The sequence below is a fragment of the Ruditapes philippinarum genome, unplaced genomic scaffold (genome assembly GCF_026571515.1).
Source record: "Ruditapes philippinarum isolate M1 unplaced genomic scaffold, ASM2657151v2 ctg3042_1_1_1_1, whole genome shotgun sequence".
In the NCBI taxonomy this organism is placed as follows: domain Eukaryota; kingdom Metazoa; phylum Mollusca; class Bivalvia; order Venerida; family Veneridae; genus Ruditapes; species Ruditapes philippinarum.
Genome location: NW_026862144.1, coordinates 46,256 through 118,344, shown reverse-complemented (window position 1 = coordinate 118,344; position 72,089 = coordinate 46,256). Strand labels below are relative to the sequence as shown.

The window sequence follows — 72,089 nt, the reverse complement described above, 5'->3', positions numbered from 1 at the left end:
TTACATACAAACAAAGTAGAAAATGGGACGCAGAAATTAGAAATAGAGGCAAAGAATATCAAAATATTATTTTAAAATTATATCAATGCATTTTACATGTCAGAATAAGTAATTTACCTGAATGGAATTGTATTTGCTATGGCGGATATTACCTTCCATATTCTGCGGTCATATATGATAGTATATTGCTCTACATAATAGTAATTATTTGATACTATGTTTTTACATGATGTATGTAATAATTAACACCTGCAGATGTCCTAGAATATTTAGAATCATTTTCAATTGGTTTACTGATATGGCAATCTGTTTGAAAATGACACATTTTTAATACGACATGTTTTGCTTTTCCTAAACTGGATTTAAATTGTATGTATCCCTTTGGCAGCTTTAGATGTAGATGAGTGCGTGGGTAATCCATGTATAAATGATGGTACATGTAACGACGGAGTAAACGAATATACATGTTCTTGTGCGCCAGGGTATACTGGTACAAATTGTGAAATAGGTAGCTTGATTTCTTATTATTTGTTTCAATCCATCATTGCCTATTTAATTTTTTTTTTAAGTTTTCTAATTCTTTATAAAATATGTGTCTAGTTGTTAAAATGTCTAACGAAATTTGGATTGATTTCTACTATCGAATGGGATACTGTATCCCCTATTATCGAACTTTACTTATTCTTGCTTGTAAAATTAAAATCCATTCATGTAAATGACTTATTCATACATGTACATTACATGGATACTATGGCAAATTTATATTCTAATATTCTTTGTCCTAGTTTCTAATTTCTATGTAACATTTTCTTATAAGTTTGTATGGAATTTTAGTTTAGATAATCAATATTGTGAAACATATCATTTTGTCCCACAAAGCCTGAATGCAATCTGTATTTTACATTTTTATTATGTTTGAATTGCTTTCTTTTTTACGCCGTTTTTCCCTCGTATGTCCCAATTTGATTGCTACAAAATATAAAATATAAATTGCTTATATTACAAAGTTTTCCATGAAATGAATAAGAAATTTGTACACGGACTATTGGAAGTCAAAACATTTACATTTTCGAGGTTTAAAAAACATTTTGACAAGTGTTACTTTTTACCCAACAAGAGTGATTTTAAATTGTATGTATTCCTTTGACATCTTTAGATATAAATGAATGCTCGGGTAATCCATGTATAAATGGTGGAACATGTAATAACGGAGTAAACGAATATACATGTTCTTGTGTGCCTGGATTTACTGGTAACAATTGTGAAATAGGTAACTCGATTTCTTATAATTTGTTTCAATCCATCATTGCCTTGTTTATAATTTTTAAGTTTTCTTTTTCTTTATAAAAAATACGTGTCTAGTTGTTAAAATGTCTAACAAAATTTAGATTGATTTCTGCTATAGAAGGGGATATCCTCCATTATCGAACTTTACTTATTCTTGCTTAAAAATTAAAGTCCATTCATGTAAATGACTTATTCTAACATGTACATTACGTGGATACTATGGCAAATTTATTTTCTAATATTCTTTGTCCTAGTTTTCGAATTTCTATTTTACATTTTCTTATATGTTTGTATGGAAGTTTAGTTTAGATAATCAATAATGTGAAACATATCATTTTGTCACATAAAGCCTGAACCTAAACTTTATTACAATATTTATTAAGTTTAAATTGCTAATGTTGAAGTTTTGTTTACGCCGTATATCCTTCGTATGTCCCAATTTGCTTGCTACAAAATATAAATAAATATTTGTACGATGTGTGATTATTTAATTATTTTTTTAGACAATTTTTATTTTGATTTATTAAAACATCGAGCCTTCGCCCAGATTTTGTTTCTGTTCTACAAGAAATATTTAACCCTGCGACAGAACGAATATATCTGTCAACCATGCTTAAATTTTGAGACCAGTAATGACCACGGTTAACACACAAACATATCTGTAGATAGTTTTAGCAAACAATGTCTTCTATGTTGCAGTAATCATTAATTGTTGTCATTTATATTATTTCGTCATATAAAGCTATAAGAAATATTCCCATTATAATATAAAACAATTAGTAAATAATCTGTCATAGAAATTTAAGTGTGTTTATGTGCATACTCTTTTAAAGAAGTTCCTGGAGACGCGTGTCCTGAAGGATGGACCGAATTTGAAAGCAGTTGTTATCTGTTTGTATCTGGTTTTATGACTTGGGAAGAAGCCAAGGTGAGAATACCTTGTACATTATGCGAATGTTTTTATATTTCTTTACAATAGTATATGATTTGTGATAGAATGTTGAAAAGTTTAATAATTTTGTAAGTCAACTTACAATATTTCACAACTGTTATAAATGGAAAGTATTTAGTAATAAAGAACAAATATTTGTGAAGATATAACAAAATGAAAATCATATAATCGTATTTAATTCATCTGTATACGCTTTGCGAATACCAGTTATACGATACAATTGGTGGCACGTTGGGCCAAACATTTGGCTGTGTTTTAGCTCATATTTACCATATATAAAAGATAAATGCTATTTTCTTACCTTTTCCAAGTTATCTTAATTCTCTAAAAGATTAGAAAACAAAGAAATCTCTCTAAAAACACATATAAAAGCAAAAATAACCGTACGCAAATAGCAGTTACTTTATATCCATAATTATTGTTATTTCCAAATCACCTTCTCTCTCTTAACGCTTCATTTCATAGATAAGTAATTCTGTCCGGAAGTGTATTATTTTAGTTGTTTAGGTATTGCAAGTTACAAGTGACATATATCATATTGATAATGACATAAACATGATTGTTAACCCATTACTTCATGAGCATTTTGTGAAAAATGGCTGTTTTCATTGAAAAGTCTCCCGTTACAAATTCAAATTGCTATAATACTATAAAAACTGCTTCAACACTAATCAAACTTCGCACAAATGTTGACTGGACCATTGCCCTTGCAACAACATGATCAGGCTTAAATTTTCTGTTACCATGGCAACGAGGGGACATCTCAAAATTGCCAAAAATCACTATTTTGCGTTGACTTTTTCCATCAAAATTGATTTCAAAGTGCTGCAACTTCTAAATGGATTGAGATAGAGTCAAATGCTTTTCAACGTTGGTTACATGTTACCTTATGATCAATCTGGGGTCATTTACAGCCTCTCACAAGTCCAAAATTTTCTTGGCGATGAGGGGGACTCCGCCCCCCTTCAAACCCCCCAAACAGAAGGGGGCACATCCCCCTTCTGGCAACCCCCTGATGTATCTTTTGGTTGGGGGGGCCGCGCCGAAAAAGAGGTCACTTTTTTAGCAACATTTCTCAAACAAAAACAAGTGTTTGGGGCCTATATAAGGCATTTTCCATCATTTGAGACAACAAAAAGGGGGGGTGAAAAAGGCGTTAAAAGGCGTGTATATGAAGTAATGGGTTAACAAGCATTTATACATGTATATTGTTTTGTATTTTCTTCTACAGAGCGACTGCGAATCTAAAGGTGCATACCTTATTGAGATCACAAGCGATGCTGAAAATTTGTTTGCAAATAATTTGATGGATCAAAATAGCAAAAATTGTATGTTATAATATTTATCAAGCTTAATTTTGCTTTATGGATACAATAAATTATAATCGTTAGCTTACATGGCTCTAGCTATCCATAACTTACAAACCAATTAGAAGTTATGCATCTTCTGTGTCCCTCTCCGTAGTTTCAGATATTTAGCATCTTAATATTATTATTGCAAAACCTGTTATTGTTATTTTTAAATCTATTTAATGGCATAAAACTACACCACAATAAAATCTTTGCAAATGTCACTGAGCTATATTCAGTCACGGTTCCTTTTTGGGCGCCAAATGTCACAGGGTGAGAACAATGTGCAGCCTGACTAGGACTCGAACCTGGGACCCTTGGAATATTACACCGTACCGCTGCTCTACCGACTGAACTGTCTAGCCGCTTTTTTTTTTAATGCGTTTATTTAAGGTTGCCGCCGGAAAGCCCATATGGGCGACCGTACACTCAAGTCGGGCCATCCTAGAGCGTCCCGCCGAGATTTTTTCGTCGATTTTTTCCCAGCTTTATTGGTGGAGGAAGACCCCAGGTGCCCCTCCGGGCATTATTTCAGGCACGAGCGGGCACCTGGGTAGAACCACCGACCTTCCGTAAGCCAGCTGGATGGCTTCCTCACATGAAAGATTTCGACCCGAGTGAGGATCGAACCTACACATCTCCTTCCTTAAATAGTCAACAATTCTGAACCGTGACACAAACAAACTTCAAACTGCAATTTTTTTATGAAGTTGAATCCTTTCCGTCTGTTATGTAGGATCTTAAAGAGCTACATGTGTAAACGACATTTATTAAAATGTTTATTCAGGTATATTCAATTTCGTTGCACTAAATCAATTATTTGTGCCGGAATTCGTTTTTTTTTTTCAAGAATAGTTTTTTTTTAAAGTCAACAAAGAAACATTAATCTATTAATCTTCAAGAAATGTTGATGTTCGTATATGAATACATTGGTATCTTCATCAGTGACACACAAGATAGAAATAAAAGTTTAAATACATTTCGAATAGAGTTTCCTAGTTTATAAAGAATATCAACATTTATTTGTTGTGACATTATTTGTATGATTATTTGTATGATTACAATTGCAGCAATGTATATAGGTCAGTATCTAAAATACTTTATCACTAATACGGTGTTACAGTAAATGCAAACAATACCAGTCACTTCAACAGTTATATACATTTATAATGTATTTAAAGACAGGTGTCTATTTCTTCATGCCGTATTAAAACATACAAGTACACGTATATACTGATCATTTTAAGAGTATCCTATCAGTATATAGGAAATCTATAGGATCCCTGTAAACTTGTTTTTTTCTATGTATTTTTAGAGCAAATGTTGTTTTAAAAAACATGGGGCCTTTTTTGGAATTATCAAAACTACCCCTCATTTCATTTACAGAAATTAAATGGGTTCTTTTTCATTGACTCCTTCCTGCTTATAAACCCAGAGATATTCGTCCGCAACGGGCAAAGCATATACTTTGTATACACAAATGGAGTTATAGAAAATATCAAGCAGAACATTAAATCATACAAGAACACACCTTTTAAGGTTATTTTGCAATATTAAAGGGACTCTACTGAGGTTTTTTGATATGATGGGACTTTTTTTCCATATAAATGTACCATTTGATGTAGGTTTAGACCTCTAATCTTTGTGCAAAATTTCAGATCATTCGCGCACTTCGTTTTTCCAGAATAATTATTCACATTGTAAATAAATGACCAAAAATGAAAAGCGTTTAAACGCTTTAACTCAAATCGGACTACGAAAAGCATATAAATACGAGTTTCAATAATTTCAAAGTATATTTCTTAACTATCTTAGCATATATTTCTGTCTAAAGTGCCCCAGCTCATTTATGTAAGAAATTCAAATGTTATGTTTTAAAGCTTTTAAACCTCAGTGGAGTCCCTTTAGATTGTATGAAATTCAAGAGGGTCCTGTAAAGTAATTGTGTACACGATGTAATTTCGAAAATAATGTGGGTTTTATTTATTATTACTTTTTTAGCATTTCATGTTAAAATATTACAATACTTTACGAACATTTTTTAAAATAAAAAATGCAAATTTTAGGTTTGGTTATTCGAATGATTTTTGTGCTAATGTTGTAAAGCTTGTCACATATGATGTGGTTGATGATAAGAAATATATATTGGAAGTTTGAAGTAAATACCCTAAAAACTTAAGAACTGATAGACAAAAAGCGTAAAAACTAGAAAAATAAATCTTGACGAGGTCGCCGACACACCGTGAGTAGGACAGCTCTTAATATTTTCCCTATAGTCAACATAAAAATGGTGTGTATAGTCTCCATATTGCCGTCTATCCATATTTTTGGGAAGAGAAGAAAACAATTAGTGATCATTTAATATACAGGAAAGTTGGGGCTACTTGATATTAAGTTCGGATTGTTTGGTGTGTTTTTCGCTGTTTTCACGTACATGAGTAAACTTATAGGATCATGTACGTTATTGGTGGTCTTGTCATTTTTAACAAACTTGTAACTAGTAAGTTTTTATGTAAAATAAAATGTTCACTATAAAAAGTAATGAGATGTAAACGCGGTGTAAATTGTTTTAACGGAGGAAGTTTAGTTACACAAGACTTGACTATCTTAGGAATTTAACTTGAAAGTTAAAGAACAATCATATTAATTGTAATTTAGAAATAACCATTTTATTTGATTTTTAATGCAAGAACTATAATTTCAGTTTCAATTTTAAACTATCCATAAAACTTATTATAGGTTTGCAAGATCTGTATTTCTTTACATTTTATTTTAGAAGGACTAAAGGGATTCCGAGATTACTGTTTGTAATTTTTTTTAAAAAAAAGTGAAAAAATTCTTCTTATAATCTATTTTCCCAGTAAATTTTACATGAAGTCAAACATTTAGCCGGAAAAACAAAACGATTTTTTGAAATCAAACTAAAGTTGAGAAAACTTAATCAAAATAAATGATTCAGTTAATGAAAAAAAATGAGGAAAATGCTTAAAAAGAGGGGTTCTTATGTAACTTTTAATGCTATGATGCACAAAGTATTTTTAACCACATTTTTCAAAGATGTATGTAGGTTTTATGTTTATTGAACAGTGCCACTGCGTAATGACATTTTGAAGCATTGCTCTTTTAAATGGCAGTATGTTTTGAAAAGAAATCTGGAACTAAACCGTCACTGAAACAAGGGATCCTATGAATTTCAATGCATTGAGTCTTTTTTTTTTCTATTTTTCAAGCTAGACAATTACTTTGAAGTTTTATACGTTTTTAAAATCTATGGAAATTAAGTTGTACTTTATTTGTGGATGTTAAAATATTATTTTACAGATGTTTGGATAGGATTAAATGACAGAACAACTGAAGGACAATTCGTTTGGGAATATTCGGGAGAAACACCAACTTTCAGTCCACCAAACTTTGCTTATTCTTATGCTTTCAATTCTGCGTTAAATGATTGTGCTTATGCGTTTTATAGCCCGCTGTATAATGTTTGGTACCTGTATACTTGTTCAGGCGGCACCGCCAGTTATATTTGTGAACAAGCATTGGTGAGTAAATTGTTAAAATAAATGCTTTTAATCTGTTTCAAGATAAAAAGAATAAACTGTATATGGTGTTTCTGGAACTTTACAAAATTTTATCTACTTTCATAATATCTGCGATGGCAAACTTGTGCAGAATGACCGTGACTCAAAACCAGAGTACTGTTCCGCAGCTAATTAAGTTACCATGCAACTTGTAAACGCATCTCCTTAATATTATGTATCGAAAAAACTGTTAAATATATTTGATTAACACAGATAAGCTAATGATGATTTTTGTTTGTAAATCATTTCTTGTTTACAATGTACTTGATTGTCTAGAGTTTAATATCGAGTTAAACTCAGTGTACGAAAATGACATTCTTTATAAATAATGTTCACTGATTATTAATGAATAATATTTGTAAAGTTAAAGTGTTTACAAGTAAGTAACGGTTCATTTTGAAGAAACATTCGCTTTATTACAATTTCAAATTATCCACACATATATTTAATTTGATACCAGTGGATTTATATTATTCAGCATGCTCAAATTTCATATGTTCTTCGAAAACTATACATAGTTTCCAAGTTTCCTTTATAACATTACTTCATGGAACATTTAGTTAATGTCATGTAAAATGTTTGAATCAAGCCGTACAAGCAGTTGTTTTCAAACCATTAATTACCATTAGTACAAACTTTTTTTTATTACTGTTGTTACTGCCGATATTTAAAACAAATATAACTGTAACAGAAGTTACAGCTGTAATACTGCTATAACTTCTAACTTTACCTACTTATATAATATCCCTTGTTTTAATTAAACAGTGTAATTTGAATTAAATTTGTGATACTAATTTTACCGTGGCTTATTCTTGGAGTAAATAAAATGCTTTAAAGTCCATTTATTCTATTTCAGTGAACCAAGGCAGGAAGAAATACAAACTGAAGAATGATGTACTAACTTAAAAGTTTTCTTGTGAATTTTTCTCTGGATACAAACCTAACACAATTCATGATTTATAGAATATTGCAAGTAGTTATATCAATAATAAAATTGATGTAATGAGTAAATGAGTGTTGTGTTCCTGTAGAAATATACCCAGATTTACCTTATTTTGAAATATGTTTCAGTAGCATGCATTTTTACTTTCAACGATTATCCTCAAATTATTTAAGTATTATATTGGCAATGCAGTAAATCTGTAATGTTCAGTGTATTTACGGTCGTATTTTACTCACAAAATTAACTGTAAGTTCTTTATACATTTATCAAAATTTCTCGGAATCCAAGGTAAAGCTCATATTTTCATGACCTCTTGACAACGTTCACATGATAAATCTAAAAAAGCTATACATAGAGCTTACATGATTCAAAGTTAAAGCTAAAATGAGCTTTATGTACGAGTAAAATAAAAATTCACCCTAAATAATCCAACACGAGCGTTAGATAAAAACCTCATGACCTCTAAACTACTCTCTAAATAAAGCTAAAATACCCTGGATGATAATATTATGAGCTCTATTTAAAAGAGGGACAAACAAAATCCCTATAGAAAGGCCAACACGACAAAATTTTTAATTTTGCAGGCTCCGTTTGATTTAGCCTGTTCATGGACGGTACTGGAACGTGCAAATTACCTCAACGCCCCCTAGCATCGGCTTAAGCAGAATTCAACATTTAAACACGAAAATGGTGACATTTTGAATTTAGAAACATCCACAGATAAAACTACATTTCACATTGAACTTACATTAAGAATACGCTATATATGTATTAACAAGAACCATTCGTCGGAGTTAAAATAGAAATGAACACTGTATAAAACGTAAACGAACCTTTCATAAAGCTAACAATAGCCTTAGGTAAAGCTAACATTTACTATACCAAATTGACAGCATGCCTTATATAATATACATGATTACAAAGTTAAAATGCAAACCAATATTAACTACCATGAACTCTATAAATAACAAATATGAACAATAAAAAGACTACCGTTAACCATAAATAAAGTGATCAGGTGATAACAAGCCCTAGATAAATGTAATATGAGCACTTAATGAAGTTGATATTAAACTTAAATAATTTTCTGCTTTTCTTTTTGTTGTTGGTGTTGTTTTTGGTCGGGATTTACGTCAAACCGACAAAGTAAATTAATATGTCCAAATTCAAGTTTTACTGGTAGGGAAATACCACAATTGCCCCTCTGTGTAATAATTACGAGCTCAAAATATAGTTAACCTGGAAGTAGATGAATTTTAAATGAGCCTTAGGCAAGGCGATGTTTGTCAACCGCAGTCCTCGATATAGGCTAAACTCACTAGTAGGGCAGCCAGGACCGAGGCAAAGAGAATGGACATACCTATAACAGTTCCTAAGGACGGAAATTGAATGAAAAAAGATTGGGTGTAAGGAAAAGCAGGGGTTGCAAAAATGAGAAATGAGTGTGTTTGAAAAGGAAATACTTCCAGCTGATGCTTAACACGAAACAATATCACAGAACCCGGCACCATACTAAACATGTAACTAAATACAATATATGCATGTGAAGGAACACATAGTACAACTTTTGAAAGGTTCAAAATAGAGAGTAATAAGGAATCCTTAAGAACGTACACAACAACAAAATTGAAAATGTTGCAGGCCCGGCTTGATTAAACCTGTTCATGGACGATAATGGAAAGTGCAAGCTTCATATCGCTTGAAGGCGCGCACAACCTTACTCACAGCCCAAACATGTCCCTAACTGACGACACAGTGTAAATAATATGAATCCCCGCAAAATGAACAGCTCCCTATTAACATAAGACATTATAACTAAATTACAGAAATGATCTGGTAAATCTATATACAAAAGGACAGAGTCCAGTGACAATAAAAAGTACGCATGACCTTACAGACGGAGGGCAGAGAAACAAGACAGTCACCTGCAACAATAGACGAAGCAAGACAGAAGACAACAAAGACAATTCAGTCCCAAAGACTAATGTATGCTAATGGTAAAAATAACATGATGAGCTCTAGAAAACACTAATTCAAAGGTTCCACTTTACCCCCAGAAAGACTTTTATTTTCATTTCTCAAAAAGTTTTTAATTTTTGTGACCTATTACAGTTTCAAACCAATACTCATTTGCCAATTTACTAAACCATCTTTTGCTTCTGATGACGTTTTGCAATTAGTACAGTTATAGTAATTAAGTATTTTGTATGGACGTCAAAATACATATACTACTTTGTTTACATTTTGCTACTTTTATGACAAATAATTACACAGGAAGCGCTAAATTTTATATGTGTTAAGCATCTGACGTGCTCTAAAACCAATATTTAAACACCATAAAACTCATATTTGCCCTTTCAAAAGAATGAAATACCTGTATTTATTTGTTTCTGAGGCTTATTGTGCTTTTAAGTCCTAGGTGAAAGTAGAAGGACAACAGGATCAAGGCATAGGTAGCCCATAACCCAAACGTACAGCTAATAACGTAAACTGTAGCTAAACGTAATGACGCCCTAGTTAAAATTATTAATGTATCATGTGTCCTAGATAAAACAAATTTTGGTAGAAGATTAAGAACGAACATTATCCCTACATAAACTACAAAAGCAATCAAGAGCTATAAATAAATTCTAATACAGCCCCTACATAAAACTAATATCAGCCCAAAAACAAAGGTGAGCACTATATAAACTAACATGAAATATTTATAATAATATAAAAAGGACCCGAACATGAGCATGAGATTAAACGTACACGAAACCTATACCGAAACAAAATTGCCTGAACATTAAATAAAATTATCTTTAGCTAAAGAAAATGGGGCCAAGAGTCCTAAAAATTATGAAATCGCCAACAGAAGTCCTTGTTCAACGTATACATGTGATAAGTCATTTACACAACTAACTTGAATCCTAGAAATTTATTTGTAACATTAGCCTTTATAAATTTTTCAATGTAAGATCTATATACTCAGTTGCTCGCTGATGTATTCCTCCATAAGTAAGACTGGAAAATCCCCATATGATCTTTAATGTGTTGGTGCGACGCTACTCTCCTGCTCATCGGTCGGATGTTTCACTATCTCTCACTGTCTGAAGTAGCGTGAGGGTATTAAGTAAGCTGCGAAGGGAGCGTAGTGCGAACCAAAAGGAAATTATAAACGACAGAACTACTGTGAGCATTATATCATACCGGTCTCAATCTCTAGATTAACTAAAAATAAACTTGATTTCCTGTAAGTAATCGAAAAGGCTTTTAATGGAACTGTGGCAAACGTTTCACGAGTGAATTTACTCTAAAAGATCTATAACAAAACTATGTAAAAAATCATAGCATTCAAGAATGAAGTATTTTGACAATAAAATATTCAAAGCAGGATAAACAAAATCGAACATCGTATCGTGTTTATAGATAAAATATGTACCTTCTACGTGTCCAATTCGAAATCTAAAAGAGCAACATGATTAAGGAGTGATCGAAAATATTATTTTTTAAGATAGGGGGTTGATATTATAAACTTTTGTTAAAGGCAACTTAGTCCAAATTGTATTTCCATTCAGACATACGGGTAAAACAGAAAAAGAAAATCTCTTAAGATCGGCAAAATTGAAAAGATTGCAGGCACGGTATGACGGCAACGGTAACTGCTAGCCACCAGCCACGCCCCAAAGCACCAGCTTAAACAGAACACAACATCTAAACATGAAAATGGAGAAATTTCGAATTCAGAAATGTGTTCATACCGTATAGCATTAAAGTAGGAATATCTTACCTACATATTCTGAAAAGGGACCAAATAACGGATATTTTCACTATTTAGAAAGAGGTATATGACAATAAGTCTACTGGTTCAGTATTAAATAATTCTTTAGCCAATGCATCTATTTTTAAATTTTTCTTTTAGTCGTATTAACATATGGCTTTTACCTTGCATTATTTGACTTACATAAATTTTTAAGATATATTGAAATCGTAACAAGAGTTTCTAAATCATTCTATTTTCGCCTTTTCTATTTTAATGGATAATAACAAAACGGAAAAAATCATAAAATTTTCATAATTTTGTTGTGAAATGTATGAAACAAAAACAAAAAAAAAACGATTCAATAGTATAGATAGATTTGTTATATGGTAGTCACAATCTAGATGTGAACGACTGTATCCACTTTTCAAGTAAAAATGTATTAATCTTTTAAAAAATTCGGGAGAATCTGGTCATTTCTCTTTTAAACAATTTTATTTCAAATTTCTGAAGATACGCACATCCAAGGAAGCACATATTGTTCAATGTTTAAATAAATGATATCTTTGTTTCTTTCTTTTGGTATGTTAGAAACTGAAACAAGAGTCACTTTAATTAGTCATAACAATTACTTTTCGTGCGTATTTTTCACTTTTTTGACTATCGTCTAGTTGTATATTGAAAGAGCATTGCTTTAGCAAAGAAGCTTTCTGCTGTTGATGTTCAAAATCCCCAAGACATAGACCTTAGTGATCTATAGTAACGAGAATATGTAAATATCACAGTATCGTAAACCTTATTCTGACCGGAGGGCTCTTTTCGTACCAGATAACATCTTTAGAAAGTCAAAGTTTTAAGACATTTAGTTTTTACCTTTTTTATACAAGACAAACGTAGTTTATGTGGGACAACGTCCCCTCAGATGACCCGCAATCCTCCCCCAACAGCTTTTCATCTGTCCAGTCGTTTGGATCTCCGCAACACAGCTCGTTATCTATTATGAGAAGTAGCAGCAGCCACACCAGGCGCCTTCAATCATTCTACGCGTCCTCATTGTAAATTTCCAGAGCCTGAGGGCTAAACGGGCATCTCTCTAACTGACCGTAACTGAAACCAATCCAGAGATCTTCATTGGTTGCGAGACATGGCTCTACCCTTGTGTCCATGAAAAGGAAGTTCTTCTAGCTGGATACTACTTCCTGACCAGGAAAGACAGAGCGGCAAACCGTTATGATTGTATCATAATCGCTGCGAAAGACAACATATGCGGTATTAAAACTAGACACAAATGCAACATCGGAGATAGTCGCAGCTTCCTTCAATGGTCCAGCTTATCATCCGTTCTAAATATCGCTCACCAAGCAGCGACCTCACGTACATTGAAAACCTCTGCACAGAACAAAGAACACGAATACCACCATCTGGAATGCGGGTGATATAAACCTATCAGGGATTGATTTGACCTTAAACTCTGTTGTAGGGTAAAACTACTCCAATAGCATTAGCCAGTGCATGCTTGACACGATATACGACAATTCATTTGATCATTTGAACAGATTGTGGGTTTTACAACCAGAGGCAACAACAAACTTGACCTCTTCATAACAAATAAACCTCCACTTGTCAAATGCAGTACCCACTCCCAGGACTCAGTGACCATGACATGATCCTTGTGCCGGCCAGACCTAAAGCAGAACAAACAGAGGCGCCCCAGAGGAAGATAATTTTGTAGAAAAGAGCTTACCAGACCATTATACGCTCCGCTGTACAAGACTTCACCAACCGCTTCATACAGGACCACACACCCACCTCTGCTATTGAAAACATGTGGACCGACTGCACATCTATGATCTCACAGATTATAGAAACCACATTCCTATCAAAGATGTCAACAACTAGGCACAACCAAACTTAAATACAGCAAAGATCAAGCTCCACTCCAGAAGAAAGAAGAGAAAGCCCAGTGCCCAGGGACAACAGACGATATCAAGCGGTACAAAGACCTTCAAAAGGAGCAACACTATGAATGTCGGAAGGCAAACCAAGCTTATGTTAGAGACTACGTATGTCACAGAAAACCCTAAGAAGCTTTACTCTTTCATCAAAGTGAAGCGGTTTGACTGAAATGTGATGGTGTCACTCACAACAATCCAAGAAAGAAGGCCACAATATTGAACAAAGAGTTCACTGGTGTGTTCACCACAGAGGACACAACAGACGTGCCAGTCATGGATGGAGACAGATACCCAGACATGCGTTACTTCACAGTAAGAACTGAGCGCGACAAGAAACTACTCCTTAACCTCAACACTAACAGGGCATTGACATACCGACACAATTGCTGAAAAACTATGTTGAAGACATTATTCCGGCCCTCACCTCAGGTTCAACGCCTCTCTGCAACAAAAATGGTACCTTCAGCCGGGAAGAAGGCGAATGTATCACCTATCTTCAAAAAAGGTGACTGCAGCAACCCTGCCAACTAAAGACCCTCACAACAGTATGCAGCAAACTCCTAGAACATATCCTACATAGCCAAATAATAAAACACCACAACATCTTGTCAAATCAACAACATGGATTTAGAAAACAACGCTCAACTGAAAGTTAGCTTCTTCTCACTCTTCAAGACATGCCATCAGCCTTAGGGAAACAAGTAGACGCTATTCTACTAGACTTCAGTAAGGCGTTTGACGTTGTGTCCCACCAATGACTCCTTAAAAGGTGAACCACTACGGCATCAGAGAGACAGTCCAAAGCTGGATCCAGAGCTTCCTGTCTGACCACAGCCAACAGGTCGTCGTTGAAGGCCACTTGTCAACATCCTCCCCAGTCACATGCGGGATACCCCAGAACACAGTATTAGGTCCGTTGCTGTTCATCATTAACATCTACGACATACCAAGGTGCTTGACTTCCAACAGCCACCTATTTGCTGACAACAGCCTGATTTACAGAAGAATCAAATCAGAAGCCGACACACTAGCTCTCAAAAAAGACCTTGATCAACTTCAGGAATGGGAACACAAGTGGATAATGCCCTTCAATATCAGGAAAGGTGAAGTAATACACATCACCAAGAAAAGAAACCCCGTCATTCATGCCTACAAAGTCCACCAATCAACTCTTCAGTCAAAAGGGGAAAGTACCTTGGTGTCAATATCGCAAATAATCTCTCATGGAATATACACACGGAATCTACCATCAAGAAGGCCAACATCTAAGAAGAAATTACACAAGCTGCCCACAAGACATCAATGTCCAGTCCTACAAAACCCTTGTCAGACCTATCCTGGAATACGCAGGCACAGTCTGGGACCCACACACAGCCACCAACATCAACCAGCTGCCCTATTAGTGAAAGGTGACTACAAGACTACCAGCAATACAACTGCAATGATGACAGACCTAAGCTAGCCAACACTACAGCATTGCCGCTCCAATGCATGCCAAGCTAATGATGGTCTACAAAATCACGCACATCATAACCATCCCAGTTGCACAGTACGTCCACCCACTGACATTTAGTGGCCATGGCTACGGACACAGATCGTCGCCCTAATTCCATAATGATGTAAGTCGTATTTTTACCATTTTGAGAAAATCAAAGTTTTAACAGATTATATCTCCACTCTTACTCAACCAATTTTAATATAAAAAATATCATAGTGTGCAGAATTATTTTAACTTTTACACTTTTAATTACAAAGAAGTTCCTATAGATAGTTTTTTTAAAAATCAAAATATAAAAAATGAAAAATCACTGCAAAATATATTTTATTGAAAAAAATACAAGAACCAGAATGCTGTAATTAGTTACAGCAATGTGACCCTAAAATATCATTACATTTAGGAGTTACAACAGTGTGAAATAATGACTAGTTTACTGTTTTATACTGAAATTATATTAAATTTAGACGTAACTAGAAATTGAGTGCCTTAACGAATAGTCTTGATCCACATTTATTTAGGCACCACCTAGCACAGAATTTGATCAGGATCAAAACAGTAAATTTAGTCTTAAAAGTCAATAATAACAATCAAGACAATGCGGTTAAGTGTGAATAGCCACGAACAGGCATTTTAAGATTGAAATTAAACTCGGGCTTCATTATCTTATGACCATTTACATGAAATAGTGAGCGCCTTGCAAATGAACAAAAAAAAACCCCAAAATATTACTGATTTTGAAAATGTATCACATTGAGTTAAACAAAACGAAAACAAAATTCAGAAACATCGTCATTGTATTGATATTAACCACATTAAATAGCAAAACTTTGATCATACGATAAGCTATTTTCACATTCAGATTGTACACTTATTCTATGAAATATCTGGAATTCAGATTTACTTTTGGTTTCGTTTATCATATCATTAATTCATTCCAAATTCAATTTTGAACACCTGCAGCTTGCAGACAATTAGCATGTTGAACACAATTTGACTTACAAAACACACAAAAATGTTTGAAAGATGTAACTGCTTAAACTTTGAAAAACAACATCAACAATGAGTTCCTTTCTCTTTAACATAAAAAAGAATAAACCTATGTATTTTAATTTTCTAAGAACAGCATTACTTAATGTTTTGTTTAAAAAAAAATGAAAAATATGAAACGCAACTCAAGGTCACACATTTTCAAAGATGCTCTGGATATGGTGTTTCAATGAACTACTGTACTTTAATTACTACATGTATTTATATATAAAGTGGCATTCAACTTCTTTTCAAACAATTTCTAACATACAATAACAATTAAGTATTCGTTTGCTTTTAATGTTTTTAAGTGAACTGTTTACATCAATAACTCATTCGTATAAAAGCAATGCTCAATATCTAAGAGTTTCAGTCAAATATTAGTTCTATTTTACTTCAACAAACGTTTGATGAAACAAATATGACCATTTACAGATTCCTTAATTTTTGGTCTTTAGACTTTTCTTCACAAAATCATTTTTTCTACGTTTCAATCGAATGAAAATTTTTAACCAAGCATATTTTTTTCCTTTTAAAAAATAGTTTTGGTAATGATTAATTTTCAGTTCAAAGGTTCAAATCACTTGATAATTAGAGGTAGTATTACCTTACGAGTTGGAAATAATTGCACAAGAATTATTTTTAACTTAGAAACTTAGATTAATTTTGCTTTGCATGTTCCAATTACATAATAAATTTTAGCATAAGACTGAAAATGATTATGTTGACAAAAAGGTATAGACTGACACACTGTTGATTTATGCAAAATAGCTGAGTAGGGTCAACAGGGTGGCATTCTGTTTAATAAGTATTTGTTGTGCAAATTACGTCTCTTATTCAACGCTAAATGGTGCATCTGAGACAACTCCCAGTTTTTAAACTTTTGTTATACATGTTATAGGGATACATTGTATTGTCAACTTTAACCCACCATATAGTCTTTGACGTTTGGACGTACTGTTTTAAGAACACAAACGAGTGATATAGGGCTGAACACTTCTGCCATTTTAAAAGTGTTTCGTCTTTCTTTCAATACGACAGTGGGTATTGTTAACCTCTCTGGATTGCATAATGCCTTGGACAGCAAAACTTTTGATATTTATATCACTTAACTTATCGTTATATGAAAGTGCAGAATTTTGAAATTATGAAAATTATGAAATTATAAAATAAACATGAAGTAAACACCACCTAATTTTACATCAGTTATGAGTGGTAAAGTTATATGTGTAAATTGTATTCGAATCACTTAGCACCAGTACGGTAATTTGTCTTATATGGTTAAAGAAAAACATTGTACAAAATGTAACAATGGCAGTAGTATGTTTCCCATTTGATGAGTTTTGTTTGTAAGTTAAAAGTATAAACAATCTTATGCAAAACCTGATTGTACGTATTTAATCTGAATATGTACAAGGTAACATTGATCAATCAATCATATAATCAATCACATATCAAGTTAAGAACAGCTGATACTTGTGAATATTGAAAGTTTGTATCAATTTATCCGATTTCCATGCTATCCGAATTTCATAACACAGCATGGTGCTTTGAATTTAGCTCAAGGGTTAAGAGTAGTTATTATTTCTTTTTAAGGTTTGAAACAGTTCAATAAAATATTAATCTATAGATAATTAGATAACATTTAAAACAAAACACTTACATGTTATCAAGAAATATAAAACGTAAAATGTCATTCCTGATACCTTGAAAAATCTGCCATTTTGTCAAAACAGCATCACGTGACTAGAATCTTAACAAACTATTGGTTCAGAAGTTACGATATTATGGACGTTATTTTTATCACAATTTTTGGACTTACAGCACTCTGACCCATTCAATATATCGTTACAGACAAGTACCAGAGTGATGTTGTTCTTACCATTAGATAGAGCAAAAAATTACGAACATTTTGATACCAAACACTCATTTTTTTCAAAATTGGAGTTACGACACTCTGGAATTAGGGCGACGAGATTTCTTGTCCCATTCTGTAGAGTACAGCCTCCGTCGTCGAAGGGTTAGAGTCTATGATTTCTAATCCAGTTACCTCTCTGGCGTGGGTTCGATCCCCGGGCGATGCTTTGGTTGTTTAGCACGGAGGAAGGTAGTCTAGTACTGGTGTAACTCTCCAGGAACGATCGTAAGGAAACTACCCGCCTATATGACTGACATACTGTTGGGAAAAGGCGTAAAATAAAACAAACAAACACACCATTCTCCAGCTACCAGAGCACCTAGCCACAGCAGTAAGCATTGAGGCATTCAGGGGGAACTAGTCATAGGGCCCTTATATGCCGGAGTTGATTTTATTTTTACCCTGTTCTTCTTTTGAAATTGCACTTATTTCACTTATTCGCCGCAAAACACTTTGTACATACACTCTGTACGTTAATGCCCCAGAGCGGGTAATGTACAGTACTGAAAAAGGAACAGGAAGAAGAAGAAGAAGAAGAAGAAGAAGAAGTAGAGCTATTTAAATCAATCTTTGTGTACTGCAACCTACTGACCCCGGTTGATACTGCTTTCGAACCGCTGAGGTCAAGGTCAAGGTCAGTGTTGCTAAAATTGGAAAGTAGTTTCTAGACAATAACTAAGTTTGGAATGAGATATTGTAATAAAACTTGGTTTATAGTAAACTTGTGTCAAGACCCCAGTTGGTAATGCTTATGAACCCCCTGAGATCAAGGTTACAGTAACTAAAAAAAGAAAACTGTTCCTGAACAAAAACTATAGTTAGGAATGAGTCAGAGACATTGTAATCAAACTTGCTATATAGCAAACTGATGAAAAAGAACCGGTTGGGATTTCATTTGGACCCCCTCGGTCAATGTCAATGTTACTGACAATAGAAAAATGGTTTCCGGACAATAACAAGAGATAAGAATGAGTTATTGAAATCAAACTTGGTATTTAGTTACCTTACATGGAAACTCTGGTTGGGATTACATTTGTGTCCCCTGTGGCCAAGGGTCATTTATACTAACAAGAGCTGTCCGTAGGACAGCAACGCTCGACTACTCTTAGTGCTTGATAGTAAAAGAGCCTTGATAATGTAAAGTTTTCTAAATAAACAAAATGGCATTTTTTTGTAAATCCATGTTACAGTTATATGCCTTGGTGAAAGTCCTATTGTGCTCTCAAAGAAGAGTATAAAATTTCAACTTGTTTCAAAGCCAGATGTAAAATAGAATATGAAAACATATGAAGTTGTATTCTAAGTAAAACAGGGACATTATTCTGTAAAAATGCTTCATAAATAACATCCTCCTGTCAACATGTTTGGGTGAAGATAGTGCACAAGTGTGCAAAGTTTTAAAGCCATATGTTTATGGTTTTACAAATATTTTAGGTATTACAAAAACTTTAACATTAACATTTAACTTAAATTAGTAACGCCGACGCTCGGGTGTCTAGTATAGCTCTACTTAATAGTCGAGCTAAATAGAAAAATTGTTTTCGGACATTTACTAGAGTAAGAAATAAGATATTATAATCAAATTTAGTATTAAGCAAGCTTATATGGAGACCCTGGTTGGGATTAAGTGCAATTAATTGAAATAATTTTTTTTTCAAAGTTGAGACATCATACATTATAGGTCAAGTTTAAAGTTTTCTTCTGGCAACTTATTTTTCAAAAGATCAAAGTTAGGGGTTATTAGTCACCTTTAGTGATAGCTAGCTCTAGTTTATATCTGGAATAAAAAAGGGAATGTTTTCATTAGAAAAAAAGCATTATAAAAATCTTGCTTTATCAACAACAGGTGTTTTGGAACCGGGTTTGTAAAGTTCGGAGTAATTTTTCTCCGCAATAGACAGAAATAACCACATTTAGGTATTGGCCTTTCAAATTTTAAAACCCTTTTCTGTTGCCCATTTTTTAATTTTGTCCAAAATTTGTTGACGTTGAGATTGAAATTGAATTGTTTGCCTACTTTTTATCAATAGCATATGAGAAAATTGTCCTCAAACTTTATGCTAATCTTAATATATAAGAAAGTATACTACGGCACACCTTGTTGTTGTTGGTGGCTCTCGGACATCGTTAAACCACATATTATTTCAAATTTATATTGGCAAAAAGGCCATAAGTAAAGAAGGACGTCACAATTTACAAAACCATGTTTTAAGCATTTTCTGGATCACACAAAAATTGACCTCAAGTGTTGTCTTATTTGCTTTTGGATGCAAGTTTCGAGTTTAACATTATGTACGTTTGCACCACGTTGATTACAGAAACTTCATTTGAGCGTCATGTATAGATCTGATTGCAAATGCAAAGTTGTTCATGAGACATATTCATCTTCATCTACTTCCAAACTTGAGTCCAAGGAGAACGTCCTTCATTCATAATTCAGTGTATACCTTCTTTGACTCTTCATATGTAGTGGTTGCTACAGGGAATGAACATTCTGAAGGGTTGTTGTTTTCAATACAGCTATTCAGATCTTATTTGACCACAGACGCAAGCAGTACATGGGACTGGTGTGGTGATATGAACAACCTTTAAGTGTGCAAGGCTCTCTATCATATGAGTTGTCTGGAGATGGAAGTGGTATTTCGTTCAGTCAGACAATATCTGCTTCACCAAAAGAACAAATCAGTTTTGATCCGAACATATACTGAAGCACATGTGTATAATATATCAATCACTTAGAGGTCATAACGTCATGGAAACCTTGTCACATGACTTTGAATATATGGACGTTATCCATGAGCAACAAAATGTCTTTAAGGGCGGTCCATATTTTGGGAAAAGCCAACATTTTAACAGATCTTTTGAGCAGGGAATCAGTGGGGGTCTCTGAACAAAACAGTTGAACACTATATGTCCCCTTGCCACTCTTTTGGGGCATAAAAATTAGGAAATGTAAAAGAAGTGAGTATATATGCAAAGTTTCATTCTACATAAAGCTTTTATTATGAATATTCAATAATTTAATATTCAGTAAATAACAATTACATGTATACTGTATAAGAAATAAATAATCTACTTTGGTCAATATATGATAAAGCATACTTATTATAATTTTCTGAAAGATGACAATAATAAGAATTCACCTTTGCTACCAGCGAAAAGTTCAGCAGTTTAAGTAGTGAGCGAAGTTAACCTTTAACTTGTGAAATAGTTCAGATTTGATCTTACAGCAGTCCATTCAAAGTAGAGGGAAACTCAAAATAGAGCTACAAACAGTATTACTGAGCCTATATCACGCGACATTTTGTGATCTACATCGAGCGAAAAAATTAAATAACCAAAAAATATATCTACATATACATAAGAATCTATATAAAAGAATGCTTTTTTATATTGTAGAGCCTGTTGATTTTTAGTGAATTCAGAGAAGTTTCCTGGGAATAATATCATTATTTTATCTGTAAAGTTAAATCGCACACTGGAAAACATTCAGACATTAACACAGTGACAGTTCTTGAAAATAACAAATATTCCCCAGGTCAATGGAAATTGATATAATGACCCATTTTATGTTTGCTATTTCAGATCACAGAGACCCTGATTTTATAATCACCTGTAAAATGGGTGTGACAGGTAGAACACATCAAAGTGCATCCCCATACTAGGTTTCAATTGCTAGTATTGAAGTTATACTTGCTAAAATCAAAATTTCTTTCTCCTGTCAAATTTGTATAATTAATTTGTCCTGCTTTGAATTATTTTAATAAAATTGATATGTTAAAAGAAGAACTTAAATAGTTCAAAAAGATAATGACGGTAAATTTGAACATCTAATTGAATAGATCAACTGTCTGATGTTACTTTTACACGGGTAGCATAGGTTTATCATTATAGTATATTATAGTTCAATAGATAAATTAAGATAGAACTCTAAGTCTTATCTAGAAGTAAATATTTGACTCAGCCAAAATCTGTAGTATAATACAGTTTTTAATTCAAATCTACGATCTATAAAGCCCACTATCTTTGTCAGTATTCAGGGCGTAAATAAAGAAAACTTGACTAAAATTTCTTAACATGCTAACAAAAAACATAAATTCTGAAACAAAAACAAGCCTGCAAAGTACATGTATAGTTTTTCTACAAAAATATTTATTTTAGCAAATGTAAAATGACACAAAAATTACCATACCTGAGGCTAAAGTTGTACGATCTAACTGAAATCAAATATTAACATTAAAAGTTGTACCAGGAGCAGCAAGCTCAACTTTTCTCAGTAATGAATTATACAGTGACCTTGACCTTTGACAGGAAATGGGTATTTTTTCTCAGTGCTGAATTATATAGTGACCTTGAAATCTGACAGAAAATGGGTATGTATTCTTAGCGCTGAATTATACAGTGACATTGACCTTTGACAGAAAATGGGTATGTAGACTTAGTGCTAAATTATACAGTGACATTGACCTTTGACAGATAATGGGTATATATTCTCAGTGCTGAATTATACATTCACCTTGACCTTTGACAGTACATTGGTATGACGAGTAGGAGATATTAACATACAAAGTTTGATGTTTCAAAATCCATGCAGATTGATTCATTGACCAATTTTACGTTTTGTCATGTCAGGTCTACCAGATGTTGACATTTTTACCACCAAAAGATGGTTGTGACTGGTAGCATTTATCAAGGTGCACACCAATATAAGATTTCAATGTGATGGCATTGTAATTATTGAAGTTTACGACCATAAAGGAAAATATAACAAAAAAAGAAAATATATAACCATATAATGGTTAACCAACACAACAGCTGCTTTTAATGGGTTATATTTTCTTTGCCTTTTTAATGTAAAGTGGAGCTAAAATAAAAACAATAAAACTGGGTGCTTTTTTCAGAACTGGGACAAAATCTAAATACTGACATTTCTGACACTGAAATTTTTTTTTAAAAAATTGTATATATTTTACAACTAAAATATTGAAACTCGTATCAATTTGATATATAAACTATATGGCACAAACTTAATATCACAAATTTCAATATAAAATTTAAAAAGAAAATGGTTTAAAACAATTCATGTTGGTGTAAAATGAGTTTTGTGAATTATCTTTCCATTCAAACTATTGATATTTAAAACTGCTTCATTCTTAATATGTTGAATTTTATTGATATTCTTTTATTTTATTCTAAAATTTAGAATTTCCGTAAAATTTCTTTTCTGGTACTGTATGTTTAATTTGTCTAGAGTGTACAGATTAGAATCTGATTGACTTTATATTCTATAACGATGATTTTTTTAAACAAAAGTTTTTTAATAATTCTTTGTAATATATTGAATACATACAAAAACAGTTTCAAAATGGTTCCTGCTGCAGTTTCCAGGAGGACAGTACAAAACTAAAACTTAGGGAACTTAATTACCCTGCCAAGGACATTAACTTTAAAAATTATAAAACTTATACTGAGATAGTAAAAGATAAAAAGAGGATGTCATGTCAAAAGAAGAGAAAAGAAATTCTTATACATCTACTGCTTTAAAAGTGGAAATTTTATGTAAAATCAAGTAGCAAAACCTGACCTAATTATCATTCAATAATCAATTAAAATTGTAATACTAAAAAATTATTGTATGTTATCAATTAGGGAACGCATTTTAAGGGGCATTTACTTTCTTACTTAATATCACTAAGTAAACTGTAATGCACCATTACACTGTAACTCCTTCCCCCTATCACTAGGGAACATAAGGGATTTTGAATAATAAATCCATGACAGGGACAGTCAGATGAATAAACTTCACCTCCCCAACACTCTTAAACAAAACCCTACTTCATGACTACTAACAGCAAGTTGATTGTATCCCTCTTCCTAAATTATTTAACCCTACTTAAATGCCCCCAAACAGTAAGTTAGATATATCTCTCTAAAATAAAACCACTGCATTGGTTTGCCAGCGCAGGGAGTTGGAAATCGTCAATATATGAGCCGCGTCATGACAAAACAAACATAATGGGTTTGCTACAAGCATGGATCCAGACCAGCCTGTGCATCCGTGCAGTCTGATCAGGATCCATGCTGTTCACTATCAGTTCCTCTACATGTAATAGGGTTTGTAAGCGAACAGCATGGATCCTGATCAGACTGCGCGGATGCGCAGGCTGATCTGGATCCATGCTGGTCGCAAACCCACTATGTTGGTTTTGTCATGACCCGGCTCAATTATTAAAGCTCATGGTGGCAGGGGTTGCAACTTTAACTAGTAATCACCATACATGCAATATAACAGCCTGGTTTGGTGGCAATTGAATATATCCATGCAAACAGTGCAGATCATTAGCAAATAGCATTGATGGTCTACACTGTTCACTATTCAGTCAGTTATTACATTAAAAAAAATTTACCTAAAAAGACAAATGGTTTTGTCTAGATTGAAAGATTGACAAGTTCATCTAAGAAATTCAAGGTGGATAGGGTTAAAAGAACTAATTACTATCGTGGAGAATATCTATTTTAACAGTTTTCAACAATGATTTGACACTATTTAATACATGTATAAAATTTAATGAACTTTTGCACAGCTTTTTAACATTAAAATATTTTCCTCTATAGCTATTTGAACCTACAGTGGTGTTTAGTATTAGATGGTGAAGACCACAGCATCCTTTACCACTAAGCTAAACTAAGAAAAATCACACAACAACTGAACTATTACCCTTAAATACATAATAAAAATAAGATTTAATTATACACAAATAAATATTATCACATATGCTTTTGCTAACTTATAATAAAAAAAACAATATCATTTAATTTCTGGATGGAGGAGCATTATTTCATTCATTAAACCTTGCTGTAGAGATATGAATAATAGATGCTTAGACTAGCACATGCATAATGTTTATACTAGCAAAATGAAAAATAGCACATGAATATGCTAAAATAGGCAAAATGAAAATCATAAAAATAGAATGAGTACCATGAATATGCTTAAACTAAGGCATACAATTATGTACAAAATTAACAAATGAGTATCATAAAAACTAGCAAGATCTCAGTATGCTAAAAAAGACTATTATGAATATGCTAAAACTAGCACAAAGAATATGCTTAAAAACCCAGCATTATTAATATGATGAAATTAGCAAAATGAAATTGCTAAACACTAGCCAAAATAATATAAAGCTGAACTTATGAATATGCAAAAAATCTGGCTCTTAGATGTTCTGAGAACCAAGAGCATGAAACTTAAGTTCAAACTAGCAATTGAATTTGCAAAAAGCTTGCACAACGAGTATTCTTAAAATATATATATAAATCTATACTAAAACCAGCTAAAAATAGTATAGAAAAGAAGCAACAATTAAAGCAAGATCTTATAAATCCTTAAAAAAAATGTTATACTTCTGTAATATATGCATTAAACTTACTAAATATGGCATTCATTATGGTATGAAAAATAAATGCAATGACTACTTTAGACATAACATTAATGATATCATACATTTGTGATGAAGAACTGGCTTTACAATTAAAACATAACTTCATCACATTTAAACATACTGGCAAAATAGAGGGACTAAAATGTAAAGTTTTGTAAATTTAAGATTTTGCATGAAAATAAATCTTTGCTAAGTATCTTAAGTATTACATTTTTATATAAATTTAAAATAGCTAAAAGAGAAAATTCGCAAATACTTAACTTTGAGAATTAATCTGTAATGATGATTTCACAAAAAAGTTTACCTCACAAAAATATCCAATTTACAGTATAGGTATATGTACTCACAGATGGAAATCTATAACAAGAAAAGCCCTGAGGGCCCGGCATCACTCATCAGAAAAAGTGACACTAGTTCGTACAGAAATTTTTTTGAAACATTTTTGTTTGAATTATCTCACTCACAATATCAGTAAATTCCTTTTTTTCTGATGGTCAGTAACTAAACAAGAAACATGCAATGCCATGAAACCAGGGTTTTCAGTTATCACCATTTGTAGATAAAAATGTTGTAGTTGAAAATACAAATACAACCAACAAATTGTAACACTATGTGCAATGTAAATCATGAATAATGTAGGAGGAATTGCACACAGAAGAAGAATTCACTATATATTCTGTATAAAGAAAAAAAAAAAGGGCCATAATTTTAAAGGTAAAAAATTATCAATCACAAAACCCCGACAATATGGGCCAGGGCACTTGATGACAAGGCTTCTGTGAAAGTTTGAACAAAAATCCGTTGAAATTGTGGAGAGGTTGCGTACAGAAAGAAATTGTTCACTATAATATTCTGTATTAGGGAAAAAAAACAGCCATAATTTAGTCAAATTATTATCTAATCACAAAACCCCGACAATATGCCGCCAGCTGCACTTGGTAAGCAAAGCTTTCTGTGCAAGTTTGGTCAAAATCCGTTAAGAAATGTACGAGTTGCGCACAGATGAAATTTTCACTTATATTCTGTATAAGGAAATAAAAACAAAGGGCCATAATAAGGGTCAAATATTAACAATCACAAAACGCTGACAATATGCCCCAGGGCACTTGATGACAAAGCTTCGTGAAAGTTTGGTAAAGAATCCGTTAAGAATGTACGATGTTGCGGCAAGAAGAAATTGTTCACAAATATATATTCTATAAAAGAAAAAATCAAAGGGCCATAATTAGGTCAAACATTAATCGCCAATCACAAAACCCCAACAATATGGGCAGGAATTGATGACAAAGGTTCTGTGAAAGTTTGGTCAAAAATCTGTTGAGAAATGTAGGAGGATTTGCGCACAGAAGAAATTGTTTACGCCCCGCCCGTCCGCCCATCCGCCCGCCGACATACCTCAATCTAATAACCAGTTTTTTCCTTCGGAAAAACCTGGTTAACAATACAATATTCTAAGTTTAAAGATAAATAAATCCTCAAGATAGCCTTGTTCCAAACTCTCAGATTAACTTGTCCCTAGATTGAGTCAAATGTATGGTAGCCTTATTTTTACAAAGGTATCCTTATTTTTACTATCTTTGAACCCTATGATCCCTCTAGAAATTTTGGTAATGATCCATGCACTGGGTCATGTAAAGAAGTCCTATAAAGTTTGAATATATTGAATTTGCTTGTGAATTGATTCTGTTCATTAGAGCAAGTTTAATAGTCTCGGAACCAGCTTATGAAGAAGACTTCATAACAAGATTTGTAATATCTATCATCCCATGAAATTTGGCTTGCCTCAATATAGAAATATGTTGTCTCAGGATCAGGTTTGTAACCCTGGAATCACTAGTACAATCCTTAAACGATACAAAATTTCACTTAACACAATTGATCCGAGACATTGAGTCAAAAAGTCATTTGTTGCTCAAAACTGGTTCAGAAATCATGTTAAATTAGTAATCAGTCGAAATATGACCAAAAATGTGTTAAAATCCGGACAAACAATCGATTAACTCAGGTTATTATTTTCATAGAAAACAATAGCAATGAAGGATCAAGCTTATACTAAACGTTCAACATAAACCTTCAGTTTAAGTGAACCAACAAAGTTACAAGCCTGTATAGACTTAATACCCCTAACTCTATAATACGATAAAAAGGTTATCTAAAGGCAAGTTTTAGCATGGTGAAATCTTGTGGGTGTAACATACTAAACAATGATTAAAAGACTGACTTACTATTTCTAGCCTATGACTGAACATTCTTGAAAGTATTAAACCACCATTCTCATGATTTTATATCAAAATATGCTTTGAATTTTCTAAAGTATGAAATCATTTAACAATAAGAATTTGAAAAAAAAATGAATTTTTAATTTTTTGATTTTAAGTCACATTGACATTGTAAAAAGTCATATGAGGACTTTCAATCTTCACTTCAGATGCCATTTATGCATTGTTTTAGGCACAAGTAGGAATCTTAGTAGAGCTACTATCCTTCTGTAAGCTAGCAGGAGGGTTTCCTCACACGAGTGAATCCAACGTCCCTTACAGGATTCAAACTAACAGGACCAAGGGGTGAGTGATTTTAAGTTGGCAACCTTCACCACTCAACCCCAAATGGTTATATTACTTTTATTGACAATAAAAAGAGAAAGAAAGAAAAACAAAAACAAAAAATTAAGTTCAGATCAAGAAATGATATTCATGTGTAAACCTTTCAGCTGAATAACACTGAATTAGACAAGGGCTGTAACATGATAGGTAACGCAAAAAATATGACAGTGTTAAAACTTAAAAGAATTGTATTTGTGTAAAAACTATAGTGCAAACATGTTTATCGATTTCACAATGAGATTTAAATAATAAAAAAGTTTAGGTTTTTAATCAGCTGTTTAAATCACTAGTTAGTCCAATTTATCTAGCACTAACAGATACATGCCCTGACATTCTAGCACTGTGAATGAGATATCAGTTACAGAGAAACTCTCATTAACATTAAATTTAAAGTAATATTTCTAAGTTATAACTTAACTAAATTTTAATCTTCAAAATGTTATAACTGAATTTGGTCTTTAGTATGTTATAGCATCATTTGTTCTTAAAAAATGTTATTACTATGTTTGGTTGTAAGATTAATATATTAATTTGGTCTTAAAAATGTTATAACTTCATTTGGTCTTACAAATGTTATTACTACAAAAGGTCATAAAAAAGTTAAATTTATTTATTTGGTCTTATAACTGATATAATTATATAAAACTAATATTTGGTCTTACAAAAGTTATAACTAAAAATTAAATAACTTTAAAACTCCATTTTGTCTTAAACGAAATGTTTAATTATTTTGGTCTTAATGTTAAAACTACATTTGGACTTAAAAATGTTCAAACATCATTCAGTACAGTAAATGTTATAACTACATTTGGTCTTAAAAATGTTCAAACATCATTCAGTACAGTAAATGTTATAACTACATTTGGTCTTAAACAACTTATTACTTCATTTGATCATAAAAGTAAAACACTTTATCAGAAATCTCTATGTTACAAGTTATTCCTATGTGTTAATAAAGTGAAAGAAGGTCATGGCTTGAAGTATCTAGCACTAATAAAAATATAACTATTACAACTATGGCATAACAAACAAAACAATAATTTTCGTTGTAATAACCAGCACTATATGATTTCACAGAATCATAGGATTGAGTTCTATTAACCAAAAAAGCCATCCTAAAAAAGCTTTTTCAGAAGCAAATTCTGATAATGAAAGATACTCTAGTAAATGTTAAGAAATTTCGTATTCCATCAGTGAAATATAAGTCATATCAGTCTCACCATAATCATTTAAAAATACAAAATAAATTAAAATTTGTTGGTTCATTGTATTTTATGACAATGATGTGTGAACAAAACAGATGATCTTAAATAGGAATAAATAATTTGTATTTAGTTATCACTCCATGTAAACTAAAACATTTCTCAGAAATGTACAATAAAGATATTATTCATACACAAACACATTGTTTCTTCAATAAGTATGAAGCAATTTATAAAAAAAAGAAAACCACAAGAACTGTTGTTGGAAATAGACAAATGCCCAAATGCTCACACCCCCTCTCCACCGAAAGCTATTCCAAGTAGATGAACCTTGGCTTGCATTAAAGCTTACTATATAAAGAGTGTTTCATTAACATAGAAGCATAAATAAACATTTTGTCATGTTATCAGTTTGCCCTATAATTATATAAAAAAAAATCTGTAAATGAATGACAAAAATTTAACTTGACACACAACCATCAATGTAGTACATGTATTTTGACATTGTATAACCATCATCTTTTAAAATGTTGAACTGGCCTTTGAATGTGACAAGTTTCCCTAATGTGGCACAAAAGTATTACTAATTATTTCAAAATCTATTCATGGATGACAGAATTGATGACTGGATATAACCGGTTGACAATGTACAGAAACTAATAAACCTTAACAGTCCTAGCGTGACCTTGATCTTTGAGCTACAAACTCATCACAAATTGTTTTATTTTAAGAACCATATCTTTAAACCAAGTTAATAAAAAATTTGTTGCTGAATGACAAAAAGACATGGACTGGACATGATTATCAATGCACTGTCATATCATGACTTTTGACATTCAAGTAAGAACTTGACCTTTGAGCTGCATGGCTTAATTTTGCTCATTTCATAATTATCATCTTAGTAAGCAGCATATTTATTCATTAATATTTCATTTATATATATATATCCATGAATGACAAAACTATGCACAAAAAAAACCAATCTATTCACAATTGTCAAGTTTGTCATACAAGTGTGACCTTGACCTTTGAACTAAATACTTGACCCCTGTATTTGCGACACTTCATCATCATGTCTTACACATTTATGCCAAATTATTTTAAAATCCATTGAGGAATGGCGGAATTGTTGACCAGACACAAACATTAATGCACTTTAATGAAAAAATTCATATCATGACTTCTGATCTATAAGTGTGACCTTGACCTTTAAGGAAGGGGCTAAATTCATGCGCTCTGCATGTTATTATGTCTAACACATTTATGCATAATAATTCTTAAAACCATCCAAAATTAAACAACAAAATTGTTGATCAGATACTAGTATCAGTGAATATTTATCAAAAATTTTCTTTGAAATAAGAGTGTGACCTTGACCTTTAAGCTTCAGACCTAGATGTTGCACATGGTACATTTAAACAAAATTACTCTAAAATTGATTCATAAATGACAAATTTATTGAGCGGACAAAGTTCGGACATAGGGACTTCAGGATGGACACTTGAAAAAAACTATATAAACTGCCCTTTCTGGTGGGGTGGAGAGGGGGCATAAAAATTGTCTTATGCTGATAAAGGACTGATATACAAAAAAATACTCCTTTTCTTATACTTCAATGACAACAAAACTAACAGAGAAATTTAAGATTCATCAAAAATAAAAGGGGAAAGTCACAAGTGTACAACATATATTAGCTAGGGTATTACAGTTTCATTACGACTCATTACACATGAACTGGTACATGTAAAAGCACCTAAAGTCACCTGTAACATTTAATGGGCAAATGTATCTAATAACATGAATGAGCCGCGTCACGACAAAACCAATATAATGGGTTTGCGACCAGCAAGGATCCAGACCAGCCTGTGCATCCACGCAGTCTGATCAGGATCCATGCTGTTCGCTTACCAACCCTATAACAAGTAGAGCAACTGATAGCCAACAGCATGGATCCCGATCAGACTGCCCTGATGCGCAGGCTGGTCTGGATCCATGCTGGTCGCAAACCCATTATGTTGGTTTTGTCGAGACGCGGCTCAAATGTGGTTTCATTTGTCTTAGACTTCATCAAAATATTAATGCCAAAAATAATCATTTTCTCCAGAGCAACAAAAATTGAATATAACTCAATTGATTATAATTATGTATCATTTTTACTGGCCAACTACTTTCACTGCCCAGTGAAAACATCACTTCAATCCATCAACTTAACAAGTAACAACTTATGTCAAATAATTAAATATAATTTCTGATCTGGTAAATTGTAATAGAATTGTAATAAGCAGTTAGGTTATAAAATTTACTTACTTGATATATAATAAAATAAACCTCAACTTTCATTAATGCATGCATTCTAAAATTGCTTTTAATTCAAGGGGACACATTGTGAGAGAAGCTTTTAAGTCACAAAGTGTGCCACATGCATGAAGTTTACACTACAAAATTTGCTTTTACTTTTAATCAAAATGTAGATGTAGCATCCCTTAAATCTAATAAATATCACTAATGTAAATTTTAAGATATATGTAATCCTGTATGACGCATTGTGCAGCAAGTCACAAACAAGCTCTATGTAAGCCCTCAGCCTTCAGCACAGTGTTCCTCTGACCAATTTATATTTGTAACTGTTAATGTACCGTTTGTTTATATGTCTAGAACAACAATTACATCATGTACATGGTACATACATAAGATACATGTACGTAAAGTTCAGAACTAAGTGACTGACTGACCTAAAATTTACTGTCACACATTGTTTTTCAATCTCTTTCTTCTAGATATAAAACAGTTCTATCTTTAAGTTCAGTTTCCATGATTGTTTTGTTGAGATCAACAAATGTTGTACGCGGGGCATTACATAAAATCTGGTAATTCTCGTAATTAACAAGACTGGTATTTTCCGCAAAATGCATCACAGTTTCAAGTTTGTCATGGGGACTAAAATATCTCTGTATTCTCTTACCATCAGGTAGTTTAATAGCCAACAACAGCCTTGCTTCTCCTTCTTTGGGCTCCTCTGGAATTTCATGCAAAAAGTCTAAAGGCTTAACAGCCCCAGATCCACTGTCTATATAATTTTCATTTGTATTCAAATTTTCCTGATCCCTGTCTTCATCAGAATTCTTTATCTCATTTGTTTCTTCTGCACCACTCATTTGTTTTTCAAAGTTTAGCACACTAGATTTATAAATCTCATCTGACAAATGCTGTGGAAAGTTTGTTAGCATGTCCACACTCGGAATTCCTTGACCCGTAAAATTTCCTAAGTTCTCGTTACTAGCACCTTGAATATCCTCAACGGAGAACATGTCACAGTTTTCATCCACTGGGTGAAACTGAGCTGACTCTTCCAACATTAACCTTTTAGTTTCTACTGTAACGTTTTCGACTTTTCTCGAAGCAGATTCTCCTGGTGAACTTTGACCTTTGCTTTCCTTGTCAGGTTTCTCTGGTGACCTCGGGGTCGCAACCCCTATTGCTGGTAGAGGTTTATATGGGGACAAGGACGAAGAGGGTCTTCCATAGGGATCACCTGCAAATTATAAAGGAATATTATTACATTATAAGAATATGAATTATTTCAAATAATTCTCATAGAAACTTTTTACATCAACAAACTTAACATCTTTTACTGTATCAAAATGCATTAAAGTGTATAAAGTTATTTTACTTTATTTAATTTATTTTATTTCACCTCCTTATAACATATAAAATTTCCCAACTTATAGAAATATTTATCCCACCTTTACTATTTAGCATGACAAGAAAAGCATGAAATGGAATGACCTGCCGTATGATACAACAGTATGATACAAATTACTTTAATCACGTATATCTTAAAGCCCACAAAATACAGAAATGTCTCTTAAACTAAATGACATCATTTCTGAGATTTATTATTATTGAATGTAATATTATCATGTCATAATTTAATGTAATTTGGTTATTCATTTACAGTGAGTATTATTAAATACATGTAAAATTATAGGATACTTATACTGAACCAAACCCTGTTTGAACATGTGACTTTAAAGGCATATTATGCCTTGTAAATAAATAGATTTTTACTTCACAATTAAGAAAGGGCAAATATTAATTTTATAATGTTTAAGTAATGGTTTAAGAGAATATTAGATGCTTGTTACCTGAAGAAAGTAGCAATAGATGTCCAATAATTTGTCACAAAGGTAGTAAAATGTCTTCCATACAAATTACTAATTCATTATTATATATTAACTGTACTTTAAAAGCAACAGATGTAAAAGGTGGTTCAGGTAATTGGTCAATGAGTAATTTTTTGGATACTATAAAAGTAGACCAAAATTGTAAAGCTTTTGAGAAGTAAAGATAAAAGCATTTGTGAGGCATAATGGGCATTTAAGCTTTTATTTTCACATTTATCATTTGAATCAGTTTCAAAGAATAAATTTCTTTGGTATACTATATTCCACAGTATTTGTCTATTTGAGAGGCTACAAGATGTGATATTTAAAGTATCATACCTGAGTTAAGTATGGATGAAGGATCACACTGTTGTGGTAACGAGGTCTCCTGTTCCTCATATCTTGGCTGATGTCTTACTCTCGCACTTTTCTTTCTACCAGTTTTTGGCCGTGAAGATTTTGGTCGTGGAGCTGGTGGTGGCCGAGTATCTGGCGAACCTGTATAACCACCATAGCCACCATGGCTAGGACTTGCATTGTAGTAAGGGCTTTCTCTAGCATAGGATGGGCTTTCACGATAATGTGGACTTTCTCTATACTGTGGGCTTTCCCTGTAAGGGCTATTTCTGTAATGGGGGCTCTCTGAAAATCTTTGCTGATAAGAATCCCCTTCATGTACATATGGATCCTCTGTCATATGTTGCCTGAAACCATGATGCAAATCTTGTTCCCCAATTTGAGCCTCATCTCTGTGTAGAGGACTTACATTAAGATACTCTCTTGATGACGGCCTCATTGCATGGGAGTCATGCTGGGGACTAGATTCAGTCCCATCAGGACTATTTCTGTACCCCTGTGGACTTTTTCTATAGCCTTTAGGACTCTGTCTATATCCATGTGGGCTCTGTCTATACATTTGCGGACTTTTTCGATGTTTTCTTGGACTCTTTCCAGTGCCATTTTGTGGTGAGCTTGGACTTAATATGAGTCTATCAACATGAGCCTGTTCTTCCGGGCTATACCTTTCCATCTGATTGACTGTGTGAGTTTTTTGGTTGGCAAAGTATTGCTCGTCTTGGTACAGGATCTCCGGAGAGCTACAAGGGGAGTTAAGTATCTGTTTCTCATTATCAGAGGAAACTTGTCTAGAAAATTCATCATGGGAGTATCTGTAAAGCAGAATAATTATTGATAATAGTTTATATCAGGTTTTCAAACAAACAATTCAAATATAAGATTTTGATAAAATATGTTACTGAATATTCTCAATTAAAATATTACAGTTGACTCTCTTTATCTTACAGTTGCCAGGACCTTAAAAAAATCAGCCTTATACAATTGTCTTTTATCTTCATTAAATTGTGCATGATGTATTTGGTCAGAGCTCTGTAAAGGTCCATCTAAAAAGCCTTCCTGGATAACTAATCAGTGAATACTGATTTCTAAGTAAGTGACCAATCTCACATGATCTCTAACTCAGCGGTGGGAGACAAATGACCATTACACTCAATGTTGAAGATCAATAGTCACACAGAAATTTCACCTGCCCAAGGAGCCTGAACTTACGTCCTGAGTGAATGGTCTTACTCTAAACAGTTCAAATCCGAACAAAGAAGCAGACACATCTATATAATAAATTTGTTCTGCAGGCATCAAAATATACCAAAAGAGCTTATCAGAAAATATTATTTACAGTAAATATTTTTCACATCTGTAAGAATTTCTCAAGGTATATTTACATATAATTGGGCAATTCAATTCAAACATGTATGTGATAATTATACGGGGAAGTCAAAGTCCAGCTTGCCCGGCTATAGACTACACCTGTATATTTAAAAGAAAATTCAAATAAAAAACAATTAAAAAATATATAGAGTTCTATACCTATCAATGAAATTGTCAGTGTCAGTTCTAGATAGGCGCCGCCATTTACAATGTAACTCAATAATAAAAGGCGGTGTATTCCGATAACGTAACATATCTCAACTTTTCAGATTAATAATAATTGTCAAGTGTTCCGAGTGAAAACGGAAGTGGGTACATATAATACCGAATGACACCTTTAAAACGGAAAAATGAAAGGATTTTTTACCAACTTCCCCATTCATAGGCTTTGCCTAATTTCATATTAAATATAATGATGTCACACTTGTATACATATTACTAGAATAATTAAAGAACCTGTATGACTGATCTGGCGAAAAGCCAACTCTAGAAATTGGTCTTCCTGAGGATTCTTCATCTGGATCTGGCCTCTGATGACCTTCACCTCCTCTTCGTGACTCAGGCCGAGGTGGAATTTCCATTCGCCGGCGTCCACGTCCAGTTTTGGGTCTTTCCGGTCTCTGTGGTTGGTTGACTGTATACATATCTAGGATCAAAATCAAAAATCAATTATAAAAAGTTGTGATCTAGTTTGATTCTACAAAATTCTAGATAATAGAGCTGTCTGAATCAGTTTTTAAAGTTGTCAGTTAGTCTTATACAATAAGTTGTAGTCATTGCTTTCAGAAAATTTCTAATACGTAGATTCTATTTGAAAGAGCCTGTTAAAAGTGTTATAAGCATCATAAGCATCATGTATCAAGCTGAGCATGTTCAAGTTCAGCAGTTGTTGTGACATAATTTAACGAAATGAGATATCTATTAACGTGAAAAGGTAAGCAACCTTCAGATGGAGTGAAATCTACGTTTCCATACGACGATACATCGCCTGTGTACTGCACACTAGATGGTCCCGTAGCGTTGTATCTTCCATGGCGACTAACGGGTCGACAAGAGTCGGCCATTTTGTAAACAAAAGAAGCGAATAAATAATTAAATATCAGTGATACAAATAAATTATATAATTGTACATACATAATTTCTTTTTAAGACAAAAAATAATTTTTATGTCATGTTAGCAAAATTTCAATCCATAATAATTTTTGTTTTTAATTTAGAATAAAATTTCTCTGCGAGATAGAAACATGTCAGCCTCCATGTTGGTAATTTTTGCGAAAATTTTGTGAAATTCAAATAGTATTTAAAACATGATTGGAGACATTGTGCGCGGAAAAGAAAAGTCGAAATTAGTTGTTTTACAGGGTATGTATGTAATTTGAGTATTTTATTTTGATCCTTTCGCTCACATCTAGTTTCCCAAGTTTTAGTGATAAAGAGTCAACTCGGCCCTATACCAACTCGGCCCGGGTCAACTCGGCACACGTCAACTCGGCCCACTTTAAAAAAAAACATAATATGATAAAAGCAAAGCCTCAAAGCGAGCTCGATTTACTTTTAACGTGAAATAGTATAAAATAATCCATTTTTATTTTACATTTTCCTTTTTAAAACTGTCATTCAGTATTTTATACACTGCTTCCGTTTATTCTGGTTCCCTGTCCTATTATAGTTCCTATGAAAGTGCCCATGACACCAGTCCACACATCCGTTTTCAATCAGAATTCTTCAGCTTTTATCGTTATCTTATAATTCGAAAAGTTGCGATGTGTCAGTTCAGTACTTCTGACAAAAGTTTTTAAAACCATCACTATCTAGCAGATACTCGCGTTACCGTAAAGCTCGCTGTGCAAGTACGCACTTCGGGCCAGCTCTTCGAGCTCCCTATTTAACTTATAAATCTGAGTACATGCATGATATCATGTTTTAAATGAAAAAAGAAATATCTGCTATATTATTATTAGCTTAAGGTCTTCAGCGAACCCATTTTTATATACTCTGACATGACGTGAACGCTGAAGACAGACCTGTAGGGAAAGTCCACCAATATTAATAATCATGCCAGGAAACTGACACACTCGTATTCATTCTTCAAACATGCCATGAAGTAAAGTGAAGCATACCTTGATAAAACTATATATATATAATCTGTTTATAAGCCAAGGATGGACAAATAAAAATCTTATTACGAATGTAAACTACCTAATAGTTTCCGACAGATAAAAAATTCAGCACTTGGCCGCCATATTGCCAAAATGTTTGACCACGTGATTACGAGATTGACCATTACAAGCCCATGTGCTTCCAACTTTTTAATAAATTACTTTTTTCAAGATATTGAATGGGGTGAGTTACTGACTTTTGAATTCAATATAATCATATGTAAGTACTAAAAAATTAAAGAAAATAAATAAAAACATTATCTTGAATTATAAATATTGAAATCATGTCAACAAAGAATGTTCTAAATATAGTACACGACTCTACTTATATTTTTTCCCGCGAATGATGTCATACAAGGTTTTGCGTAGCTCCTAAATGTCATGGCCGACTTTGGTCGGCGTAATTGATGTTTTACATTTAAATAGGTAATTTTAATGACGCTATTTATATTTTGATACTTTAAGTGGTATAGAACAATGTTAAAATAATTGTTTTATTGCAAAATGCACAAGAATTGATTGGGACAAGGGTATTTGCAAGTGAAAAATAAGGTTAAATCAACTTATGTTATTCTGGTTAGGATTCGTAACGGGTCTAATCCAAAACTTTAATGCAGCATCAGATGAAAAAAAATTATTATTATTACCCAAATCATTGTCAATTTGAAAACTCTTTCATTACCAAAGCTGTAATAATAATTTAAAAAAATATTTTCCATGTTTGTGAATAAGTTCAAATGTTAGTTTTGTGGTTCCAACAATAAAGAGTAACAAAACAAACCAATATATTAATTAATTGAAAAGTGGGCCGAGTTGACCCGTGCCGAGTTTAAATAGGGCCAAGCTGACTCGGGGGCCGAGTACGTTTTACGGCCTAGCTGACCCTGATTCGTTTCAGTAATGGGACATTTCGGAATCGGACCATGGACATTTCTAGTCCTATAAATATGATGTCGCTTTGAGATATTTTTGCTTCTGGGCAAGCAACGTCAGACTTGACCGACATAAACTATAACAAGCCTGTAATGTCTGATATATTGGACTAGGACATTTTGGACCAGACTTTGGGACAGGCAGCACGAAATACCCAAATACAGCCCAAATATATTGAGGATATTCAAAGAGTTTAGATTTAATACTAAAGTTATTCATAATTGAACAAGTTAAATAAAATCATAATATGAAAAAGGCAAACCCCTCAAATGGAGCTCGATTTTCTTTTACTGTGAAAATAGTATAAAATAATCGTTCATTTTTATTTTACATTTTCTGTTTTAAAACTGTCTTTCGGTATTTTATACACTGCATCTGTTTAATCTGGTACTGTACTGTGACCAATTATGGTTCCCATATAAGTAAGACAGTAAGACAGTAAGACAAACTTTATTTATAGTCGGTTATGGTTATAAATAAAGTTTGTCATCGAATTTAGCACTGGCCCGGTGGCCAGCAGGACACCCGTCTACGCTTCCGTTTTCAATCAGAATACTTCGGCTTTTTCTGTTATCTTGTAATTCGAAAAGTTGCGATGACATTGTGTCAATTCGGTACTTCGGACGAAAGTTTTCAAAACCATCACTTACTGACTAACTAGCAGGTACTGGCATTACCGTAAAGATTGCTTTGTGAGCAGGCAATTTGGGCCAGCTCGAAGAGCTCGCTATTATGCGAGCCTCTGGCAAGATACAAGAAACTGTTTTTTTAAGTCGGTTTACATATTACAAGAAACATGAGCTAATAAGGTATTTACCGACAATAACAAAGACTTATTAAAACATATTTACTAACATGGTGAGCATAATATTGTCTTATTCAATAAATCCAGAATTGAATCTACATGAATATAATGTTCTATTTATCACATATAAATATAAAAAAAGTATTTTTTCAATGACGCGCATATGGTGTAATGCTAAGTTTAGCGAGCTTTAACACTATGTTTATACGAGTATTTAGCGCAAATGACATCACGTCAAAGAGTTTTTACACTAGTGTTATATCGTTTTTATTAAATGGCTTTATTAACTCAAATATTGCCCAAATATATTAAAAATAAATATTTTTTACTAAAAAAAATGCTGTTTATATAATAAATACAATATATTCTTTCACTAATATAACCAAGCATACCCAAATATACATTTTCCTATCATTGTGTTTTGAACGGAAATATACCCAAATATAGATATACTCCATTAAAGCTATTAAATTTATAAAAAATAATACAATGGACACTTGTATGAAATTTCAACAAAATTATACCTTAAAATTTTGATGTAGACAATTGATTTAATCATACCTTAATCTTAAATTGGAAAAAGATCTACATTCATTCAATGGACCTAAATCCGCAAATGTCAAGTTTATTTTCTTACAACATCTCAACTGCCTATTTCAACGGAATGAATGAAAGTTATAGCCAGCCAAGTCATATTTTTCATAAATATAAATTCATTTTCTTATCATAATCTATATTTTATACAGACAAAAATGAATATCGCTATATTTGGGTTGTTTAGGTATTTCCTGCCCAAACAATTTAGTAATTTAGTACTTTGGACATATTTCTGACCAGATATTTGGACATTTCGGACCATGCATTTAGACCATTGTATGGAAAGGCAAGTTGACTGATGACATCACAAGCAGTGTCTACTTGACATTTCAGACCAGACTGACATTTCCCTATATAATATATTGGTACAATGTTCCAGAAAATCAGGACATTTCACAAACTTCAAACTTTCATAATTTTTTTATTTTTCAAGATATTTCCAAAACTTAAAATGTTCTAAGTTAGTCTGCTTTAATACTATTATTAAAATACACTTAAAGATCCTGTGTGTTTTGTGATTGATATTGTTACTGTGTGTATACCACACTTGCAAAAAATTATATATGTATATATAATTATGCAAATAAAACAATTTTCAAACATCGAAGAATATGTAAAATGTGTATTGCAAATATTTGTGCATATTATATTTAGTCAATAAATTATATGCATTCATTTCTTATTGGAAAATTTGACTTGCAATTTATAGAAAATAAATTTCTAATTACCTCCCTTTATTTACATGATATGTTAAATTCGGTAATATCTTTATAAATAATGCTTATTGGAACTTACAAGATTGTCAAATGTTAATTTGAGCATCATTTTTATGAAATAAAACCATGAAAAAAATGTGTTACAGGATCTTTAAAAAACATTGTAAAAAAGTTGAAATTTTAGCTGGGGTTGCTAGTGATGCAATTATCAATCTAGTACTCATTAATTACAATAAGTGATGCTATAAACACTACTAGTGCTAATAGAGTGATTTTTGTTTTTTAGATTCTGTAAAGCAAAGCGGAAGACCACTGTTGATAAGCCTTATAAATAACCTGTGCCAAAGGTATTCTTTTCTCATTTTATTTGCCATATACATTTGCCAATTATGATTTTTTTTTTTTAGCTCAACTTTTTAGCTCACCTGTCACAAAGTGACAGGGTGAGCTTTTGTAATCGCTATTTGTCTGGCATCCGTCCGTCGTCCGTCCGTCGTCCGTAAACTTTTACTTTAAATGACATCTCCTTATAAACCACTGAGCAAATTTCATCCAAACTGCACAGGAATGTTCCTTTGGTGGTCACCTTTGAAAATTGTTCAAAGAATTTAATTCCATGCAATACTCTGGTTGCCATGGCAACCAAAAGAAAAAACTTAAAATATCTTCTTCTAAAAAACCCAAAGAGCTAGAGCTTAGATATTTGGCATGAAACATCTTCTAGTGAGTGTCTACAAAGTTTGTTCAAATAAAAGCCCTGGGGTCAAAATTGGCCCCGCCCCAGGGGGTCATTGATTTTCCCTATATGCATATAGTAAATACTTAAAAATTCTTCTTTTAAAGAACCCAAAGAGCTAGAGCTAAGAAATTTAGCATGAAACATGTTCTAATTGGTGTCTACCAAGTTTGTTCAAATAAAAGCCCTGGGGTCAAAATTGGCCCCGCCCCAGGGGGTCATTGATTTTCCCTATATGCATATAGTAAAAACTTAAAAAACCTTCTTTTGAAGAACCCGAAGAGCTAGAGCTAAGATATTTAGCATGAAACATGTTCTAATGGATGTCTACCAAGTTTGTTCAAATAAGAGCCCTTGGGTCAAAATTGGCCCCGCCCAGGGGGGTCATTGATTTTCCTTATATGTGTAAAGCAAAAACTTAAAAAATCTTCTTTGAAAAAAACCAAATAGCTAGAGTTTAGATACTAAGCATGAAACATCTTCTAGTAAGTGTCTAACAAGTTTGTTCAAATAAAAGCCCTGGGGTCAAAATTGGCCCCGCCCAGGGGGTCATTCATTTTCCTTAAATGTGTATAACAAAACCTTAAAAAATCTTCTTTGAAAAAAACCAAATAGCTAGAGTTTAGATATCAAGCACGAAGCATCTTCTAGTGAGTGTCTACAAAGTTTGTTCAAATAAAAGCCCTGGGGTCAAAATTGGTCCCATTCCGGGGGTCATTGATTTTCCTTATATGTGTATAGCAAAAACTTAAAAATTTTCTTCGAAAAATCCGAATAACTAGAGTTCAGATATTAAGCATGACACATTTTCTGGTAAGTGTCTACAAAGATTGTTCAAATAAAAGCCCTTGGGTCCAAACTGGCCCTGCCCCAGGTGTGTCATTGTTTTTAACTATATGTGTAAAGAAAAAACTTGACCAGCTAGACCTTAGATGTTTAGCATGAAACATCTTCTAATGGGTGTCTACCAAGTTTGTTCAAATAAAAGCCCTGGGGTTTTAACTGGCCCCGCTACGTGGGCCTATATACAGGTGAGCGACTTCAGGGCCATGATGGCCCTCTTGTTTTGAGGTATTGTTACAGTCATTTAGACGTTGCCTATGCCATTGCTGTCTGTTAACTTAGACCTTAATCATAAATTTTTAAGTTCCAGGTGTACTATCTTCATACTTGGCCACAAGATCTTTTATTACACCAGACTAACTTAGACTCATTAATGACATTCAAGATTCAAATGTCTAAATTTTGCTTGTTTTTTGGTTTTTTTAGCTCACCTGTCACAAAGTGACAGGGTGAGCTTTTGTGATCGCTTTTCGTCCGGCATCCGTCCGTTTGTACGGCGTCCTTAAACTTTTACTTTAAATGACATCTCCTCATAAACCACTAAGCCAATTTCATCCAAACTTCACAGGAATGTTCCTTTGGTGGTCACCTTTAAAAATTGTTCAAAGAATTTAATTCCATGCAGAACTCTGGTTGCCATGGCAACCGAAAGAAAAAACTTTAAATATTTTCTTTTAAAAAACCATAAGAGCTAGAGCTTAGATATTTGGCATGAAACATGTTCTAATTGGTGTCTACCAAGTTTGTTCAAATAAAAGCCCTGGGGTCAAAATTGGCCCCGCCCCAGGGGGTCATTGATTTTCCCTATATGCATATAGTAAAAACTTAAAAAAATCTTCTTTTAAAGAACCCAAAGAGCTAGAGCTAAGATATTTAGCATGAAACATATTCTAATGGGTGTCTACCAAGTTTGTTCAAATAAAAGCCCTGGGGTCAAAATTGGCCCCGCTCCGGGGGTCATTGATTTTCCCTATATGCATATAGTAAAAACTTAAAAAATCTTCTTTTAAAGAACTCAAAGAGCTATGGCTAAGATATTGAGCATCAAACATGTTCTAATAGGTGTCTACCAAGTTTGTTCAAATAAAAGCCCTTTGGTCAAAATTGGCCCCGCCCCAGGGGGTCATTGATTTTCCCTATATGCATATAGTAAAAACTTAAAAAATCTTCTTTTAAAGAACCCAAAGAGTTAGAGCTAAGATATTTAGCATGAAACATGTTCTAATAAGTGTCTACCAAGTTTGTTCAAATAAAAGCCCTGGGGTCAAAATTGGCCCTGCCCCTGGGGTCATTGATTTTCCCTATATGCATATAGTAAAAACTTAAAAAATCTTCTTTTAAAGAACTCAAATAGCTATGGCTAAGATATTTAGCATCAAAATTGTTCTAATAGGTGTCTACCAAGTTTGTTCAAATAAAAGCCCTGGGGTCAAAATTGGCACCACCCCGGGGGTCATTGATTTTTTTGCTTATATGTGTAAAGCAAAAACTTAAAAAATCTTCTTTGAAAAAAACCCAAATAGCTAGAGTTAAGATATTAAGCATGAAACATCTTTTAGTGAGTGTCTACAAAGATTGTTCAAATAAAAGCCCTGGGGTCAAAACCGGCCCCAGGGGTGTCATTGTTTTTAACTATATGTGTATAGTAAAAACTTTAAAAAAAATCTTCTTTTAAAAAGCCCAATGAGCTAGAGCTTAGATGTTTAGCATGAAACATCTTCTTATGGGTGTCTACCAAGTTTGTGCAAATAAAAGCCCTTGGGTGAAAATTGGCCCTGCAACGTTAGGGGGGGGGGGGGGGCTATATACGGGTGAGCGACCTCAGGGCCATCATGGCCCTCTTGTTTGCTTTTAGTGTCTATACCTTTGTTATTTTTGAATGGATTGTCTTGAGGATAATAATCTTATAGGATAGACCTTCAAGTTAAACTGACAGACCTTAAATTTCATTCATAAATGACCAAATGTCTAAATTTTGCTTGTTTCTTGCTATTTTTGGCTATAACTTTGTCACTGATCAATCTAGAAATTCCTTACAATGGGTTTGACGATGCACATGTTTGAAAACAATGAGTCCCGTTACAAAATCAATGAGTCATGTTGCAAAATAGTTGCGTCTTAGCATAAATACATAGCTTAAATACATTTTTAATAGCAGATCTTTGACGTGATCTGCATGTATTTCTTAACAAGGGATTAAGTGATATTTAGTATATAAAAAGTTATTTTTGCTTACTAAGTTGACATTATATCTGGCATGTATATGCGCAACATTAATTAGTAATCAGCCGGGGCATGTGTAATCACTTAGATATGCCAAAATGTTAAATGACCGTTTTTTGCTTGCTTTTTAGCTCGACTATTCGATAAGAATAAGTAGAGCTATTGTAGTACCCCGAGCGTCGGCGTCCGCGTCGGCGTAACCACTTATGTTAAAGTTTTTGTAATAGTTCAAATATTTTCAAAGTCCATTGACATATGGCTTTGAAACTTTGCACACTTGTTCACCATCATGACCCCAACCTGTAGACAGGAGGAGGTAACTCTATCAAGCATTTTGACAGAATTATGCCCCTTTTTAGCTCGACTATTCGATAAGAATAAGTAGAGCTATTGCAGTCACCCGAGCGTCGGCGTCGGCGTCGGCGTAACCACTTATGTTAAAGTTTTTGTAATAGTTCAAATATTTTCAAAGTCCATTGACATATGGCTTTGAAACTTTGCACACTTGTTCACCATCATGACCCCAACCTGTAGACAGGAGGAGGTAACTCTATCAAGCATTTTGACAGAATTATGCCCCTTTTTCGACTTAGAATTTACGTTAAAGTTTTTGTAATAGTTCAAATATTTTCAAAGTCCATTGACATATGGCTTTGAAACTTTGCACACTTGTTCAACATCATGACCCCAACCTGTAGACAGCAGGAGGTAACTCTATTAAGCATTTTGACAGAATTATGCCCCTTTTTCGACTTAGAATTTACGTTAAAGTTTTTGTAATAGTTCAAATATTTTCAAAGTCCATTGACATATGGCTTTGAAACTTTGCACGCTTGTTCAACATCATGACCCCAACCTGTAAACAGGAGGAGGTAACTCTATCAAGCATTTTGACAGAATTATGCCCCTTTTTCGACTTAGAATTTACGTTAAAGTTTTTGTAATAGTTCAAATATTTTCAAAGTCCATTGACATATGGCTTTGAAACTTTGCACACTTGTTCACCATCATAACCCCAACCTGTAAACAGGAGGAGGTAACTGTATCAGGCATTTTTTTTACTATCAAGCACTAAGAATAGTCGAGCATGCTGTCCTACCGACAGCTCTTGTTGGACTTAGAATTTACGTTAAAGTTTTTGTAATAGTTCAAATATTTTCAAAGTCCATTGACATATGGCTTTGAAACTTTGCACACTTGTTCACCATCATGACCCCAACCTGTAGACAGGAGTCGGTAACTCTATCAAGCATTTTGACAGAATTATGCCCCTTTTTGGACTTAGAATTTACGTTAAAGTTTTTGTAATAGTTCAAATATTTTCAAACTCCATTGACATATGGCTTTGAAACTTTGCACACTTGTTCACCATCATGACCCCAACCTGTAGACAAGAGGAGGTAACTCTATCAAGCATTTTGACAGAATTATGCCCCTTTTTGGACTTAGAATTTACGTTAAAGTTTTTGTAATAGTTCAAATATTTTCAAAGTCCATTGACATATGGCTTTGAAACTTTGCACACTTGTTCACCATCATGACCCCAACCTGTAAACAGGAGGAGGTAACTATATCAAGCATTTTTTTTTATATCAAGCACTAAGAATAGTCGAGCATTGCTGTCCTACCGACAGCTCTTGTTTAGCTCACCTGTCACAAAGTGACAGGGTGAGCTTTTGTGATCGCTTTTCGTCCGGCGTCCGTCCGTCCGTCCGTAAACTTTTACTTTAAATGACATCTCCTCATAAACCACTAAGCCAATTTCATCCAAACTTCACAGGAATGTTCCTTTGGTGGTCACCTTTAAAAATTGTTCAAAGAATTTAATTCCATGCAGAACTCTGGTTGCCATGGCAACCGAAAGAAAAAACTTTAAATATCTTCTCTTAAAAAAACCCAAGAGCTAGAGCTTAGATATTTGGCATGAAACATCTTCTAATGAGTGTCTACCAAGTTTGTTCAAATAAAAGCCCTGGGGTCAAAATTGGCCCCGCCCCAGGAGGTCTTTGATTTTCCCTATATGCATATAGTAAAAACTTAAAAAATCTTCTTTTAAAGAACCCAAAGAGCTAGAGCTAAGATATTTAGCATGAAATATTTTCTAATGAGTGTCTACCAAGTTTGTTCAAATAAAAGCCCTGGGGTCAAAATTGGCCCCGCCCCAGGGGGTCATTGATTTTCCCTATATGCATATAGTAAAAACTTAAAAAATCTTCTTTTAAAGAACTCAAAAAGCTAGAGCTAAGATATTTAGCATGAAACATGTTCTAATTGGTGTCTACAAAGTTTGTTCAAATAAAAGCCCTGGGGTCAAAATTGGCCCCGCCCCAGGGGGTCATTGATTTTCCCTATATGCATATTATAAGTAAAAACTTAAAAAATCTTCTTTGAAAAAAACCAAATAGCTAGAGTTTAGATATTAAGCATGAAACATCTTCTAGTGAGTGTCTACCAAGTTTGTTCAAATAAAAGCCCTGGGGTCAAAATTGGCCTCGCCCCAGGGGGTCTTTGATTTTCCCTATATGCATATAGTAAAAACTTAAAAAATCTTCTTTTAAAGAACCAAAAGAGCTAGAGCTAAGATATTTAGCATGAAACATCTTCTAATGAGTGTCTACCAAGTTTGTTCAAATAAAAGCCCTGGGGTCAAAATTGGCCCCACCCCAGGGGGTCATTGATTTTCCCTATATGCATATAGTAAAAACTTAAAAATCTTCTTTGAAAAAACACAAATAGCTAGAGTTTAGATATTAAGCATGAAACATCTTCTAATGAGTGTCTACAAAGTTTGTTCAAATAAAAGCCCTGGGGTCAAAATTGGCCCCGCCCCAGGGGGTCATTGATTTTTCCCTATATGCATATAGTAAAAACTTAAAAAAATCTTCTTTTAAAGAACTCAAAGAGCTAGATCTAAGATATTTAACATGAAACATGTTCTAATTGGTGTCTACCAAGTTTGTTCAAATAAAAGCCCTGGGGTCAAAATTGGCCTCGCCCCGGGCGTCATTGATTTTAAATGTATGTATATAGCAAAAACTTAAAAATGTTTTTTAAAAAAACCCAAATAGCTAGAGTTTAGATATTAAGCATGAAACATCTTCTAATGAGTGTCTACAAAGTTTGTTCAAATAAAAGCCCTGGGGTCAAAATTGGCCCCGCCCCAGGGGGTCATTGATTTTTCCCTATATGCATATAGTAAAAACTTAAAAAATCTTCTTTTAAACCCCCCAAACAGAAGGGGGCACATCCCCCTTCTGGCAACACCCTGATGTAATATTTGGATGGGGGACAGCGCCGAAAAAGTGGTCACTTTCTTTAACAACATTTCTCAAAATGAAAAACAGTGTTTTGGGCCTAAATAGGTCATTTTTTCACTGTTTGAGGCCTCAAAAAAGGGGGGGGGGGGCAAAAAGCCGTCGAAACACGCTTATATAAGGGAAAAGGTTAAGTAACATAATCATCAAAAACAAGCCTTATATGTCCAGTAATTGATTTATTATACAGTATTCAAATATACATTAGCCGCATCAAGACAAAACCAACATAGTGCGTTTGCCAACTTTATTACAAGTAGAGAAACTGATAGCGAACAGCATGGATCCTGATCAGACTGCGCGGATGCGCAGGCTGGTCTGGATCCATGCTGGTCTCAAACGCACTATGTTGATTTTGTCGTGACGCGGCTCAATGTATTTCAGTTTCTCTCTTCATTAGTAATGTATTTGATGAGACCTTGATTTTCTTGTTGTTGTTGTTTATTTTTCTGTATATTTGAATGTTACAGGGTTGAGAAAGTCCATGTGGTATGTTTTGAAAAATCTCCAGACTACCTTAAAGATTTTATAAACACAGAGTTTTACCAAAGGTATGATCAACTTTCATTTGATTTTTGGCCGGGTTGCACAGGTGCAAACCCGGTTTATAAAATGCGGGTGGGGAAAATACTTATTGTATCAGTTTTCTCAGCAACTACTTATCACAGCCTCTTGATAATTGGTATACACGTTAACACGTGGTCCCATACTGTGGGATTTTATTTCAGGTCTATTGCTCATCCACTTCCTGTTAATCAACTTAGTAAAATTTCAACATAATTGGTGAATGGTATAATTTTCGTAACAAATTTCTCAGTAGCATCACAGTTTTATGATATTTGGTATACAAATGCAACCTGACCTAATCTGTCTTTGACCCATTTTTTCATAGTTATGTGTGGACAAATTATCCGTTTTGACCTTTTTCATTCATTTGTCAAAGGGAGATAACTGCTTGTGACACCTCAGTTTAAGCTCAAGTGAGCATTTAGCATAGGTCAGCTGATCTGTCATCCATTCTCCAACCATCAACAGTCTACCCTCTAAAGGACACAGTTGTGATTGGATCTTCATCAAACTTGAACTAGTCATAAACTAGATCACCTTGTCAAAAAAATCTGGTAACAAAATGATCCCTCGGAAGCATTAATCACAACAAAATTACATGTAAATTGCAGACTCTGAGTCTGTACAAGAGAGATAATGAATAAGTGCAACATCACTCACGCCTCCTAGCAGGGGCTTGAGCGGTACTCAATTCTCAACCATAGTACTGGCATCAATTAACCCGGAGGACCAGAAAAATATAACAAAACTGAAATCAAATCAAAGAAAAACCTTATAAATAGTCTAGAGGTCACATTTTTATTTCTTTGTCTAAGTTTGTTTGTCTGAAATAAATTTCATCACTCATGATAAGAATACTATTTTCACAAAATCACAAAGTGACATGGTGAGCTTTTGTGATTGCTTTTCGTCCAGCATTCATCCGTAAAATTTTACTTTAATCAACATCTCCTCAGGCCCCGGTAAGCCAATTTCATGCAAACTTCACAGGAATGATCCTTCGGTGGTCACCTTTAAAAATTGTCCAAAATATTTAATTCCATGCAGAACTCATAAAAAACTGCTAAAGCTCAGAAATTAAGCATGAAACATCTTCTAGTAAGTGTCTACTAAGTTTGTTCTTATAAAAGCCCTTGGGTCAAATTTGGCAGGGTGTTATTGATTTTCCTTGTTGGCCGGGTTGCACTGGCAAAAACTTTCGTAACAGTTTTCTCAGCAACTACTTATCACAGCCTTTTAATATTTGGTATACAGCATCAACACATGGTCCCATACTGTGGGATTCGATTTCAGGTCTGTCGCTCATCTACTTCCTGTTTGCTGACCTAGTTAAATTTTCAACATTAATGGTCAATAGCAGGAAATTTTCGTAACAGTTATCTCAGCAACTACTTATCACAGCCTTTTGATATTTGGTATACAGCATCAACACATGGTCCCATACTGTGGGATTCGATTTTAGGTCTGTCGCTAATCTACTTCCTGTTTTGGACCTAGTTAAAGTTTGGACATTAATGGTCAATGGTAGGAAATTTTCGTAACAGTTTTCTCAGCAACTACTTATCACAGCCTCTTGATATTTGGTATACAGCATCAACACATGGTCCCATACTGTGGGATTCGATTTCAGGTCTGTCGCTCATCCACTTCCTGTTTGCCGACTTAGTTAAATTTTCTACATTAATGCTCAATGGTAGGAAATTTTCGTAACAGTTTTCTCAGCAACTACTTATCACAGCCTCTTGATATTTGGCATACAGCATTAACATATGGTCCCATACCGTGGGATTTGATTTCAGGTCTGTCGCTCATCCACTTCCTGTTTGCCGACTTAGTTAAATTTTCAACATTAGTGGTCAATAGTAAGAAATTTTCGTAACAGTTTTCTCAGCAACTACTTATCACAGCCTCTTCATATTTAGCACACAGCATTAACATATGGTCCCATACCGTGGGATTCGATTTCAGATCTGTCTCTCCTCCACTTCCTGTTTGCAAACTTAGTTAAATTATCAACATTAATGGTCAATATATAGTAAGAAATTTTCGTAACAGTTTTCTCAGCAACTACTTATCACAGCCTTTTGATATTTGGTATACAGCATCAAGGCATGGTCCCATACTGTGGGATTCGATTTCAGGTCTGTTGCTAATCTACTTCCAGTTTGTTGACCTAGTTAAATTTTGGACATTAATGGTCAATGGTAGGAAATTTTTGTAACAGTTTTCTCAGCAACTAATTATCACAGCCTCTTGATATTTGGTATACAGCATTATCACATGGTCCTATACTGGTATACAGCATCAACACATTGTCTCATATCGTGGGATTTGATTTCAGGTCTGTGGCTCATCCACTTCCTGTATGCCGACTTAGTTAAATTTTGACATAATTAATGATCAATAGATAGTAGGAAATTTTCGTAACAGTTTTCTCAGCAACTACTTACCACAGCCTCTTGATATGTGGTTCACAGCATTGACATGTGGTCCCATATTGTGGGATTCCATTTCAGGTCTGATGCTCATTACCAACTAAGTTAAATTTTCAACATCAATGGTCAAGACAGTGGTAGAAAATTTAAGTAACATCACAGCCTCATGATATTTTGTATACATATGCAACCCGGCCTTTTCTGTCTTTGACCCATTTTATGTATGTACATAGTAAAAACTTTAAAAAAACTTCTTTTAAAAAACCCAAAGAGCTAGAGCTTAGATATTAAACATGAAACATCTTCTAGTGTGTGTCTACCAAGTTTTTTTTCAAATAAAAGCCCTGGGGTCAAAATTGGCCCAACCCTGGGGGGGGGGGGGGTCATTGATTTTCCTTAATACATGTATGTATACATTAAAAATTAAAAAAAAATTCTTTTAAAAAACCCAAGGAGCTAGAGCTTAGATATTAAGCATGAAACTTCTTCTAGTGAGTGCCTACCAAGTTTGTTCTAATTAAAGCCCTGGGGTTAAATTTGGCCGCACCCTGAGAGGTAATTGATTTTCCTTATATCTGCATGTACATATTTAGTAAAAAACTCAAAGAATCTTCTTTTAGAAAACCCAAAGAGCTAGAGGTTAGATATTAAGCATAACAAATCTTCTAATGGGTCACAGTCTTCCAAGTTTGTTTTAATAGTATCTCTGGGGTAAAAATTGGCCCCACCCTAGGGGGCATTGATTTCTCTTATATGTTCACATCTTTTGGAACTGTTGTTTACCCTTAGCAATAGCAACCAGTAATGTTTTTACACATGCACTATTTCAGATGCAAATATGAACTTTGATATATCAGACTGCTTTTGTTAGCTCGACTTTTCTATGAAAAGGGGAGCTATCCTACTCGCCCCGGCGTCGGCGTCGGCGTTGGCGTCACACCTTGGTTAAGTTTTTCGTACCACCCCACTTTATTTCAGAAGTATTACAAGTATGGCTTTGAAACTTACCATACTTGTTCACCATCATAACCTCCATCTACAGACAAGAGTACATAACTCTGTCAAGGTTTTTGACAGAATTATGGCCCTTTTTTGACTTAGAAAGTGTATTGAGCTTGGTTAAGTTTTTTGTACCACCTCACTTTATTTCAAAACCATTGGAGGTATTGCTTTGAAACTGACCATACTTGTTTACCATCACGACTTTCATCAACAGACAAGAGGACATAACTCTGTCAAGGTTTTTGACAGAATTATGCCCCTTTTTGACTTAGAAAATACATTGAATATGGGTAAAATCCACTTATTGCCTTAACCCTTTGAGATATTGCTTTGAAACTTTTAATGCTATTTCACATCATTACCCCCATCTGTACGCAAGAGAAGGTAACTCTGTCAAGGATTTGTTTTAAAAATTAAGGCCTTTTATCGACTTAGAATCTTGGTTAAGTTTTTAGTACCAGTCCACTTTTTGACTGAACTGTTTGAGATATTAATTTGAAAGTTGGAATACTTGTTTACAATCATGATTCCCAAACATGTCCAGGAGAAGGTAATTCTGTCAAAGATTTTATTTGAATTATGGCCCTTAACTGTCAATGTTTTGTATTATAGGCAAGCACTAAAAAACTTAAAAAATCTAAAAAAATTCATTCCTATCCACTTGTTCACTTTACCATAAATTATGTCATATAAACATTGCTGTAATATTCAAGGGTATCAAACAACTAGTTCACTTTAAAAATACAGAGATTCTTGTATTGCCTTTTACTGCAAAAACTTTTTTTATTGGCAAGCAATAAAAAAGTCGAGCGCGCTGTCTTACGGACTGCTCTTGTTTAAAGATTACAATAATACTTGTTCCTTGTCATGGAGTGTTTTATGACTAGGCCCATTATACCACAGAAATGCATTATTATATAACAATTACAGTTATACTTATTTAGTATTTTGTATGGAGGTCAAAATACTTCTTTGTTTACATTTTTCTTATTTAATTTAAAATAATTTTGGCGCCACTTTCTTCATTTAGCATGTTCTAAAACCTTTCATTCGACAATATCAAAGGATTCTAAAGAAGTAATTAAGATCTTGTTTCCAAGGAGAAATGTGCCGTTTAATAACCAGGCTAAGGTGTTACATTCCTTTATGACTTTACTACACTATAATCATATAGTTTGGTGAGCTATATGTATTGTACTCACTCAAGGCGTCAGTGTCGGCGTCACATTGTGGTAAAGTTTTTGCTTGTAAGTTGGCATTTCTAAACCTACTGAAGCATGGATCAAAACTTCACACATTTATTTGAGAGCATAATAGGAGTTCACTATTAAAGGCCCATAATTTGGACATAGATTTTGACAGAGTTATGGCCCTTTTGTACCTAAACTTTTGTACTTAAGGCCCATAATTTGGACATAGATTTTGACAGAGTTATGGCCCTTTTGTACCTAAACTTTTGTACTCGGGAAAATTTTACATTTAGCAGGCTCATGGTATTAATAATCGAGCACATTGTCCTATGACAGGTCTTGTTCATTGTTAGCCATTTTTAGCTCACCTGTCACAATGTGACAGGGTGAGCTTTCGTGATCGCTTTTCGGCCGGCGCCCGTAAACTTTTACTTTAAATGACATCTCCTCATAAACCACTAAGCCAATTTCATCCAAACTTCACAGGAATGTTATTTTGGTGGTCACCTTTGAAAATGTTCAAAGAGTTTAATTCCATGCAGAACTCTGGTTGCCATGGCAACCAAAAGAAAAAACTTTAAATATCTTCTTCTAAAAAACCCAAAGAGCTAGAGCTTAGATATTTGGCATGAAACATCTTCTAGTGAATGTCTACCAAGTTTGTTCAAATAAAAGCCCTGGGGTCAAAATTGGCCCTGCCCCAGGGGGTCATTGATTTTCCCTATATGCATGTAGTAAAAACTTAAAAAACTTCTTTTAAAGAACCTTAAGAGCTAGAGCTATGATATTTAGCATGAAACATCTTCTAATGGATGTTTACCAAGTTTGTTCAAATATGAGCCCTGGGGTCAAAATTCGCCCCGCCCCGGGGGTCATTGATTTTCCTTATATGTGTATAGCAAAAACTTAAAAAACTTCTTTGAAAAAAACGAAATAGCTAGAGTTTAGATATTAAGCATGAAACATCTTCTAGTGAGTGTCTACAAAGTTTGTCCAAATAAAAGCCCTGGGGTCAAAATTCATTGTTTTTAACTATATGTGTAAAGAAAAAACTTAAAAAATCTACTTAAAAAAAACCAACCAGCTAGACCTTAGATGTTTAGCATGAAACATCTTATAATGGGTGTGTACCAAGTTTGTTCAGATAAAAGCCCTGGGGTTTAAACTGGCCCCGCTCTGTTGGCCTATATACAGGTGAGCAACTTAAGGGCCATGATGGCCCTCTTTTTTATATTTTTCTATTAACCCCCCCCACCCCCCCCCCCCCCAAAAAAAAAAAAAACAGGAAGAGAAACGCTGTGAGCAAGATTGGTTTTGAAGGTTTTAATGATTAAAAAATATAAACTATAGTAAACTTTGTAAATTGTGTTAGTATGTCTTCAATGCTTTAATCAACTGAAGAACTTGGCTGCTTTTCCTGGAGAGGGTAGGGGGTAGTGAAGAGGAAAAGTAGTCATTGTTCCATTTTATCTTGTGTTATTTTGTCATGGATATTTTTCTTCAGACTTGTATTTCACGATGGGTCAACAGATGTTCTCGGATGGGAGAGTGCTGAAAATCTCTCTGTAGATACTGACCTTGTGAAGTATCTTAGCAACAGATCTGGTCACCATGCCAATAATAATGTTGCTATAGTGATTGACAGTCTCAGTCCAATGATGTTACATCGTCAAGCACCTTACACATGTCAGACTCTGTCCAGATTGACGTCTGCTAAAATACAGGGTAATGAGCATCTTGGTGATATAAATGAGCCGCGTCACGACAAAACCAACATATGGCGTTTGTGACCAGCATGGATCCAGACCAGCCTGCGCATCCGCGCAGTCTGATCAGGATCCATGCTGTTTGCTTACCAAGTCTATTACAAGAGGAGAAACTAATAGCGAACAGCACTATGTTGGTGATGTCGTGACACGGCTCAAATTACATGGCATCGGTGAAAAAAGAAAAAGTTGTTATAAAATTGCTATATTTAAAATGTCTTGAATGAGTTTCCATCTGTGATATCAGTATTAAGGTGGAAATTAATATTTTAATCTTGAGTATGAAAAAAATTTACAACTTGTTTTACAATTCTTTATCGTGTTTTTCATATAATATTAGGTGATTAAAGTAATCGAAAAAATTCTGTGTAGTGTTTATTTCATATTTTTGAGAAACCAATGTAAAACTTTGCAATTTCTTACACAGATTGTTTTATCTATATTTTCAGAAGCTGAAGTAGAACAAGTTGTCTGTTTACTACATAGAGATCTCCATGACGACCATAGCATAGTTTTATTAAATCACTTAGCAACCACCATTGTCAAGGTCACACCACCAAAACTAGGTCATTTTCATGTGGCCTGTAATACACTGCATAAAAGACTATCAGGGAAAGTTATTAGAATTGTAAGTATTGAGTAAATAATAACATATTGTTTGTAAAGGTTAGTCAATGTATTTAATACTACACCAGGTCCCTTGTTTGCTAAGATTTAAGGATCAGGGTGAAAATTAAAAAATCAAAAACTCTCTATTGTTGACCTTCAAAGATGAAATATTCAATATGTTCTTGATAAAGCTGGACTTCAAATAGCCTATTTAGGAAATTTTAGAATATATTAATTGTTACATTACTAAACATGGGCATTTTACAGTTGTTCCAAATGTTGATCTTGATCCCAAAAAAAAGTAACCTTATTTTAATTGAATTATATTTTGTATTTGAATTGTTATTTGTCCATTTCATCCCAAAATGTTGTTGTTCCTTGCGAATCAGCAATTTTTTACATTTTTAGCTTGACTATTTGAAGAATATGGAGAGCTATTGCAGTTGCATTGGCGTCCACGTCTGTGTCAACGTTGGTTAAAGTTTTAAGTCAAATATCTCACTTATTGCTTGAGATTTTCAATTGAAACTTACAATACTTATTAGCTCGACTATTCGATAAGAATAAGTAGAGCTATTGCTGTCACCCGAGCGTCGGCGTCGGCGTAACCACTTATGTTAAAGTTTTTGTAATAGTTCAAATATTTTCAAAGTCCATAGACATATGGCTTTGAAACTTTGCACACTTGTTCACCATCATGACCCCAACCTGTAGACAGGAGGAGGTAACTCTATCAAGCATTTTGACAGAATTATGCCCCTTTTTCGACTTAGAATTTACGTTAAAGTTTTTGTAATAGTTCAAATATTTTCAAAGTCCATTGACATATGGCTTTGAAACTTTGCACACTTGTTCACCATCATGACCCCAACCTGTAGACAGGAGGAGGTAACTCTATCAAGCATTTTGACAGAATTATGCCCCTTTTTCGACTTAGAATTTACGTTAAAGTTTTTGTAATAGTTCAAATATTTTCAAAGTCCATTGACATATGGCTTTGAAACTTTGCACACCTGTTCACCATCATGACCCCAACCTGTAAACAGGAGGAGGTAACTCTTTTAAGCATTTTGACAGAATTATGCCCCTTTTTCGACTTAGAATTTACGTTAAAGTTTTTGTAATAGTTCAAATATTTTCAAAGTCCATTGACATATGGCTTTGAAACTTTACACACTTGTTCACCATCATGACCCCAACCTGGAAACAGGAGGAGGTAACTCTATCAAGCATTCTGACAGAATTATGCCCCTTTTTCGACTTAGAATTTACGTTAAAGTTTTTGTAATAGTTCAAATATTTTCAAAGTCCATTGACATATGGCTTTGAAACTTTGCACACTTGTTCACCATCATGACCCCAACCTGTAAACAGGAGGAGGTAACTCTATCAAGCATTTTGACAGAATTATGCCCCTTTTTCGACTTAGAATTTACGTTAAAGTTTTTGTAATAGTTCAAATATTTTCAAAGTCCATTGACATATGGCTTTGAGACTTTACACACTTGTTCACCATCATGACCCCAACCTGGAAACAGGAGGAGGTAACTCTATCAAGCATTTTGACAGAATTATGCCCCTTTTTCGACTTAGAATTTACGTTAAAGTTTTTGTAATAGTTCAAATATTTTCAAAGTCCATTGACATATGGCTTTGAAACTTTGCACACTTGTTCACCATCATGACCCCAACCTGTAAACAGGAGGAGGTAACTCTATCAAGCATTTTTTTTACTATCAAGCACTAAGAATAGTCGAGCGTTGCTGTCCTACCGACAGCTCTTGTTTATAATAACAATGTACATCAGATTGACAAGTTGGATAACTCTGTCTACAATATTTACAGAATTATGCCCCTTTTTAACTTAAAAATTTTGGTTAAAGTTTTTTGTATTATCTCTAATATTTACAATTTGGCATGTTTCAGGATGAGCACTTTAACCTGGATGAGCAGTATTGTATTCAGGATGTCACAGAAGTGAAAAATGTTGATACATCTACTGTTGCTATGGAAACTAAACAGGTATGTTTAATTTGAGCTACGTCACGACAAAACCAATGTAATGGGTTTGCGACTGGCATGGATCCAGACCAGCCTGCGCATCTGCGCAGTCTGATCAGGATCCATGCTGTTCGCTTATCAACTCTATAACAAAAGGAGAAACTGACAGCGAACAGCATGGATCATGATCAGACTGCGCGGATGCTCAAGCTGGTCTGGATCCATGCTGGTGTTGGTTTTGTCGTGACGCGGCACATTTTATTTGCTATGGAAATATCCGTTGTTTATTGTGTTTTGACCTAGGGTTTGAAATAGTATCTTAGTATCAATGTGTAATTTACATAGAGCATATTGAATGAGTGTAGGTTTAATATTGAACGGTTGAAAAAAATCATTTTACCCGACCTCTAGCGAGCATAATATTGTTTTATTCAACAAGTTTAATAAATTTAATATTGAATCTACACAAATTTAATATTCTATTTATCGAACATCTGATATAAGAACGGTAAACTGTTAAAAAGAATCATTATTCATTGATGCGCACGCTTTTAATGTAACACTATCATTAGCGCGCTTTTACGCTATGTATATAACCCAAATGACGTCACATCAAAGTGTTATTACAGTAGTGTGATATAGTATTTAGCTCGACTATTCGCAGAATAATAGAGCTAATGCAGTCACCCATTTGTTGGCTTCCCTGCGGTTAAGTTTTTGCATGTACGCTGGTATCTCCATAACTACTGAAGGGAATGGATTGAAACTTCATACACTTGTTCTCTGTGATTATCTAACATGATTGGCACACGTCCCATTACTCTGATTTGCTTTTTTGCATAATTATGCCCCTTTATGGACTTTAAAATTCTTGGGTAAGTTTTTGCATGTAAGCTGGTATCTCCATAACTACTGAAGGGAATGGATTGAAACTTCACACACTTGTTCTCTGTGATTATCTTACATGATTGGCACAAGTCCCATAACTCTGATTTGCCTTTTTGCATAAAAATGCCCCTTTTTCGAGTTAGAAATCCTTGGTTAAGTTTTTGCGTGTAAGCTGGTATCTCCATAACTCATGAAGGGAATGGATTGAAACTTCGCACGCTTGTTCTCTGTGATTATTTTACATGATTGGCACAAGTCCCATGACCTTTGATTTTTTTTTTTCATAATTATGCCCCTTTTTCAGCTTAGAAATTCTTGGTAAAGGTTTTGCTTGTAAACTGGGTATAATCACCATAACTACTGAAGGGTTTGTGCCGTTTTTGGGACAATTTTATGCATTCATAATAATAAAGCAGTGATTTACTCGATAAAACATCTTAATAACAAGCCTTTATACCTTTCCAGACAATTTTATGTATTCATATAGGTAAGCATTATTATACTCAGTGAAACACCCTTGTGACAACTTTTTCGAATAGTCGAGTGTTACTGTCTTCCAACAGTTCTTGTTATTAAATGGCTTTATTACACTCCTGCGCTGTGGTTTATGTGATCAAGAGACATTTTCTTTATTATTTGAGCCGCGTCATGACAAAACCAACATAATGGGTTTGCGACCAGCAAGGATCCAGACCAGCCTGCGCATCCGCGCAGTCTGATGAGGATCCATGCAGTTCCCTTACCAACCCTATTACAAATAGAGAAACTGATAGTGAACAGCATGGATCCTGATCAGACTGCGCGGATGCTCAGGCTGGTTTGGATCCATTCTGGTCGCAAACGCACTATGTTGGTTTTGTCGTGACGCAGCCCATTTAAAGCATTCTGTCATATCAAAAAGACTACCTCTATATAACATAATTATTCATTCTTTTGAATTCCTTATTTATTTTACAAAATTATTCTTCTTCCAACATCTGTGTATTTCACAAAATTGTTCATTCTATGTTTCAAGGGGGTTTAACTCCTCCCTTTGAAAGAAATTGCTATTTATTGTTTACAATATCAAATAACATATTCTTTTTTTCTTTTGAGAAGTATTTTCAATTTTTCATCAATGAATGAACAATTTTTCTGAATTAAAAGTTAATTATTATTTGTTTGCAGACTGTCTCTGCAAAGATTTGTATTGATTAATTTATTACCTTACTTGGAACTTCATTATTCAAATATATTTATGATGAATGTACCATAAAAAATGTATTTTATAGAGTGACCCTACTGCCAATTTGACCTTCAATCTGACCTTGACAGATAAAGAAAAGGAGGCTAGAAGTCAAGTCAAGTTACCGTACACATATGATGCTAACAGGTACAACATTTTGTTTCCATGGAGACTGTCAATAAACCAAGTTCTCCACTTGAAAACTGTGGCTCACAGATAGATCAATGTACAAGATGGCTGAGCCTTTCATACAAAAATCCTCCTAGATTATTTTAATTAACCAAATTGTCCAATAGAAATTGTTGATTCTAGGATAAGTGAGTGTGAATGGGTAGAATGACTTGGACTTTCATGCACAACTCGCACTACATAGCTCAACATTTGAATAAAATATAAATTAATGGACACTTAATGACAATCACTCTGTGCAAGTTTGGTTGAAATAATTGAGCCGCGTCATGACAAAACCAACATAGTGGGTTTGCGACCAGCATGGATCCAGACCAGCCTGCGCATCCGCGCAGTCTGATCAGGATCCATGCTGTTCGCTTACAGACCCTATAACAAGTAAAGAAACTTATAGCTAACAGCATGGATCCTGATCAGACTGCGCTGATGCGCAGGCTGGTCTGGATCCATGCTGGTCGCAAACCCATTATGTTGGTTGTGTCGTGACGCGGCTCAATTATTTCAACCAAACTTGCACAGACTGATTGTCATTAAGTGTCCATTCATTTATATTTTACAGAACATCAACAGATCAGTTACAATGTACTATTGTAATTCATACAACTCCATTAATTAATTTCAATGTACATGTAGTCAATTTCAATGTACAAGTAATTTCATATTTAAAAAAGAAGACAACTCTATTAATCAATTTTATTGTATATGTCATTCATTTTCTAAAGAGCAGACAACTATTATTCAATAACATTATACTTGTAATACTTATTCAAAGAGAAGACAACTCTATAATTCAATTACATTATACATTCAGTCAATATTTTAAAAAGAGGACAACTGTATCTACATGTAATTCATATTTCAAAGAGACGGCAACTGTGTTAATCAATTACATTAAACATGTATTCCATATTTTAAAGAGAAGACAACTCTATTAATCAATTACAGTGAACATATTATCCATATTTTAAAGGGAAGACAACTCTTTAAATCCTTTTTTATTGTGATGCAATTGATTATTTTATTTAACTATATTTGGTTGGAAATTGAGAATAATGTTACTTTAATGAGCCTCTAATTGATATGTTTTTTTTGCAGGGAAGACAACTTTACAAATTTTGGAGAGGGCAAAATATTTTATCAGCCTGATGATGCTGATGATTTTGATGAAGAAGATCCAGATGATGACCTTGACATTTGACAGTGTGTCCATGCAGACACAAGGTCGATTTATTCTAAATATGGCAAGAACATTTGAAACTTTTGGGTGTCACCATGCCATTGGTTTATGTCCAGTAAATAAATAAAATAAACAGGCATTTGAGAGTTTGATAGCACTGCCATGCAGACTTGAGGTCAATTCCTTCTGAATGTTGCAAGAACATTTGAATATTGGATTGCTTGCATGCAACAAAAAGAGACATTTTAGAATTTGATATTACCGCCATGTCATAACTTCATGTCAAGTCAATTGAATAGACATTGGAGAAGTTAATTGCACAACCATGTCATTGGTGCATGATCATTGTATAATGGATGGTCACTGTGTCATAGGATCATGCCAAATTATTTATTTTAACATAATTGAGCCGTGTCACGACAAAACCAACATAATGGCTTTGCGACCAGCATGGATCCAGACCAGCCTGCGCATCCGCGCAGTCTGATCAGGATCCATGCTGTTCGCTATCAGTTTCTTTACTTGTTATAGAGTTTGTAAGCGAACAGCATGGATCCTGATCAGACTGCGCGGATGCGCAGGCTGGTCTGGATCCATGCTGGTCGCAAAGCCATTATGTTGGTTTTGTCGTGACACGGCTTATATTAAGCTCCCTGAGCTCCAAGTTTTTTCAAATTTCGTATAAATCTCACCTGATTTTATGAAATAATATACAATGTGATTTTCATGTCTGCAAAAGGGTATAGACGTTTCTTAGAAGCAATTTTCTCAGTAATTCACATTTAGTCAACGAAACACATTGAACTGCTACTCGCACTAATTCTTTTGTACTTGTAAAACCATGTCACAAACATCTACCAATGTCTTTCATAAGAATTCTGATTCTCTCAGGCTTAATGCTAATTAAAGTATTATCTCCGATATTGTCAATGATGTAGCAGATGTATAACTGAACAAGTTCAGGTGTAAGTGATGTCTACAAAAGCATATAAACATTTCTTAGAAGCAATTTTCTTGGTAATTCACCAAACACATTGACCCGCTGCTCGCGCTAATTCTTTTGCACTTGAAAAACCATGTCGCAAACATCTACCAATGTATTTCTGTAGAATTCTGATACTCTCCAGCTTAATACTAATTAAAGTTTAATCTCCAGTATTGTCAATGATGTATCTGATGAATAATTTCATAAGTTCAGGTGTTAGTGAAGACTTTTCATAGTGTATTGTCAAGCCTAAATCTTTAAATACTGATATGAAAATGTTTTTGTAATGTTCATTGTTTTTCAATGATCCAAACACGATAAAGTCATCCACATAATTATGCTACAACGTGAAAACCTAAAGAACGTAAATACATGATAACTTCTCTAATAACTTTGTAAAAATAGACAGGACTACAACAAATGTCCGAATGGAAGAACGATCCAATTGTAATAAATGTTTTTGTACTGAAAAGCTAAGAACTCTTCATGTTTAATATGAACAGGAATATGAAAAAATCTGTTTTTAATGTCCGCTGATATCATATAATCTCTTGTATGAACAACAGAAATAACAGTGTTGATATGGTCATGACAAAACTTAGGCGCAACGCAATTTGAATTCAAAAAAATGTAGGTCAGTTACATTACGGAAATTCCCACTTTTCTTTGGAACACAGTTTATAGGCAAAATTCATTATACCCTTGCAGTAACAAGTTGTTCAATTACTTGTCCTGAAAACATTCTTCTTTGTCTGAAAATGACATATCCACAAATTTTGAACTTTCAATATCACAACTAAAAGGAAATTTTACACGGTATTCCAACCAATTTAATACCAGTGTTCATTAGCTGCGATAGTCTTCCAATACGAAGGGTCATAATTAAACTATAATAATGTTACTGTTTGTCAACTGAATCCTGCGACTGTTGTGGTGCTCCAAGACCCCTACCAATATTTGAAGGAAAATGACGTATAAAACCTCCAAAAACATCTAAACGTCCATGATATCCACTTTGTGGAAAACCACCACTAGCACCACTGTAACTAAAAGAATAACCTCCCCTAGCAAACCCCCTTGCGAACTGGGGCCCAACTGATCACTATCTGGTGTGTATTCTTGATAACTCTGCTGCCATACGTACTTTGTTAATATTACACTTAACGCAAAGTAAGTTGGCTCTGTTGGAATCATATCTACCTTTAACAAGTATGGCTGAATATTTGTCCTGTAAATATTCAATATTAGCAGCTAGCACTGTTGCGATAGGATCTAAATCCAATTGTTTGTCTTTTTCACCTGGCTAAGTAATTTTATCACAGTCTCAACGTACCTACCACATCTAGACAACACATTTAGAACAGACTGATCTTCCCTTTTTACTCCAGTAAGAGAATTGTGCAATTTCAAATTAGTTAAGTAAAATTACCTTTTCCACTGAAGATCAAATAAAACCAAACTTCTCCTGCAAATCACTGAATGCAGAGTTCTTGGCAGCAAAATGTTCAGGACGAGAGATCCTGTGGCCTTAGAGTAGCCTTCTATAGATGTCAAAAATTATGCACCTTGAGTAAAGAATGGCCCTACCCTATAGGTTACTAAAATCTGGAAAGAAAGTGATCCCTCTGAAGCATTAATCACAAAAAAATTACATATAAGAATTGCAAACTTGGTTCGATTGAGTCTGTACATAGTTTACATAGGCTTATATAATAATGATAATAATAATAATAAAAGAAATTATAAAGTATTACATGTTCCGGAGAGACAAGTGTAAAGGGTCTCTCTAGTTTTAAAATTATTTTTAGATGTCCTTAAAGTTTGATTACTTAAAACGAATTTGCATTTGGACATTTATTGCCCCACCTACGCGATGCTCTTGTTGTCAAAATTGGTCCCGCACTGTGGACACTTAATTTATATAGACTTGAGTAATAGAAGTATCTTAAATGAAACTATAATGCCTAGAGCTTTGATAGTTTGCATGTAGCATCACTTTGTAGTCCTCTGCAAAAATTGTATAAATCATTCCCCTGGGATAAGGTTTGACTCTTCCCCAGGGGTCATAAAGTGTATAAAGACTGACAAGAAATTACATTTAAGTCTAATTTTTGTGAAACTTAAGTGCCAAGAGCTTAGATATTTGGTATGTAGCATTGCCGGGTCGATTTCTTTAAAAGTATTGTAAGTCATGCCCCTTGGGTCAAAAATGGCCTGCCCTGGGTGTCACTTACACTTGTATAGTAAAATGTCTTAACATCATTCTTCTCTGAAAGTACAATTCCCAGAGCTTAGATCTTTTGCATGAAGCATCACCTTGCGGTTCACTACAAAGGTCATATAAGTCATGTCCATGGGGCTAAAAATGGCATAATCCTGGAGTAACTTTCTTTATATAGACTAACAGAGAAAATCACATTTAATTAAGTAATTTTGTGTGTAGTTACATTGCCAAGAGCGTAGATATTTGTCATTAAGAATTTCTTAGCAGACATTTACAAATATTTTTCCAGCTTTTGTAAAAATATGACAATCCAATGTGATTTCATCACATATAAAAATTGAAAAACAAAAAATGTAATCATTTCAAGGAATGTATCTTAGTTGACCCATCCAGGGTCTTTATGGTTCTCTTGTTAATATTTGAAAGCAGTGCTTTTACATGGAGACAATGCATTTAAGAGATGTCACTATGTGTTCTTTTGTTCGTTTGTTATTGTAGTATTTAGAAGATACTTAAGGTTTAATGGGTTTCTTTCTAAAGAGGATTTCATCGAGCGGTATTAAAATTAATATTTCGTGAGTGGCGGTAGCGTCAGGCTCTTCGAAAATTCATCTGTACACCAGAAAATTGTCTACTATTAACATCACACCTTTCACGTTCTCGAAATAATCGTCAATTCTTTGACAAAATACTGTTTTTCCTGGGAACTCTATTCCTTTCAGAAGCTGCAAATATCGGTACCGTCAAGTATGAGGATGCGTCTGCCCATTTATTGACAAATATCCTTTCATTGCGTCCAATACTCTGCAGTATTTAGCACCTGTTTATTGGTTTGTCACGTCTTCTTTAGTCCTCATTGGATAGTGCGGTCTAAGAATATTGTAATTAGTGATTTTGGGTATAAGTACACCTTCAAATTTCAAGTGCTTGGTTTCTTCACAGACTTCTGAATTGACCCTATCAGTTCGTGGTAACCTTATGGATATTTTTGTCCTCCATTGATGTCAGTTCATTTTAAGTTTGACTATACGAAGTATATGGAGAGCTGTCATACTCACCCCGACGTAGGATTCTGCGTACAGTTTTCAGATTAAAGTTTTTATTTCTCAAGATTTCAAATTCAAATATATGTTCCTCATTATCAACGATGTCTTATGTGACATGGTTCGTAACTCTAGTAGAAGCAGAATTATATATCTCCCCTGGAATTTTCCTTAAAATATTTTTTTATTCTTATTTCTTTCTTTTTAAAGGATCAACTTTAAACTTAAATATTTCTTTAAGTGTCTACTTCAAACTTTATGCGTATGTTCCTTATCATCAACCACATGATGTGTGATAAGATTCATAACTCTAGCACACATTCTTTCAGAATTATCCTATCTTGAACTTAGAATTTCTGTTACCGGTAAATAATTTTATTTTAACCATAACTTCTTCATTTCTTTTGGTATTACTTCAAACTTCAAATACAATGTATTTCTTACTTTTTATTACCCAAATCGTGTGACAAGATTCATTATTCTAGCATGAATATTTCCAGAATTGCTTAATTTGTTTAAATTGTTTTGTTTTTTTGCTCTAACTTATTAATTTTCAAAGGATTTTCTTTAAATTTAAGTTTCATATCAACTCCCATACAATATTTATATGACTCAATATTTTCCGAATTTTCTTACCGTAAGACTTTTTCTTGATTTTTTCAGTTACTTCTTTATTGCTTCAGGGATGTCTGTTACTTTTACTGTCATGGTCACATGATTATTATGTGGTGCAAAAATATTGAACATTTGAGCGCTTTCTAAATACTGAAATATATTTATTATATATCATTATTGATTTTTTTCATAGTTTTGTGTTCCTTTACTGCGACCAGTATTTAATTAGTCGAGCGTGACTGGCTCCTTTGACAGCTCTTGTTAAACAGTCTTGTAAAGCTATAGGTACACGCCTGGATGGACAAATTTTAAACATTTACTACATGTTCCTTGGAATAAACTGATGCCTTTAAATACATTGTTGTAGTCAGTCAAGATTGTTTTTTTTTATCTAGGGTTACTTTGTTTCTAGATTTTACAGGTTGTTTTTCTACAGCATAGGTCAGTTTTCTTTTAGTCTGATATCTTTTGAAGTTTGTGGGCTTAATTATTCATTGATTATGACATCTGATTATTTCCTTATATTTGAACTGGCGGTGTAAACTGACTTTTCCATAAACTTGGATGGAGTCTTTAATGCAAGGGCCTTTGAGATCATTTCTTGTGGTATCAAGTAGCATTGTGAACTGGTATATATCTTGAAAATTACAGGGACAGATTTTTTACCAATATGGAGTTTAACTATTGTGTTATCAGGATGAGAGTATGAAAATGGTTTACCGTTCATACATAAAATTCCTGATCATCACCTGATCAATCCGATTTACAATAAATTTTGTTCACAGTATTTTTGATTGGCACATCTTTTAAAAACGGTTTAGTTTGCCGCCTTTTCTCCTTTTTTTTCACTTTGCAGGACACATTGTGCCCACTGGATGTGTTGTTCCACATCTGGAACAGGTCTGTGACTTTCTAAATGTAAGTATATTGTGGTTTCTTTCCCCAACCTTTGTACCACCTTTTAGGCCTCGTCATGTGGTGAACGTCCTTGTCTGCCAAACATGTCACGGAACTCAGTTGCTGCCTCGAGTATTCCATGTGTTGAGCAATTTGCACTGGTTTGCCTAATATAAATTCTACATCCTCGTTTACAAGGTTTTCTCGACTTTTCATCAGGTTTGTTCCGAAGGCTATGCGGTTTCTTATCATTTAATTGATTTGCATCTTCAAGACTACAGTTAATCTTGTCAAGAAAGAATCTATAGTTTCTTCTTGAGTCTTCTTGAGTCTTGCGAATTTTGGATTCAGCTTTGGTTGAACATTGGTCCTGAAAGTTTAGCTCACATGCACATTTTGTCTGGCGTCGGTCAGTGTGCCCAAACACTGGGAGTGAGGTTGGCGCGCCTAAAACGGGATTAAACTCCCGAGTGGTGTTGTAACTACTGTCCGTTCCAAGGCGGTATCCCTCTGTGTGTCTTCACATTTCTCGCATACAGGCGATTGAGTGATTAAACGTCAGATTATCACTCTAGATACTGGCGTGCTGTTGGGTAAACTGATGGGAAAGTTTATCTTTGGATTTTGCGAACTCTTGATTAATACAAGTGGCCTGTGTAATTTGATCATTATTATTGTTTAATGTTGACAGGTGTAATTTAATTAGATGTTGCCAATTTCTGAAATATTGATCACCATCAGGATTTTCTACAGAATAGGAGCGATTGTCAAACTTTTCTTGAAAGACAGGGACCTTGAATGCTTATCATGATTTTTCTTTTCAATGCATTTTGTTTGTCCGCAAGGCCATCGTTATTAAGCTTTCCATGAAGTCAAACACATGAGTTTGTTTTGTTGGACTTCTTGCTAGATTTGCTGCAGATAGTTTTGCTCAATGTAATGCGTAATCAAGATTGTTTAGTAAACGAGTTCTCTTTGGACGAAATTGAAGAGGTGCCGACCATTTACGGTCTATTTTTTCACATTGCTGTCTTATAATTATGTCTAAAAAGTGCTTGTCAGAGACTGAAAATGTCAATTGTTCATCGTCGTTGTACCTCCTAAATTCTGGTCATCAGTACATTCTTTCACTAATTTAATATTTGGACATGGTTCAAAATTGGATTCCATTTGACAAAAGAAATTGTTTGTTTACTGTTACAGTACTAGTATTTGGTTTGTGGGTGCCTTCATATACTTCTCCTACGATGACCCATCCTAATGCAAGTTTTTGTGCATATGGAGATCCTTTTGGTCCGGACCTTTGATCCAGAACATGATGCGCTTCAAATAATCTATAAGTAAGGATACATCTATATTGTGAGCAGGTTTATAATAGGCTATATATATGTAAGATGAGGATGATTTCAAGCTTCTTCCGGTGTCTGAATTTCATGTCTAAGATCGGGAATGTCTTCTCACTCTTACAGATATTTCAATTCAAAGGTTTGTTTGCCGCAATGCGATTGGATACCACAATCTGCTTCTTTGCCATACTTCACTTTTTGTCCTGTGCAGCTGTTTATTGTCTATTTTATCTCAGTAGCTGGTAAATATTATTGACTTTACTAATAATATATTGCATTGATCGTATGATAAGATAAGGTAACATTGATCTCTTAGACTCTTTACTTGACACCCGCATAAGACAAACTTTGGCACATGATCAACCAGATAAGTTTTCGTTTCTGCATACTTCCATATATGATGTTGACATTTTAACATTGTTGTTTGAGTAAGCCTCCCCGCCATGATTCTGCAATTCATTTGCTTCAAAGTATTGATGAATCAGAGTATTGTGCCTTTCTTACACTTACTACAAGCAATGTATTCTTTGCAGTTTTTGGATAAGTGATTTGCTGTAAAACACGTAAGACAAAATTGTTCATAAATTATATATTTTGAATTATTGTCTTGGACCTGACGTTATATGCAGTTAGTTCAAAGTAGAAAAGAGACTTGGGTTGCGAGTCTTTACGAAGACGTCAAATGTTGGGTAAATTTAATCATGAAATTGTTTATGTTTACTTTCTTCATAGATCCATTTCTCTTGTAGAAAGTTTGAAAGTTTGCTTACAATTGGATTTTCTCCTACACTAATGTCAAAATATGAGAGGGCTAGTGTGAAGCTCGGATTTTTTCTTACGCTTGAATTCCCCGGGGTATTTCTGATAATTCATATAATTTTTCACTGCCTGGCCAAAATCTTTGGAAAATTATCAAGTATTGCAATACAGACTTGTTGACAATATCAACAGTTACATATATTTCGTCCAATCTGTCCTATGTCTTTTCTAAAACTTTAATTGAGTGAAGAGAATATGCACGATTCATTATCTTCCGATTTGACGTTGAAGTGCGTCAGTCTAAGTTCTTTGAAGAGGCATCAACTGCACCAATTCATCAGTCACTATTACAGTTTCCAGTCTCAATTTCATACACGTTTTTGTTTGATCTACACACGACTGCCTGATGGTTTCATTTTAGGCAGTTCTTGCATTGTTTCCCTCTAGCTGGACACCGATCTTTGTTGTGATGTGACTGTCAACAATATCAACTTTTTGTTATGTGCTGTTTTTGTCTTGGATGGCGATTGTGTTCTTTTCCTGTCTCGTCTTGGCATTTTGGCATCTAATGTCGTGTATGATTACTGCCATCAATGCTTTCGAATTAATCGTCATATCACGTAATTGTGCTTGTGCAAATTTAATGCGACTGAGATATCCTGACTGCTTTTTCAAGAGTCAACGCTTCAGCTGCTGTGAAATAAACCAAAACCACATTCTTCGAGCGATATCGTTCGATGATTTAATTTCCACCTCCAATATTTTTTGATGTATGCACAACTTGTAGTGTTATCTGAGTATAACCGTTGTTACAATTACATATAATATGGGACGTGAATACTGTAACATTTCTTGATTCCTCAGAAAGTTCGAGTTGGTGAAAGCCTTTATTGAAATCCACCTTTGAGAGTACGGTTTAGCCGTTAAGTTAAAGAATAATGTTATTAATTGTAGGAACAACATGTCTCTCCCACTTTAATGCTTGTTTTGCTTTTCTCATGTCTACACACCAGCGTATCTAATTCGGCGCATTCGGCTTTGGTGCGACTACCAAGTTCGAAATCCATGGCGTTTTTCGTTCACTTTTTCAATTACATCCAGATTTTCGAGACGTTTAATTTCCTATTCAACTTTTTCACGCACGTGAAATGGGATTCTCCTGACATGTTCTGCAGAAGGCACGATATTTTCATCAATATGGAATTTTATTTGCTAATCTTTTAATTTTCCGAGTCCTGTGAACACTGACTTATATTTATATATTCCACATCACTTGATACTGATTTGATCATAGGCACAATTCCGAGATGTACTGCGGTTCCATAGCATAACAGGTTGTCTGATGCTTCTTTAATTGAATAAAATTCAGTGGTTGTATTTTTATGCCCCCATTTCGAAGAAAAGGGGGTATATTGCTTTGCACTTGTCGGTCCGTCGGTCCGTAGACCAAATGGTTTCCGAGTGATAACTAAAGAACCCTTAGGCCTAGGAATTTCAAACTTGGTATGGTGATTGGTCATGACCAGTAGATGACCCCTATTGATTTTGGGGTCAAGGGGTCAAAGGTCAAGGTCACATTGACCTTGTAAGAAAAAACGGTTTCCGATCAATAACTAAAGAACCTTAAGGCCTAGGAACTTCAAACTTGGTATGGTGATTGGTCATGATCAGTAGATGACCCCTATTGATTTTGGGGTCAAGGGGTCAAAGGTCAAGGTCACATTGACCTTGTAGGTAAAAACGGTTTCCGATCAATAACTAAAGAACTTTAAGGCCTAGGAACTTCAAACTTGGTATGGTGATTGGTCATGACCAGTAGATGACCCCTATAGATTTTGGGGTCAAGGGGTCAAAGGTCAAGGTCACATTGACCTCTTGGGTAAAAACGGTTTCTGATCAATAACAAAAGAACCCTTAGGCCTAGGAACTTCAAACTTGGTATGGTTATTGGTCATGATCAGTAGATGACCCCTATTGATTTTGGGGGGAAGGGGTCAAAGGTCAAGGTCTCTTTGACCTCTTGGGTAAAAACGGTTTCTGATCAATAACAAAAGAACCCTTAGGACTAGGAACTTCAAACTTGGTATGGTGATTGTTTATGACCAGCAGATGACCCCTATTGATTTTGGGGTTAAGGGGTCAAAGGTCGAGGTCACATTGACCTTGTAGGTAAAAACGGTTTCCGATCAATAACGAAAAAACCCTTAGGCCTAGGGACTTCAAACTTGATATGGTGATTGGTCATGACCAGCAGATGACCCCTATTGATATTGGGGTTAAGGGGTCAAAGGGCAAGGTCACATTGACCTTGTAGGTAAAAATGCTTTCCAATCAATAACTTAAGAACCCTCAGGCCTAGGAACTTCAAACTTGGTATGGTGATTGGTCATGACCAGCAGATGACCTATTGATTTTGGGGTCAAGGGGTCAAAGGTCAAGGTCACATTGACCTTGTAGGTAAAAACGGTTTCCGATCAATTAACTAAAAATGCTTAGGCCTTGGAACTTTAAACTTTGTATGATGATTGGTCATGACCAGCAGATGACCCCTATTGAGTTTTGGGTCAAGGGGCAAATGTCAAGGTCACATTGACCTTGTAAGTAAAAACGGTTTCTGATCAATAACTTAAGAACACTTAGGCCTAGGAACTTCAAACTTAGTATGGTGATTTGTCATGACCAGCAGATTACCCCTATTGATTTTGGGATCAAGGGGTCAAAGGTCAAGGTCACATTGACATTGTAAGTAAAACCGGTTTTTGATCAATAACTGAAGAAAGCTTCGGCCTAGGAATTTAAACTTGGCATGGTGATTGGTCATGACCAGCAGATGACCCCTATTGATTTTGGGGTCAAAGGTCAAGGTCACATTGACCTTGTATGTTAAAACGGTTTCCGATCAATAACCAAAGAAGCCTTAGGCCTAGGAACTTCAAACTTGGTATGGTGATTGGTCATGACCAGCAGATGACCCCTATTGAGTTTTGGGTCAAGGGGCAAATGTCAAGGTCACATTGACCTTGTAAGTAAAAACGGTTTCTGATCAATAACTTAAGAACACTTAGGCCTAGGAACTTCAAACTTAGTATGGTGATTTGTCATGACCAGCAGATTACCCCTATTGATTTTGGGGTCAAGGTGTCAAAGGTCAAGGTCACATTGACCTTGTAGGTAAAAACGGTTTCCGATCAATTAACTAAAAACGCTTAGGCCTAGGAACTTCAAACTTTGTATGATGATTGGTCATGACCAGCAGATGACCCCTATTGAGTTTTGGGTCAAGGGGTCAAAGGTTAAGGTCATGACCAGTAGATACTTGATAACCCTTATTAATTTTTTGATCACTGGGTCAGAAGTCATGCATAATAACCTTATCACATGACTAATTGGCTGCTGATAGGGGGCATACATGTTTTACAAACATATCTTGTTTAAATCTGTTTCTATTGTGCATGT

At 34.2% G+C, this 72,089-nt stretch overlaps 3 protein-coding genes across 3 annotated transcripts in view; 2 read left to right on the top strand and 1 right to left on the bottom strand.

The window, feature by feature from the left end:
* Positions 1–8,180, top strand: part of LOC132718098 (fibropellin-1-like) — a gene marked incomplete at its 5' end in the record, with an annotated part of 15,488 nt that extends 7,308 nt beyond the window's left edge. Inside the window, 6 exon segments of the mRNA XM_060701727.1 lie at positions 389–508; positions 1,157–1,270; positions 2,121–2,215; positions 3,471–3,567; positions 6,910–7,130; positions 8,026–8,180. Of these exon segments, the coding sequence (XP_060557710.1) occupies positions 389–508; positions 1,157–1,270; positions 2,121–2,215; positions 3,471–3,567; positions 6,910–7,130; positions 8,026–8,028 (650 nt within the window).
* Positions 8,181–29,043: 20,863 nt separating this feature from the next.
* On the bottom strand, positions 29,044–36,525 carry LOC132718095 (uncharacterized). The gene is made up of 4 exons (XM_060701725.1): positions 36,333–36,525; positions 35,846–36,035; positions 34,004–34,833; positions 29,044–33,033 (listed from the first exon to the last, which is right to left on the bottom strand). Exons 1-4 carry the CDS (start codon positions 36,523–36,525, stop codon positions 32,261–32,263), a joined length of 1,986 nt encoding a protein of 661 aa, XP_060557708.1. The 3' UTR covers positions 29,044–32,260.
* Positions 36,526–36,599: 74 nt separating this feature from the next.
* On the top strand, positions 36,600–60,893 carry LOC132718097 (elongator complex protein 5-like). Its single transcript, XM_060701726.1, has 8 exons — positions 36,600–36,751; positions 40,886–40,946; positions 48,186–48,266; positions 54,414–54,634; positions 55,125–55,303; positions 57,211–57,306; positions 59,445–59,545; positions 60,683–60,893. Exons 1-8 carry the CDS (start codon positions 36,697–36,699, stop codon positions 60,783–60,785), a joined length of 897 nt encoding a protein of 298 aa, XP_060557709.1. The 5' UTR covers positions 36,600–36,696; the 3' UTR covers positions 60,786–60,893.
* Positions 60,894–72,089: the final 11,196 nt, after the last annotated feature.

What these genes read in the sequence shown, in the direction of transcription:
- LOC132718095 (XM_060701725.1), bottom strand. Translation starts at nt 36,525, where the DNA reads ATGTATGTACAATTATATAATTTATTTGTATCACTGATATTTAATTAT. An exon ending in AGATTTCACTCCATCTGAAG is followed by an intron (nt 36,036 to 36,332) that starts GTTGCTTACCTT and finishes TTTTGATCCTAG; the next exon opens with ATATGTATACAGTCAACCAA. An exon ending in TCGCCAGATCAGTCATACAG is followed by an intron (nt 34,834 to 35,845) that starts GTTCTTTAATTA and finishes TCTGCTTTACAG; the next exon opens with ATACTCCCATGATGAATTTT.
- LOC132718097 (XM_060701726.1), top strand. Translation starts at nt 36,697, where the DNA reads ATGATTGGAGACATTGTGCGCGGAAAAGAAAAGTCGAAATTAGTTGTT. An exon ending in ATAAATAACCTGTGCCAAAG is followed by an intron (nt 40,947 to 48,185) that starts GTATTCTTTTCT and finishes TGAATGTTACAG; the next exon opens with GGTTGAGAAAGTCCATGTGG. An exon ending in GACGTCTGCTAAAATACAGG is followed by an intron (nt 54,635 to 55,124) that starts GTAATGAGCATC and finishes CTATATTTTCAG; the next exon opens with AAGCTGAAGTAGAACAAGTT.